Source organism: Bombina bombina, chromosome 7 (genome assembly GCF_027579735.1).
Source record: "Bombina bombina isolate aBomBom1 chromosome 7, aBomBom1.pri, whole genome shotgun sequence".
In the NCBI taxonomy this organism is placed as follows: Eukaryota; Metazoa; Chordata; class Amphibia; order Anura; family Bombinatoridae; genus Bombina; species Bombina bombina.
In genome coordinates, this window is record NC_069505.1 from 543,947,654 (window position 1) to 544,011,261 (window position 63,608).

Here is a 63,608-nt window from a genome sequence, read left to right on the forward strand (position 1 = left end):
TAGGCGTCCTCCCTCCCCTTACAGAGAACCCCTTGCAGGGAGAGATGGATGTCAATAATTCTCCCCAGCAGCAGAACCCCTTCCCGGGAGAGAAGACATTCGGTCTCTCTCCCCAGCGGCAGAGCAGGGAGAGGAGACAGTCAGTCTCTCTCCTCAGCGGCAGAGCCATTCCCTGGGAGCAGAGGTAGTCGTCCTCCCTCCCGTAAACAGAACCCCTTCCCGGGAGAGGAGACAGTCGGTCTCTCTCCCCAGCGGCAGAGCCAGGAGCCAGTAGAGGAGACAATCGGTCTCTCTCCCCAGTGGCAGAGCCATCCCCTGGGAGCGGAGGTAGTCGTCTATCCTCCCCGTAAACAGAACCCCTTCCCGGGAGAGGAGACAGTCGGTCTCCCTCCCCAGCGGCAGAGCCGGGTGAAGAGACAGTCGGTCTCTCTCCCCAGCGGCAGAGCCATCCCCTGGGAGCGGAGGTAGTCGTCCTCCCTCCCCGTAAGCAGAACCCCTTTCTGGGAGAGGACACAGTCGGTCTTTCTCCCCAGTGGCAAAGCCATCCCCTGGGAGCGGAGGTAGTCGTCTATCCTCCCCATAAATAGAACCCCTTCCCGGGAGAGGAGACAGTCGGTCTCTCTCCCCAGCGGCAGAGCCAGGTGAAGAGACAGTCGGTCTCTCTCCCCAGCGGCAGAGCCATCCCCTGGGAGCGGAGGTAGTCGTCCTCCCTCCCCGTAAGCAGAACCCCTTTCTGGGAGAGGAGACAGTCGGTCTCTCTCCCCAGCGGCAGCACAGTTTCCCATGGAGCGGAGGTAGCAGACCTCCCTCCCCAGCAGTAGATCTCCTTATCGGGAGAAGAGACAGACGGTCTCTCCCCTCAGTAGCTTGGCAGGGTCTATACCCTTTTCTTGTCCTGGAGTATATCTCACAGGGGGCAGGCCAGGGGGGGTACCCGCACCCGAGTTTTGCCTGCCCCACCAAGGAGCAACTTCCACCAACAGCCGGGAAACCAGCAATGGCTTTGTTGGATACCCGCCCCTGCATTTGGTGCACCCAGTTTGGGCACCCGAGTCTTGCCTGCCCCACCAAGGAGCAACCTCAACCTACAGTCTGGGGTGGGTATGCAGCCGGGAAACCGGTACTGGCTTTGTTTGTGGGTGGGTCAGCCGGCACTCAACAGAGTGTCACAGAGGGAGAAAGTTTGGCAATGGAACTTAAGGACACTGGAACTTGTGGAACAGCAATTGTTTGGGAGCCGGCTTTAGCAAACTTGTTTGGGACTTTGCATTTTGTGACTATCCCTGTGCCCAGGGCGCAGGGTATAAACGCCAGCAGGAACCCCCCAGGGTGCCCCAAGCTCAGGAGAGATGGGATAACCTCTCTCAGCAACCGAGAAGTGGAGGGCCACCGTCGGACAGCCCCAGGCCGAACCGTTAAGGGTCTAGCCGGGTCTGCCGAACTGGAGGGGGGGAGATGTCACGGATATAAGACGGCTAAGGCTACCCCCCACCCCCCTACAACCTCACCCCTGTTGTTTCTCAGTGGTTTTACGCTCCTCAGAGCAACCACCATCTCTGGAGGGGCAGGAAAATTGTGGGATTGTCCTTTGTGTTATCAAGATGAGATGTGTGTATAAAAGGAGTGTGTGTTCTCAATAAAATAAGTTCTTGTTCACCTGAAGGCTAGTCTGTCTAGTTATTTGGGTGAGCTCCAGCTAAAATCACTTTCCTGGGCTACATAGCAGCCTGTTCCAGGCAAAGGAAGGACCCTCTGGCAGAGCTACTCAGTCAGGGTAGCTGGAGTCTGCCACAGGGTGGGACCCTAAGTACTGGTGCTGTCGGGCATCAGGGGTGGCTGCAGGCTGTGGTCACATGCCAGATACATAGCTGCAGTCGGCAGGGAGAAATGCCATGCAAAAATGAATTGATACATATTGCTAAAAATTCATATTATATAACATAAAACAAAACAACTTAACAGATATTACCACATCAATTACTATATCATTAAAACATAACATTTTCAGAAAATTTCAGTACCATATTGTCTAAAAAATTCATAACATTTGAAATAGAATAAAATAAATACCCAATAATCTTATAATCTATATAATAACACTCTAGTTCATAAAGGCTTGAAGGTCAAGATCAATATTCAATCCTTTTGGTTCTAAACACTCCAACCGGTGAATCCACTTGGTTTCACATTTTATCAATAACAATAGCCTCCTATTTTCACAGGGGCCAGGTGCAATTTGCTCAAAAACCCTAACTTTAAGTCCTGCAGGATCTTTATCCTGTTTAATATTGAAATGGTTTGAAACACTATGTTTATCAAAACCTATCTTAATATTTTCTTTATGCTCATACCACCTCCTTTTCATAGTTCTTTTCGTGCGGCCTATATACATTTTCCCACATTTACAGGATAATTGGTACACTATATGTGTTGCTTGATAAGTTCCTCTAAAATCTGTTTTGTAACATTTTGATCCATCCCAATTGTATACCTCATTACCCATAAAAATATTGCCACACATAATACATCCTTTTCTTCTGCATTTATATGTCCCTGCTAGTACAGTTAACCCGTTAGACGTTCCTCCTGATTTTATTTTTAATAGATTTAAGTTTAGAGGGAGCTATTCAGTTTTTTACATTTTTTTTTTTTTTTGTTCCTAAAGATTATTTGTGGAGTTTTGCTTATATTATCCTTTAATACCGGGTCCCCTAATAGGATATCCCCATGTTTCTTCAGGATTGCTTTAGTGACTTTAGCACCTTCACTATATGTAGCAATAAACTTTGTCTAACTATCATATTTATTATCTTTATTTTTAACTTTATTGTAGTATATCATTTCTGTTCTTGGAATATCCAAGGACTTTTTTTCTTACTTCATTAATTAAACTAACATCATACCCTTTTTGAATAAATGTATCACTAAGTATATAAGCTTCTCTGTTATAATCTTCCTCATATGTACAATTCCTCCTCAGTCTTATAAATTGGCCATATGGAATATTTGTTTTCCATTTTTTCATATGGCCACTATTAGCGTTTAAGAACCCATTGCTATCTAAGGGTTTTCTATAATTTCTAACCGCTATTTTATTTTCTTTACTCTTGACGAAAGTAATATCTAAAATACTATTTGTGTATCATCAACATGCTCAGTAAAAGTTAAATAAAAATTATTTTGATTTATATATTCAATGAATAAAAGGGTTTCATCTCTAGTCCCCCTCCACACTATTAAAATATCTTCTATATATCTAAAATATTTACATAAATTTGCTGAAATGGGTTATTCTGCCAAAATTGGCATATGAATATATAAATATTGGCATATGAGGGTGCCATGGTTGTGCTGTCCCTTGTATTTGTTTATAGAAAATACCTTCAAATTGAAAATAGTTATATTTTAGAACAAAATGTATGGCTTTTGCCAAAAAATCTTTATGTGGATCAGGTATCCTCCATCCTTCACACATTTCTCTAAATGCTTGTACTCCCAAGTCATGTGGTATATTTGTATACAGGGAGGACACATCACACGTGATCCACAAAAAGTTAGGCTCCTATTGTAATACTAATTTATGGATGACACCTGTTGTATCTTTAATATAAGATTTAATGGTTTTAACAATAGGTTGGAGGTACACTGAAAGACTGCTGCTTATAGAGTCAATGCCTGATTTTATTGGCCTTCCCGGTGGCTGTAAAGGATCCTTTGGAATCTTAGGAAGATGATAAAATGTGGGGATTTTTTGACAACAATTGTATATAACCAAATTCGTCTGCATTCAAAATATCATTCTCCTTGGCTTTAACCAATATTTCTCTTAGTATTTTATTAAACTCATTTGTAGGATCATGTTCTATTTTTCATAAACAGATCTATCATTTAGAAGATTAGTAGCTTTCAATAAATAATCTTGTCTATTTTGTATAACCACCTTATCCGCTTGCCTAATCACTATGCTTGTATCAGTCATAAGTTACTTTAATGCCTTTCTTTCTTGAATATTTATATTATCATTGAAATTATGTACAAAATTATCTGCTTTTTTACCAAAAACTTCATTAAACTCTTTTGTCACAAGGTCGTTAAATACTCTATGTTCACCCTGAGCATATATAGGGTTAAAATTTAATTTTCGCTTTAAATCACTATGTTGAATTGATAATTATTCTTCATTTATACTTAGATTTAACAGATCTATACTGTCCTCCACATGTATGTCGCTCTGATTCTAATAATTTAAGCGCAGATATGGTTTTAATATCCACAGAGCTTAGTTGGGAAGTAGATCTAGTGGTTTGATCTTTCAAATAATACCTTTTTAGAGTTAAATTTCTAATACATTTTTGTAGGTCAATGTATGTTTCAAATTTATTAGGGGGGTGTTTCGGTGCAAATTTCAATCCTTTCCCTAATAAGGTGATTTCATTTGCTGTTAATTCCCTTACGGATAGATTAAAAATATCATGCTTAGCTCTTTCTAATTCATCCTTGCGTTCTTTCTCTAAACCACTCACCCTCCTCTACATCCTCTCTTATTTCCCTTACTCTTTTTATAAGTTCCATTCTCTGTCCTGTCTCCATTGTTCTTGTTGTAAGTTCTGTATTCTTGGGGGTTTCCAAAGGGGCCTTTCCCTCCCTAAAAAAGGAGTAGGGTGTTCTTCCTCTGGTCTCTAATAATTATTTCTCTGTCCCTGATTGTATTTGGGCTTTGCCCCTTCTGAGCTCCACCTGTTATAATATTCTTCCTCCTTATTCTGATTCCATATTTCATATCTATTTTGATGATAGAAATTAGAATTATTACCCGTGGATTCATTCTCATATTGTCCTATATTTGATTAAAAGTTCAATTAATTTAATTGAACAGTCATGTAGGATACTATCCCATTCACTCGAGAACTCTACATCATCCAATTTAAAAGCCGGATATTTAAAAATTTACAGACCTCTTAGGATATTATGTAATACATAATTATCTAAAGAATAAGGTCCTTCCATTCCTTAGTATCTGCTATAAGACGTTTCTCTAATGATCTTAATAGAGTCATAGCATCTTCAATAGTTCCAATGTTATTATCTGGTTTGCCTAATAAGTCATGAGATCTTACTCAAGTATCCAAATATTCCATACTCAGATTTTCCACATTCATCTCAGTACTCACTAAATCAATTTCATTTTCATTCATATTAATACTTTGACCGTCTTGGGTCATATTTGCAGCCGTATAAACACTAAGTGAATAAAAACACACAAGAAAAAAATAAACAGCGCAATATGACCCCCAGACAGAACAATTGATAGTATATAGTGTCAAATGTATAGTATATGGAAAATAAATAAATGAATAAATAAATGCTAATCAGCACTTGGCTCAGTCCTATAGGAAGTTCAGTCCCACAGAGAGTTTATTCCTTGAGGTTCATATCCACATCGGATGTCAATATGCATTAACCATCTTCATTTAGTTTGTTACTTGTACAAGTACTGTATATGCTTGCCTGATTAGTGTCAGATTTCTACTTCAATGGGAATTACTGCTAACTATAAGGTTATACTAAAGCTATATCACTAACTGTGATCCACAGGGTGGATGTCATAGCTACACCACATTCATTTATTTAATTATAAAATGTCTTTACTCTGCTCTAGATCCAAGAAGGAAGCAGCACTTCACTGAAATCTGTCAGGGTACAGGTAAATGATATATATATATATATATATATATATATATATATATATATATATATATATATATATATATATGTGTGTATGTCAATAGGACAGGGAAATGTGTTTATGTATGAAACCATATTTTTATTAGATATTACTGAAATAGGGTTGAAACTCTGATGTCAGGATTTAATTCACAAAACCCCCACAATTTGAATACACATCTCAATACTAAATACAGACAGGATGGGGGGTAGTTATCAACGTGTCTACTTTCCTGCCTTCGCCGGCCCAATACGCCCGTCTAAGCTCGCCTACCTTCGCCGCCGCAAACCTGAAAAAATACGCCTAAGTTATCAAAAAAAGCTGTCAAAAAGCCGCGGGGCGATGAGCAGCGGACTGTGAGAGTTATCACTCATCCGATCTTGCTGCTCTTCGGCTGTTTGACAGCTTTCTTGCTAGCCTGTCACTAAGCACTCACACTAAACTACACTGCTCTAACCCCTATACCGGCGCCCCCGTAGCCCCCCGCAACTAAATAAAGTTACTAACCCCTAAACCGCCGCTCCTAGACCCTGCCGCAAGTCTTATAAATGTATTAACCCCTAAACCGCCGCTCCTAGACCCCGCCGCAAGTCTTATAAATGTATTAACCCCTAAACCGCCGCTCCCGGACACCGCTGCCACCTACATTATACCTAGTAACGCCTATCCTGCCCCCCCTATACCGTCGCCCTCTATAATAAAGTTATTAACCCCTATCCTGCTGATCCCGCACCTCGCCGCAAATAAATAAAAAGTTTAACCCCTAAACCGCCGCTCCCTATATTAAATTTATTAACCCCTATCCTGCCCCCCACTACACCGCCGCCACTATAATAAAATTATTAACCCCTAAACCTAAGTCTAACACTAACCCTAACACCCCCCTAACTAAAATATTAATTAAATAAATCTAAATAATATTTCTATTATTAACTAAGTTAATCCTATTTAAAACTAAATAATTACCTTTAAAATAAACCCTAATATAGCTACAATATAAATAATAATTATATTGTAGCTTAGGATTTATTTTTATTTTACAGGTACCTTTCAATTTATTTTAACTAGGTACAATAGCTATTAAATAGTTATTAACTATTTAATAGCTTAACTTGCTAAAATAAAGAGAAATGTACCTGTAAAATAAAAACTAACCTAAGTTACAATTACACCTAACACTACACTATATTTTAATAAATTATTCTTATTTAAAACTAAATACTTACCTGTAAAATAAACCCTAAGCTAGCTACAATATAACTAATAGTTACATTGTAGCTATCTTAGGATTTATATTTATTTTACAGGTAACTTTGTATTTATTTTAGCTAGTTAGAATAGTTATTAAATAGTTATTAACTATTTAATAACTACCTAGCTAAAAGAAATACAAAATTACCTGTAAAATAAATCCTAACCTAATTTACAATTAAACCTAGCACTACACTATCATTAAATAAATTAAATAAACTACCTACAAATAACTACAATTAAATACAATGATATAAACTAACTAAAGTACAAAAAATAAAAAAAGCTGTTACAAAAAATAAAAAAAATAAGTTACAAACATTTAAAAACATATTACAACAATTTTAAGCTACTTACACCTAATCTAAGCCCCCTAATAAAATAACAAACCCCCCCAAAATAAAAAAATGCCCTACCCTATTCTACATTAAAAAAGTTCAAAGCTCTTTTACCTTACCAGCCCTTAAAAGGGCCATTTGTGGGGGCATGCCCCAAAGTTCAGCTCTTTTGCCTGTAAAATAAAAATACAACCCACCCCCCAACATTAAAACCCACCACCCACATACCCCTAATCTAACCCAAACCCCCCTTAAAATAACCTAACACTAATCCCCTGAAGATCATCCTACCTTTAGTTGTCTTCACTCAGCCGAGCCACCGATGGAACTGAAGAGGACATCCGGACCGGCAGAAGTTATCCTCCAAGGGGCGCTGAAGAAATCTTCCATCCGATGAAGTGATCCTCCAAGCGGCGCAGAAGAAATCTTCCATCCGGGCGAGGTCATCTTCCAAGAGGCGCTGAAGAAGTCTTCTATCCGGGCGAGGTCATCGTCGAAGCCGGGTCTTGAATCTTCATCCCGCCAACGCGGAACATCCTCCTTTCCCGACGAACTACCGACGAATGAAGGCTCCTTTAAGGGACGTCATCCAAGATGGTGTCCCTTCAATTCCGATTGGCTGATAGGATTTTATCAGCCAATCGGAATTAAGGTAGTAAAAATCTGATTGGCTGATGAAATCAGCCAATCAGATTCAAGTTCAATCCGATTGGCTGATCCAATCAGCCAATCAGATTGAGCTCGCATTCTATTGGCTGTTCTGATCAGCCAATAGAATGCAAGCTCAATCTGATTGGCTGATTGGATCAGCCAATCGGATTGAACTTGAATCTGATTGGCTGATTTCATCAGCCAATCAGATTTTTCCTACCTTAATTCCGATTGGCTGATAGAATCCTATCAGCCAATCGGAATTGAAGGGACACCATCTTGGATGACGTCCCTTAAAGGAGCCTTCATTCGTCGGTAGTTCGTCGGGAAAGGAGGATGTTCCGCGTTGGCGGGATGAAGATTCAAGACCCGGCTTCGACGATGACCTCGCCCGGATAGAAGACTTCTTCAGCGCCTCTTGGAAGATGACCTCGCCCGGATGGAAGATATCTTCAGCGCCGCTTGGAGGATCACTTCATCGGATGGAAGATTTCTTCAGCGCCCCTTGGAGGATAACTTCTGCCGGTCCGGATGTGCTCTTCAGTTCCATCGGTGGCTCGGCTGAGTGAAGACAACTAAAGGTAGGATGATCTTCAGGGGATTAGTGTTAGGTTATTTTAAGGGGGGTTTGGGTTAGATTAGGGGTATGTGGGTGGTGGGTTTTAATGTTGGGGGGGGGTTGTATTTTTCTTTTACAGGCAAAAGAGCTGAACTTTGGGGCAAGCCCCCACAAAAGGCCCTTTTAAGGGCTGGTAAGGTAAAAGAGCTTTGAACTTTTTTAATGTAGAATAGGGTAGGGCATTTTTTTATTTTGGGGGGGGGTTGTTATTTTATTAGGGGGCTTAGATTAGGTGTAAGTAGCTTAAAATTGTTGTAATATGTTTTTAAATGTTTGTAACTTATTTTTTTTATTTTTTGTAACTTAGCTTTTTTATTTTTTGTACTTTAGTTAGTTTATATCATTGTATTTAATTGTAGTTATTTGTAGGTAGTTTATTTAATTTATTTAATGATAGTGTAGTGTTAGGTTTAATTGTAAATTAGGTTAGGATTTATTTTACAGGTAATTTTGTATTTCTTTTAGCTAGGTAGTTATTAAATAGTTAATAACTATTTAATAACTATTCTAACTAGCTAAAATAAATACAAAGTTACCTGTAAAATAAATATAAATCCTAAGATAGCTCCAATATAATTATTATTTATATTGTAGCTATATTAGGGTTTATTTTACAGGTAAGTATTTAGTTTTAAATAGGAATAATTTATTAAAGTATAGTGTAGTGTTAGGTGTAATTGTAACTTAGGTTAGTTTTTAGTTTACAGGTAAATTTCTCTTTATTTTAGCTAGGTAAGCTATTAAATAGTTAATAACTATTTAATAGCTATTGTACCTAGTTAAAATAAATTGAAAGGTGCCTGTAAAATAAAAATAAATCCTAAGATAGCTACAATATAATTATTATTTATATTGTAGCTATATTAGGGTTTATTTTAAAGGTAATTATTTAGTTTTAAATAGGATTAACTTAGTTAATAATAGAAATATTATTTAGATTTATTTAATTAATATTTTAGTTAGGGGGGTGTTAGGGTTAGTGTTAGACTTAGGTTTAGGGGTTAATAATTTTATTACAGTGGCGACGGTGTAGTGGGGGGCAGGATAGGGGTTAATAAATTTATTATAGGTTGCGGGGGTCCGGGAGCGGCGGTTTAGGGGTTAAACTATTTATTTGGTTGCGGCAAGGTGTGGGATCGGCAGGATAGGGGTTAATACATTTATTATAGAGGGCGGCAGTATAGGGGGGGCAGGATAGGGGTTACTAGGTATAATGTAGTTGGCGGTGGGCTCCAGGAGCGGCGGTTTAGGGGTTAATATGTATAGAGTAGCTTGCGGTGGGCTCCGGGAGCGGCGGTTTAGGGGGTAATACATTTATTTAGTTGCGGCGGTGTAGGGGGGGACAGATTAGTGGTGTTTAGACTTGGGGTACATGTTAGGGTGTTAGGTGTAGACAGCTCCCATAGGAATGAATGGGATGTCTGTCAGCAGCGAACTTGTACTTTCGCTATGGTCAGACTCCCATTGATTCCTATGGGATCCGCCGCCTCCAGGGGTGGCGGTTTGAAAACCAGGTACGCTGGGCCGGAAAAGTGCCGAGCGTACCTGCTAGTTTTTTGATAACTAGCAAAAGTAGTGAGATATGTCGGACGGAGTCCGGCGGATCGAAGCTTACGTCACAAAATTCTACTTTTGCCGGTCTGAAGCCTTTGATAACTAAGGCGAATCAGCCTCGCCACAAATACGCTGCGGAATTCCAGCGTATTTGAGGTTGACGGCTTGATAACTACCCCCCGATGTCTCCAAAGGCTTTAACACTAAAGCATTTGCTCTTTAGTTGGAAGTGCAAAAATTCAAAGCACTCCTTGCCCCATGCTGTGGTGAGAGAGACGCTGAGTCTGTAATCAGCCATGGAAACGCTGGTCAAAATCAGAGGGAGATGGTAATTAGCACAAGCTTGTCAATTGCCCCTAAACATCAAATACACGTCTGTATTGCTAGCTAAACAGAAAATATGTTGTATTGTTACTTTTACAACTACTTGTAAAATGATCTATGCTGTTTATGAAGTTTCCATGTACAAGAAACAGACAAAGTGGCATTTGCAATTCCCTGTATGATCTGCTTGATTTTGTATGGTTTTGAACACATGAATATATATATATATATATATATATATGTGGGAGATGAATTAAAAAAATTTAATAAATTAAAAGGCAATTTTAATAAACCCATTGTTAAAAGACAGCAGAGAAATTAATACGTGTGTATGTATGTATGTATATATATATATATATATATATATATATATATATACACACACACACATGTACATATATTCAGACAACATATTATATTAAAGGGACATGCCACCCACATTTTTTTCTTTTATGATTTAGAAAGAGAATGCAATTTTAAACATCTTTCTAATTTACTTATATTATCTCATTTGTTTTATTCTCTTGATATTCTTTGATGAAAAGCATATCTAGATATGCTCACTAGCTGCTGATTGGTTGCTGCACATAGAAGCATCGTGTGATTGGCTCACCATGTGCATTGCTTTTTCTTCAACTAAGGATATTTAAAAAATGAAGCAAAATAAATAATGGAAGTAAATTGTAATGTTGTTTAAATTTCTATTCTCTATCTGAATCATGAAAGAAAGATTTTGGGTTTAGTGGCCCTTTAAATAAATAATTGCTGAATTGAATAATAACTACATTAATAATGTTGCAAATAGACATATGAATGCTTAAATCATTTCTAACAATTATTTCCCTTTTTATTACAGGCATCAATTCATATATGCAGAAATTGTAAAATGTAAAGCATGCTGTACTTACATGAATGCAATGTTAGGATTTAAATATTATTAATTTTGAATAGTTAGCAGTATAAATGGCTTTAATATAATATAATGGTATTTGGTATAGAAATGATCAGAAAATTCATAAGAAACTACCGTATATAAAATTAATATCATAAGTGATTGATGCAAAAAGATATGGTCTGATTAAATAATCATTTTATAAGAATAATTAAGTTGTTAAAAAATGTTTAGAAATGGTTTAAATGTGAATTTGTTTGTAATGTCACGCTGCCACCCGAGGGCCAAAACCCAGTATAGCAGTTAAGAGATTTAACTGTTTAAAGGATGTGTTTCCATAACAACAATATATACTAAACCAATTATCCAATGACAAGGGACAAGGAAAAAGGACGTGAACGAAACAGGTCTTCAATGATTACATAACAGGAGTAGTGAAGGCACAAGGCACAGTGGTTCTGAAACTTGCTGAGGCTAGTGATCTGATTTTGGCTGCCATCCTTGGGAACATTTCACTAAGCAAGGAGCTGAAAACTTTACCTTGATACATGCAATAACTTTCCTTCGAATGAGATGACCTAAAGACCGCTACGAATTGGTTCAAAATTGGTGAAGTATATTGTTCTAATTTTCAAAACTTGAAACAAAAAGGGAACTGGTGAGAACATAGTCAATTTGTATTTAATAGATTTAAAGCGCAATTTGTATTTTGGTTTATATTCAGCCTGTGTATGGTTAAGCTAATCCTAAGTTTTAAGTTGTTTATCTGTGCAAATATATATATATAGTTACAACTCAGAATTGGGTCTTTACATAAATAATATATATATAACTTCTAGTGTTTAAATTAGAGTATATAGACTGTCCCACTGTTTAAATAAGCATTATTAGAATTGTATTGCTTGGGTGTTTAGCTGTTAAAGATCTTGGAATCTCACTATATTAACTGGGTAAAATTTTACTGTAAATAAGAGAAAGTTGTATGAACTCTGTATAGCATATTTTAAATAGTTCTGTCTAAACGCATATAATATTAACTCTTATTCCGATTCTTACAAATATATATTTCAATGTGCTCATAAATATTTACTAATATAAAAAGAATTCAGGTACTTATATTAATTTTATTGTCTTAGCAAATGTATATTTGATTGTGGGTTTAGTTTAAAGAAAGATTGTTAAATACATCAGTTATAACCGTGCTATATACTAACATATTATTTGGAGAGTAAATGCTAAGATTCTTATAAATATACTGACAAATCTGTGACAATCATGAACTAAACAATCAGGTTTTTATGTCTCTTTAATGAGAATTTCTGCACTAATCTTTGAAAATGTTTAATATTTGTTAATTTTACCTATTGGCTTAAATTTTAGCCAGTGTGTCGGTAAAATCGGCCAGGAGGTGCCCCCTTTAAAAAGTTCGAGAGGAGAGCACGGATTACATTATCATTGGTAAATCACACCTAGCACACCATATTAAGTACTTTTTATTACAATTATTTAAAGAATTAGAACAGTTACCCATTAAAAATGTTTCCTGTATAGCTTTTTAGTTTGCTCTTTAAACAACCACTAAATGCAGTAGAATTGCATAATTAACAAGTGCATAATAAAAAGACAATACAATAACACTTACTTTCACCAAAGCAGTAGATTTTTTCTTTCTTCTGTCAAATGTATTTTTTCTCCCATTTGCCAGCCCACTGTATCATGACAGACATCAGTATACCCTGTGAGCTTCAGCACATGCTCAGTAGGAGCTGATGCATCAAAAAGTGTAAATATAACAAGACTGTACCATTTTTGATAATAAGAGTAAATTAAAAAAAATCTTAAAATTGTGTGCTCTTGCTGAATCACAAAAGTTTAATTTTGACTTGAGTCAAAAATTCTCAACATCTAAAAATCCATTAATTATTGTAAAGCAATACTTTCTAATCAAATATTAATCCTCACTTCATAATTATTAACAAGATCAAAAGAAAACAAAAAGAATAAATTAATATCTTATTAGGCTCAATGTCACTATCCAAAAAATTTCTGTTACAGAAGCATTAGTTATTTTGTTGTGAAGAGCTTATTTCCCAGCAGCAATGCCTGAACCAGCAAGCCAGCGCCTAAGAAGGGCTCCAAGAAAACCGTAACAAGTATCATTTCATAAAGAGTTAACTCTTTTTTTTCAGCTTTTAGAAACTATTGTCTAATCACCTCTGGAGCCAGACTGCTAATTGATAAGATGAACTTGTAAACTTGTTATCTTAAGTACTGTAATCCTATTGTGGCCTGTCAAAGGACAGTGCTCTCTATCTAAATGTGTGATGGGGGATTTTGTGCTTCCCCCCCTCTCCCCCTGGGAGTGCCCTGTGTGCATGTAACCTTAATAAAAAGCAGGCTGGGCATCCCAGTCCTGAGTTCTTGTTTGACCCTCAATCGCAGCGTTGACTCGTTTTTGTGGGCAGAAGGGTATCCTAGCTGTACTGCAGCTAAGGGAGATTATTCTATATTTGCGAGACTCATATAGAATACTATGGAAAGCAGCTTCTCCCCTCTTTAGCAATAGGGATCCAGGCTACTAAGCGGTCCATCTCTCAGCGAGACTAAGGGTAACCGTAACAATTTCAAAAATACTTTTTTGAAAAATTATTTTTCTATTATTTGTTATATAGGGTCTAACTGGATGATGATGGTGAATTGTAATGCATTTATTGAGGGAGTGTGTCTATATTTAAGGAATAAACATTCATAAATAATAAACTTTGATAATAAGGTGTGAGTGTGTGTGTGTATATATATATATATATATATATATATATACACACACCTATATATATTTGCACAAAAGGGCACTCTCCCTTTTTTACCAGTGTACTGGCAAAATATATCCACAGCAAAAATTACAGGTAAGCACACTCTGGATTTAAATATAATCACAATTTTATTGTGACCAATATGAGATGTTTTGGAGTTAAAACCCCTTCCTCAGACATATATACACACACACGTGCGCGTGCGCGCATATATATATATATATCTCAATAACAATATATGAGTAACAATACTGTCACTCAAATATCCGTAGGGGGTGCTCTAATGCTCAAACAACAAAATCAGGGCTATGTGCATATCCCCACAAACCAACAAATTAAAGAAAAAGATTCACAAATAAGCAAACTAAGCTATGTGTATATAAGACCCAACATAAAGTCTCTTAGGGCAAATACAATGTTCCGGCAGCTCTCTGGAAGGATCAGCAGACTTAGAGAATCGGATTCCTGAGAAGGAAAACAAAACAGAGGCTCCTCTAAATGCAGTAACGTTAAGGCAACAAGCCAACCCAAAATCAAAGGTAGACCACTCACGTGCGGTGATGCACACTATAGTAGGCTGAGGCTTCTGAGCCGCTCGGCTGACTCGACAACCAGCACTCCGGACAGGTGAACTCTCAGGCTGATGGACCTACTACCATCGTAGCTAATAGAAACAATTGTCCTCCGCTAGTGCCAAGCCATGTCTATTAGCAAAACAATGCTCAGGATACTTGAACCAGATCGTGATACGAGGAGAAGAAAAATGGTAACATAATTACCAAAGTAGCGGTAGCGATAAAACCATTTATTAGATAAAAACAAATGTCATTAATACAGTGACGCGTTTCTCTGCGATGAACGCCGTTTCCTAAGACTGTAATGATACAAGTAACCGCTACCTATTTAAATCATTCTGCTCCAATAGAAAACCTTTCAGGTAAAATACAAGATACACCCCTTATGACGTCATACAGGTAAAAAATGCCTATATGGCTTGTCAAAGGATCGCAGTTGATATGAAACAAGCAATCATTTTTAGCACTGTATACAAACATAGCAAGTAAAAACATTTACCATACAGCATTGCAACATTCTAACTATACAATAAGATACTATTTATATGAAAATAGAATCTACAGCGAAACACAAAAATGCATTTTTTCCTCTATTAAAAACAATATCACAGTGTGTAGTGTACCGAACCTATAAGACAAATGCCTGGAAACCATTTAATCTGTTACTGATGACACAACGTGGTTTGAATATATTGCAATAGCAGGCCATCTTATTCATGCCGTAATATTAACATACAAATATATAATAGCGTGGTACTATATCCTGAATGAATATAATGTAAAAAGACAAATTATGTGCTTTTTTAATAAAGGATAAAATTAAACCATATGCAGATATAGTATATGAAGTGACCAAACATAGGATTCCCTAATACATCATGTAAACAGAACACGAATGTCTCAATAAGAGTATAATTTCTCTACATATGTGTATTGGTACTCTTACAACCTTGCAGTGTGTTTGATGTGAAGCTTTACTCAAAAAAGATGTGAAAAATAAGAATCAAAATTAATTGTGTAAATAATCTAACTAATATGTTGTGATGCAGCCTATAGAAGTGTTGTGGTGATTAGAAAGCAGCTAAATCTATATTTAAATTTAGACCATAAGGGTGAAGTGTATGAAGCTTATAAATCCAGAAGGTCTCCCTCTGGCGTAGCCTCGTGAATCTATTATATCTATGGGAAGGTAAAATGTGTTCAATAGGAGTAATGCTAAAGCAATTAAGATCACCACCATGTTGGATATTGCAATGTTGGGACACACTATGATGTAGAAAGTTGGCCTTCATATTTCTGAAATGCTCAGCCCATCTGTGGCTTAGGCGCCTACAAGTACGTCCCAAGTACTTCACCCCACATTTACACGCACCTAACAGACCCAACAAACGTTGCCACCTTGACTTTTTCTTTTTCATCATGTCATAAGGTTTAAGGGCATGTTTAACTATCTGACTAGGGGCAAGATGGTTTTTGACTGTAGGGGCTCTCTTAAAAATTATCCTAGTTCTGTCTTAAATAGTTTTATTCAAAATTGGGTCATTTTTGAGGATACTCCAGTATTTATTTAGAGCTTCCTTGATAGCTCTATGATTGCTGTTATACTGAGTAATGAACATCATTTTATTAGACTTTATGTGGTGCTCTCGCTAGTCGGTAACTTCCTTAGATTTACTAGGTCTCTTTAATTGAGTCCTCAATTATTTGGTCAGAATATCCCTTCTCTTTAAATCTATATTTTAGAATATGACTCTGTACATCATAAGTTGTTAGCTCACTGCAGTTTCTTCCAATACGTTTAAATTGTCTATAGTGTACGTTTGTTTTCCACAGTAAATAGTGGTTGCTATTAAAATTCAAAAAGTTATTGCAATCCACTGTTTTAAAGTGTGTTTTTGACTTAATAATACTAGTATTGATAAAGGATAACAGGTCAAGGAAAACAATAGACTGATTGTATACAGCTCGTGAATGAAAGACCCATATCATTAAGACCCATATCATTAGCATTCAAGTGTTCTATGAACTAATTGGCCTCCCTCCTTAGGTCCCACCTTCCATATAAGGATCAGATTGACTATATATCGACCATAGAAGACCAGATTTGCTCCAAAATGAGGGTCATAGATGTATTTCTCCTCAAAAATTCCCATATAGAGATTCGCAAAACATGGGGCGAATTTGGTCCCCATGGCCGTCCCTTTGGTCTGCAAATAAAATTGGTCCCTAAACAAAAAATAATTGTGCTTAAGAATAAAAGCTATAAGCTGTGAAATGAACTTTTTTTGTAAATACGGTAAATACCAATCCCTTTCAAGATACTCTGATATGGCCTTAATTCACAAATTATGTGGAATATTTGAGTAAAGTGCCTGAACATCACATATTATCTATAAGTGTTCACCATCAGTATTTATTTTCTGTAATTTTAATAACAAATCAGAAGAATCTCTAATGTAAGAATCTAAACCCTGGACATATTTTTTGAAAAAAAAATCCACATAGGAGGCATTGTCTGTCAGACTGCCTATCCCCACAATAATCGGCCTGCCAGGGGGATTGTGTACATCCTTGTGGATTTTCGGGAGGTGGTAATAAAATGCTGTATTTAGTGTTTTGGGCACTAGATACTCTTTCTCAGATTTGAGAATGGTGTCTTCTTGATAAGCAAAATCTATTATACCAGAAATAGTTTGTAAATAAACATCAATGGGGTCCTTATCTAGTTTCCTTTAATATGTGATATCATCAAGAATTCTTTGTGCTTCAATCACATAATTGGATAAGTTTTGCACAATAATTCCTCCCCCCTTGTCCACTTGGCGAATCACTAGATTCTTATTGTGTTTTAGTGACTCTAGAGCCTTTCTCTCTTGAATATATATATACACACACACTAGTCATAGGTTATAATTTCCCATTTCTTAATTGTCCAAGAATAGGGGAGTAGTGGAAATTTAAAGCCATATATACGTATAATATAAAACAAGTGTGTGTATATTTAAATATATATTTTATTACACATGCATACATTATATAACCCAGTAAAAGTTGGATTTGTATTTCACAGCTGTGATGCATAGAAAGGATCCAACTACACCAAGCTAAATTTTAGGTGTGAATGGTGGCGGCTGGTATTTTGTGGACCAGAAGCTACCTGGCACCTGGATTTATTTTAAAAATGTGTTAGTGTAAATTAAAACAAAAATCAATAAAATAACTACTGGGTCTTCAGTAATCTGCAAAATAACTAACATTGTGCTGTACATTAATATTGTAAGTACAGTTTTAGCAACAACAAAAAACAAAAACAATGCAATATAAATAATCCAGTCTCTTCCTATTTGGTATACAAATGAAGCACAACACCTCCAGTGTAGTGTACGCTGCCAAGGAAGCTGTCGAGCCTTCAATCATAAATCCACACACAGCAGCACTTTATAATAAAAGGACCCTTATTCAGAGCAGGGTCATAGATCTGCAACGTTCAGGCCTGATGCCCTTAATGCATTAAGGGCATGGGGCCCAAAACATTGCACATCTATGTGACCCTGCTGTGAAAAAAGGTCCTCTTCCTATTTACTGAGCACCATATGTCTACTATATCTGGTTCCTATGTTAGTAAACAGTCACTGATTTCATAAGCATTATTTTACTGATTGGAAAGTAAAGTTTCAAAAAAAAATCCCAATCCAAAACAAATATTTCTGCATTTAGTCTGTCTGTATACAGCCAATCAGAGAGCTGTACAACCTGCAAGAATGTGTCCACATCAAACCTTTTTGAATTTACCGTATTTAATGCTGACCGCTCCCACTTGTCTGTGCAAGGAGTTCATCATAAAGAAGGCATCTTGTTTCTCAGCTCTTTGAGTAAAGCCCTGAATTGTATTACTTGGCAGTGATCTGGAACTGGATATTGGGTTCCTTTTCACTTGACCTCCTTGAACTTTGTATGGATTCTGATCAATACTATGACCTTGACTGTGCCTATTCTCCTGACTTGCCCACTGGATAGCCTGTCTGTGTTCAAATAGGGCTCTATTTATGAAGTTGCGAATGCAGGTTCAGAGCACATTTCGGTTATGTGACAATGTAAGAAGCTGGGGACTTAAGAGGCAGTGAATTAAAATCACTCTGGCCTAATCTGACCAAGGTAACTGAAAACCCTCCTGCTCTCGCGGGAGTTAACAAAATAGCTGTTCTGCAATCCTACATTTTGCCAGCCATGGCTGTATTGCTGACGGAGATCAGAAGCAAACAAGTTCCCTTCTTAGAAACATTTTCCACCGCCTACTTCTTTAATACTGATTAGAGTATCACATTGTACAGTATCCGCTCTCATTTTTAAATCTAAACTGAATAACCTTTGGCTTGTTCCTGATATGGCCTTGTATTTTCTTAAGCTGTATGCATATTGTTACATATTTCATTACTCTGTGGTTTAGTCTGCCCTTCCTCCTCTGCAATTTGTACTTAGTCTGTCACACCAAGAACCTTTCCAAACTCTCACTAAAACAAACATTGACTATGGAAGCACTTGCAGCTCTTTTAAAAAGCTTTAATTGCAAACCTTTAAATATGTTATTTTCTAAAATAAATAGAAACAGTAATGGTTACAATATACTATTTCCCTATATGAACTTTCCAATTCATAAATTTATGAACCTTGAAATCAAAAGGTAGTTTCCTGTTTTAGATCGCTGACTTGATGGGTATTTAAAGAAAAATCATTTCCCACCTCCAAAGCATGTATATGATTTTCAATTCCTGCATGAATTTTCTTATGAGAGGTAAGATTTGAACTTTTGTTAAAACATTCCCCACATTCAGAACATGCAAATGTGTTTTCTCCTGTGTGAATTCTCATATGCAAAGCAAGCTTTGCATTACTGGGAAAACTTTTTTCACATTCAGAACACAAAAATGATTTTTCAGCTATGTGAACTTTACTATGATTAGTTAGATGGGAGCTTTGGCTAAAACACTTCCCACATTCAGAGCACACAAATGGTTTTTCTTCTGTGTGAGTTTTACTATGAATAAAAACTGCTTCTTGGCTAATAAAATATTTACCACATTCGGAACAAGAAAATGGTTTGACACGTGTATGAGTTTTCTTGTGAGTGCTGAGATTTGAGCTTTTGTTAAAACATTTGCCACACTCAGAACATGGAAATGGTTTTTCTCCAGTGTGTATTATCTTATGCAAATCAAGTTTTGCATTAGTAACAAAACCTTTTCCGCATTCAGCACAAGAATATGATTTTTCCCCTGTGTGAAGTTTTTTATGACTAGCAAGATGGGAGCTGTGGCGAAATGATTTCCCACACTCAGAGCACACAAATGGCTTTTCTCCAGTGTGAATTCTGTTATGCATAACAACCTCTGCATTGGTAGTAAAACATTTACCACATTCAGAACATATAAACGGTTTTACACCTGTGTGAATTTTCTTATGTGTATTGAGATTTGACCAGTTACGAAAAGATTTTCCACATTCTGAGCAGACAAATGGTTTCTCTCCAGTATGAATTCTCTTATGAATCACAAGACTTGAGCTAGCAGTAAAAGATTTCTCACATATAGAGCATGAGTACGGTTTTTCTCCAGTGTGAATTCTCCTATGTATACTAAGATCTGATTTCCTAGCAAAAGATTTATTACATTCAGAGCAAGTAAATGTTTTTTCTCCTTTATGTACAACCTGATGTCGAACAAGCTCTACATTACTCCCAAAGCATTTATGACACTCAGAGCACGCAAATGGTTTTTCTCCCGTGTGAATCTTTTTATGTGCAACAAAATTTGAGCTCTGGCTAAAACTTTTCCCACATTCAGGACAGGTAAATGGTTTTTCTCCTGTGTGGATCGTCCTATGAGAAGCAAGATTTGAAAACTTTCGAAAACATTTCCCACACTCAGTACATACAAATGGTCTTTCATCTGTGTGCATTCTTTTATGTCTTACAAGTTCTGTACTACTAGCAAAAGATTTCCCACATTCTGCGCATATGTATGGTTTTTCGCCAGTGTGCATACGCTGATGTACTAGAAGACTTGACTTCATACTGAAGCTTTTCCCACATTCAGAACACTCAAAAGGTTTTTCGCCTGTGTGCTTTTTCCTATGAGTGATAAGATTTGAGCTTTGACTAAAACACTTTCCGCACTCTGAGCATGCAAATGGTTTTTCTCCTGTATGAATTCGCTCATGTTTAACGAGTTTTGCTTTGGTAGCAAAAGACTTCCCACATTCAGTGCATGCAAACGGTTTTTCTCCTGTGTGTATCCTTTTATGTATACCAAGCTTTGCATTATTAGCAAAACATTTCCCACATTCAGAACATGTATATGTTTTGATCTCCCCGTGAACTTTTAAATGATTACTAAGATGGGAGCGGTGCCGGAAACATTTTCCACATTCGGTGCATACATAAGGTTTCTCTTCTGTGTGTGCTCTTTTATGAGTGGCAAGAGCTTTGTTAGATCCAAAGGATTTTTCACATTCAGTACACGTAAATGTTTTTTCTGCCATATGATATCTTTGATGTTTAAGAAGACCTGACTTCTGACTAAAACGTTTCCCACATTCAAAACATGCCAGCCCTACACGTGTATTTAAGACTTTCTGATCCGTACAATGCATAAATCTATATGACTGGTTATCTTGTACATTTTCATTATCTTTGCTTTTAGATCTAATTACAGATATGTTATTAGGAGTCTTGCATGATTGGTCATGCTCTTGGATATATGGGGTAACACTAGTATATTCTTCTTCCTTTATTATAACTGTCTTCATCTCAATCTTGCTTGCAGGATTATGGACATTACGATTTGTCTCCTGAAGATCATATTTCCCAAAGTTATCCTTCCACACAAAGGAAGGTATATCGAGGGGTGCATGGTGAATGAGTGTTGTATTTTTTGTCATAGATAAATCTGGGGGGGGGGGGAAGAAAAAAAAGTATGGAAATAAACACCACTTCACCATTATTATAAACTGAATTCTTAAAAAAAAGGAACAATCTACTTCAAAATGTTTAGTTTGAAAAGTTAGATAATCCCTATATTACCCATTCCCCAGTTTTGCATAACCAACACAGTTATATTAATACACTTTTTACCTCTGTGATTACCTTGTATCTAAGCCTGTGCAGACTGCCCCCTTATTTTAGTTATTTTGACAGACATTCATTTCAGCCAATCAGTGCTGACATAAATAACTCGACAGGAGTGAGCACAATGTTATCTATATTTCACACATGAACTAGCAGTATCTAACTGCGAAAAACTTTCAAAATGCATCAGAGGTGATACGAGGGGGACTTCAAGGGCTTTAAAATTAGCATATGAGCCTTCCTAAGTTTAGCTTTCAACAACGAATACCAAGAGAACAAAGCAAATTTGAATATAAAAGTAAATTGGAAAGTTGTTTAAAATTGCATGTCCTGTCTGTGTCTTGAAAGTTTAATTTTTACTAGACTGTCCCTTTAACTTTAATAACTCACCTACGCCATTGTTTACAAGAAACACATCCTCCCGTGGCTGCTGATAAATTCTTACGTACGGCTCCTCTCCCTCCTCAATCCTCGACACAAGTGTAGGTTTCATACGAATGTGACCTGAATAAATATAGATAGAAAAAAAAATGTAGGGTTCATTAGTTGTTTTTTTAAATAGAAGTATAATACTATTTCTAAAAATAGAAAAACATTAGCCAAGCAAAAACCAATGTACATCTGCCATGACTCGCTATATTTGTTTTTTTATTACTCTGCATCTCACATTATATATTGTTTTTGTTTATATAAAAATAATAATACTTCACAATTCATGACACTAGAAATGTTTTGGACAAGAACAAATTATGCTTAACACTTGGAATCTTTTTTTTTTTTTTTACTCCCCCAATAATTTGCTGACTGACACCCGAATGCAATAATAAAGAGGCAGGGAGCGCCAAAAATAGGCTAAAGCATCAATTTATATTAAAATATGACATTTATTATAATACAAAAAGCAAGATATAGGGTACCCTATAAAGATAAAAAATAGACCAGCTAATATAATTCATACAAAAGATACAAAAATATAAACAGTGCAAAAAATTTAAAAAAAGATATAAAAATGCAAAATGGTCTCCTTTAGTGATCTAAAAATAATCCGAAATATGGGGTTACCTGTGGAAATAAAAATCACATAGTGCATATATTGTAAAAATATAGGACCAAAAACCCTACTGTGAAACCAGGCTTACCCTATATAACAGACTTGTGCAAGTCGAATGGAAGTCACTGCTCGAGTCTTTTATATAAGGTAAGCCTGGTTTCACAGTAGAGTTTTTGGCCCTATATTTTTACACATTTGCACTGTGATATTTATTTCCACAGGTAACTGCATATTTCGGATTATTTTTGGATCACTAAAGGAGACCATTTCTCTTTTTTTTTTTTTTTTTTTTCTGCACTCCTTCTGGGGACTTCAGCTCAGATCTTCTGGATATCATTAGTTTGGGAACTTTTTCACTTTGGATATCATCATAGAGGACATATATCACAACTTTATACTTTGCTACTATTATATGTCAGAGATATTCATTACACCTGCATTTGCACTGTTATATTTTTGTATGAATTATATTAGCTGGTCTACTTTTGACCTTTATAGGGTACCCTATATCTTGCTTTTTGTATTATAATAAATGTCAAATTTTAATATAGATTGATGCTTTAGCCTATTTTTGGCGCTCCCTGCCTCTGTATTATTGCTATTAACTTTTGAGATCGTCAGGGATCTTTTTTGGGAGCTAGTGTCATTTGTGTAGGCACTGTGTATATCTATCTTATATTGACACCCCAGAGCATAACAAGCACCCTAGCCGAGAAACATTGATAAATATATATATATATATAAATAAATATATATATATATATATATATATATATATATATATATATATATATATATATCCCCGGGAATAGCCAATTTTAAGATAAAAGTATGGCAGCAATTAATACTAGAAAAGCATGATGCATTAGGAGATACAAAAAGGAGAAAGGAGGTATTCCTAGATAAATGGGAATGATATATAAAAACACTTAACCAGGAAAAACAAAATCAAATATATGACGGGTTAATATAAAAAAAATAGAGAAGGAAAGGGAAAATAGTCTTGGAATACACGATACTTTGTAATTTAACTAGAGTAGGAGTAAACAAAGATGAGTCTGATAAGTATAAGTCAAGAACTCACCTGCCCCCCCATCAATTGGTTAGATTTGACATTAACCCTTAACCACTACATAGCCTCATATTCGCTAAGCTGTATAGAACTTGTTTGTATAGTACTGTGGAAACAGATTTGTCAGCTCAAACATATTGTGTAAACATATTTTGTATCATACCATCCTATATACTATATCATTTTAAATGTATTGTTTGTTAAATAATCAATAAAAATTAAAAAAAAATTAAAAAAAGGATAAAATAAAACAAAAAAAGGTAGACAACCAATAAAAAAATAAAAAAGAACCATTAAAGGAATAGTAAACACCAAAAATGTTAATGTTTAAAAGATAGATAATTCCATTATTACCAATTACCCAGTTTTGCGTAAACAACAGTTAAATTAATATACTTTTTACCTCTGTGATTACCTTGTATCTAAGCCTCTGCACACAGCCTATCATTTTAGCCAATCAGTGCTGACTCTTAAATAACACCCTGGGAGTGAGCACAATGATATATATAGGGCACACATGAACAAACAGTACATGTTATCAGTTTTTCACAGCCATAAAGTGAGATAAGAGGTGAACTGCAGAGTCTTAGAAATCACAATTAAAATTGTATTCTGTATCTAAATCATGAAAGAAAAATTTGGGGTTTCACGTCCCTTTAACACAAGAGTCAGATTTGCAGAGTGAGTCGGAAACTAGACAGGTCAGGAACATGATTGCTTCAGTCTTCATGTGAAATAACCAAGCACTGAATAAGTCTGACATTAACTTTTAACACCGCTCATTCAGGCTTAGCATCAGAAACAATGTTAGGTTCACTTCTAATAGCAAAAGTACAAAAAAAAACGTTAAACTAACCTCCATAGCAGAGTCCAGAAAGCAGATCACTAACTAAGCTGAAACTCCCCTAGCGGGGCACCTGACCCTCACATCAGGTATAGCACAGCTACAAGAGCACTGCACCACCTGACGCTGGGTGAGTATAATACGGCTCCCAGATCGCTGCATCACCTGACACTGGGTGAGTATAATGCGGCTCCCAGATCGCTGCATCACCTGACACTGGGTGAGTATAATGCGGCTCCCAGAGCGCTGCACCACCTGACTCTGGGTGAGTTTAGCAATCTGCACCACCTGACGCTGAGTGAGTATAATGCGGCTCCCTGAGTGCTGCACCACCTGACTCTGGGTGAGTTTAGCACGGCTCCCAGATCTCTGCACCACCTGACGCTGGGTGAGTATAATGCGGCTCCCATATCGCTGCATCACCTGACGCTGGGTGAGTATAATGCGGCTTCCAGAGCTCTGCACCACCTGACGCTGGGTGAGTATAATGCGGCTTCCAGAGCTCTGCACCACCTGACGCTGGGTGAGTATAATGCGGCTCCCAGAGCTCTGCACCACCTGACGCTGGGTGAGTATAATGCGGCTCCCAGAGCGCTGCACCACCTGACGCTGGGTGAGTATAATGCGGCTCCCACAGCGGTGCACCACCTGACGCTGGGTGAGTATAATGCGGCTCCCAGATCGCTGCATCACCTGACGCTGGGTGAGTATAATGCGGCTTCCAGAGCTCTGCACCACCTGACGCTGGGTGAGTATAATGCGGCTTCCAGAGCTCTGCACCACCTGACGCTGGGTGAGTATAATGCGGCTCCCAGAGCTCTGCACCACCTGACGCTGGGTGAGTATAATGCGGCTCCCAGAGCGCTGCACCACCTGACGCTGGGTGAGTATAATGCGGCTCCCAGAGCTCTGCACCACTCGACGCTGGATGAGTATAATGCGGCTCCCAGAGCTCTGCACCACCTGATGCTCGGTGAGTATAATGCGGCTCCCAGAGCTCTGCACCACCTGATGCTGGGTGAGTATAATGCGGCTCCCTGAGTGCTGCACCACCTGACTCTGGGTGAGTTTAGCACGGCTCCCAGATCTCTGCACCACCTGACGCTGGGTGAGTATAATGCGGCTCCCAGATCTCTGCACCACCTGACACTGGGTGAGTATAATGCGGCTCCCAGAGCGCTGCACCACCTGACGCTGGGTGAGTATAATGCGGCTCCCAGAGCTCTGCACCACCTGACGCTGGGTGAGTATAATGCGGCTCCCAGAGCTCTGCACCACCTGACACTGGGTGAGTATAATGCGGCTCCCAGATCGCTGCACCACCTGACGCTGGGTGAGTATAATGCGGCTCCCAGAGCTCTGCACCACCTGACGCTGGGTGAGTATAATGCAGCTCCCAGAGCTCTGCACCACCTGATGCTGGGTGAGTATAATGCGGCTCCCAGAGCTCTGCACCACCTGACGCTGGGTGAGTATAATGCAGCTCCCAGAGCGCTGCACCACCTGACGCTGGGTGAGTATAATGCGGCTCCCAGAGCGCTGCACCACCTGACGCTGGGTGAGTATAATGCAGGCTCCCAGAGCGCTGCACCACCTGACGCTGGGTGAGTATAATGCGGCTCCCAGTGTGCTGCTTCACCTGACGCTGGGTGAGTATAATGCGGCTCCCAGAGTGCTGCACCACCTGACACTGGGTGAGTATAATGCGGCTCCCAGAGCTCTGCACCACCTGACGCTGGGTGAGTATAATGCGGCTCCCAGTGTGCTGCTTCACCTGACGCTGGGTGAGTATAATGCGGCTCCCAGAGCTCTGCACCACCTGACGCTGGGTGAGTATAATGCGGCTCCCAGAGCGCTGCACCACCTGACACTGGGTGAGTATAATGCGGCTCCCAGAGCGCTGCTTCACCTGACGCTGGGTGAGTATAATGCGGCTCCCAGAGCGCTGCTTCACCTGAACGCTGGGTGAGTATAATGCGGCTCCAAGAGTGCTGCACCACCTGACGTTGGGTGTGTATACTGCGGCTCCCAGATCGCTGCACCACCTGACGCTGGGTGAGTATAGCACGGCTCCCAGAGTGCTGCACCACCTGATGCTGGGTGAGTATAATGCAGCTCCCAGATCGCTGCACCACCTGACGCTGGGTGAGTATAATGCGGCTCCCAGAGCGCTGCACCACCTGACGCTGGGTGAGTATAATGCGGCTCCCAGAGCTCTGCACCACCTGACGCTGGGTGAGTATAATGCGGCTCCCAGAGCTCTGCACCACCTGACGCTGGGTGAGTATAATGCGGCTCCCAGATCGCTGCACCACCTGACGTTGGGTGTGTATACTGCGGCTCCCAGATCGCTGCACCACCTGACGCTGGGTGAGTATAATGCGGCTCCCAGAGCTCTGCACCACCTGACGCTGGGTGAGTATAATGCGGCTCCCAGAGCTCTGCACCACCTGACGCTGGGTGAGTATAATGCAGCTCCCAGATCGCTGCACCACCTGACGCTGGGTGAGTATAATGCGGCTCCCAGATCTCTGCACCACCTGACGCTGGGTGAGTATAATGCGGCTCCCAGAGCGCTGCACCACCTGACGCTGGGTGAGTATAATGCGGCTCCCAGAGCTCTGCACCACCTGACGCTGGGTGAGTATAATGCGGCTCCCAGAGCGCTGCACCACCTGACACTGGGTGAGTATAATGCGGCTCCCAGAGCGCTGCTTCACCTGACGCTGGGTGAGTATAATGCGGCTCCCAGAGCTCTGCACCACCTGACGCTGGGTGAGTATAATGCGGCTCCCAGAGCTCTGCACCACCTGACGCTGGGTGAGTATAATGCGGCTCCCAGATCTCTGCACCACCTGACGCTGGGTGAGTATAATGCGGCTCCCAGAGCTCTGCACCACCTGACGCTGGGTGAGTATAATGCGGCTCCCAGATCGCTGCACCACCTGACGTTGGGTGTGTATAGTGCGGCTCCCAGAGCGCTGCACCACCTGACGCTGGGTGAGTATAATGCGGCTCCCAGAGCTCTGCACCACCTGACGCTGGGTGAGTATAATGCGGCTCCCAGAGTGCTGCACCACCTGACACTGGGTGAGTATAATGCGGCTCCCAGAGCTCTGCACCACCTGACGCTGGGTGAGTATAATGCGGCTCCCAGTGTGCTGCTTCACCTGACGCTGGGTGAGTATAATGCGGCTCCCAGAGTGCTGCACCACCTGATGCTGGGTGAGTATAATGCGGCTCCCAGAGCGCTGCACCACCTGATGCTGGGTGAGTATAGCACGGCTCCCAGAGTGCTGCACCACCTGACGCTGGGTGAGTATAATGCGGCTCCCAGAGCTCTGCACCACCTGACGCTGGATGAATATAATGCGGCTCCCAGATCTCTGCACCACCTGACGCTGGATGAATATAATGCGGCTCCCAGATCTCTGCACCACCTGACGCTGGGTGAGTATAATGCGGCTCCCAGAGCGCTGCACCACCTGACGCTGGGTGAGTATAATGCGGCTCCCAGAGCTCTGCACCACCTGACGCTGGGTGAGTATAATGCGGCTCCCAGAGTGCTGCACCACCTGACGCTGGGTGAGTATAATGCGGCTCCCAGAGCTCTGCACCACCTGACGCTGGGTGAGTATAATGCGGCTCCCAGATCTCTGCACCACCTGACGCTGGGTGAGTATAATGCGGCTCCCAGAGCTCTGCACCACCTGACGCTGGATGAATATAATGCGGCTCCCAGATCTCTGCACCACCTGACGCTGGGTGAGTATAATGCGGCTCCCAGAGCGCTGCACCACCTGACGCTGGGTGAGTATAATGCGGCTCCCAGAGCTCTGCACCACCTGACGCTGGGTGAGTATAATGCGGCTCCCAGAGTGCTGCACCACCTGACGCTGGGTGAGTATAATGCGGCTCCCAGAGCTCTGCACCACCTGACGCTGGGTGAGTATAATGCGGCTCCCAGAGCTCTGCACCACCTGACGCTGGGTGAGTATAATGCGGCTCCCAGATCTCTGCACCACCTGACGCTGGGTGAGTATAATGCGGCTCCCAGAGCTCTGCACCACCTGACGCTGGGTGAGTATAATGCGGCTCCCAGATCGCTGCACCACCTGACGTTGGGTGTGTATAGTGCGGCTCCCAGAGCGCTGCACCACCTGACGCTGGGTGAGTATAATGCGGCTCCCAGAGCTCTGCACCACCTGACGCTGGGTGAGTATAATGCGGCTCCCAGAGTGCTGCACCACCTGACACTGGGTGAGTATAATGCGGCTCCCAGAGCTCTGCACCACCTGACGCTGGGTGAGTATAATGCGGCTCCCAGTGTGCTGCTTCACCTGACGCTGGGTGAGTATAATGCGGCTCCCAGAGTGCTGCACCACCTGATGCTGGGTGAGTATAATGCGGCTCCCAGAGCGCTGCACCACCTGATGCTGGGTGAGTATAGCACGGCTCCCAGAGTGCTGCACCACCTGACGCTGGGTGAGTATAATGCGGCTCCCAGAGCTCTGCACCACCTGACGCTGGATGAATATAATGCGGCTCCCAGATCTCTGCACCACCTGACGCTGGATGAATATAATGCGGCTCCCAGATCTCTGCACCACCTGACGCTGGGTGAGTATAATGCGGCTCCCAGAGCGCTGCACCACCTGACGCTGGGTGAGTATAATGCGGCTCCCAGAGCTCTGCACCACCTGACGCTGGGTGAGTATAATGCGGCTCCCAGAGTGCTGCACCACCTGACGCTGGGTGAGTATAATGCGGCTCCCAGAGCTCTGCACCACCTGACGCTGGGTGAGTATAATGCGGCTCCCAGATCTCTGCACCACCTGACGCTGGGTGAGTATAATGCGGCTCCCAGAGCTCTGCACCACCTGACGCTGGATGAATATAATGCGGCTCCCAGATCTCTGCACCACCTGACGCTGGGTGAGTATAATGCGGCTCCCAGAGCGCTGCACCACCTGACGCTGGGTGAGTATAATGCGGCTCCCAGAGCTCTGCACCACCTGACGCTGGGTGAGTATAATGCGGCTCCCAGAGTGCTGCACCACCTGAAGCTGGGTGAGTATAATGCGGCTCCCAGAGCTCTGCACCACCTGACGCTGGGTGAGTATAATGCGGCTCCCAGAGCTCTGCACCACCTGACGCTGGGTGAGTATAATGCGGCTCCCAGAGCGCTGCACCACCTGACGCTGGGTGAGTATAATGCGGCTCCCACAGCGGTGCACCACCTGACGCTGGGTGAGTATAATGCGGCTCCCATATCGCTGCATCACCTGACGCTGGGTGAGTATAATGCGGCTTCCAGAGCTCTGCACCACCTGACGCTGGGTGAGTATAATGCGGCTTCCAGAGCTCTGCACCACCTGACGCTGGGTGAGTATAATGCGGCTCCCAGAGCTCTGCACCACCTGACGCTGGGTGAGTATAATGCGGCTCCCAGAGCGCTGCACCACCTGACGCTGGGTGAGTATAATGCGGCTCCCAGAGCTCTGCACCACTCGACGCTGGATGAGTATAATGCGGCTCCCAGAGCTCTGCACCACCTGATGCTGGGTGAGTATAATGCGGCTCCCAGAGCTCTGCACCACCTGATGCTGGGTGAGTATAATGCGGCTCCCTGAGTGCTGCACCACCTGACTCTGGGTGAGTTTAGCACGGCTCCCAGATCTCTGCACCACCTGACGCTGGGTGAGTATAATGCGGCTCCCAGATCTCTGCACCACCTGACACTGGGTGAGTATAATGCGGCTCCCAGAGCGCTGCACCACCTGACGCTTGGTGAGTATAATGCGGCTCCCAGAGCTCTGCACCACCTGACGCTGGGTGAGTATAATGCGGCTCCCAGAGCTCTGCACCACCTGACACTGGGTGAGTATAATGCGGCTCCCAGATCGCTGCACCACCTGACGCTGGGTGAGTATAATGCGGCTCCCAGAGCTCTGCACCACCTGACGCTGGGTGAGTATAATGCAGCTCCCAGAGCTCTGCACCACCTGATGCTGGGTGAGTATAATGCGGCTCCCAGAGCTCTGCACCACCTGACGCTGGGTGAGTATAATGCAGCTCCCAGAGCGCTGCACCACCTGACGCTGGGTGAGTATAATGCGGCTCCCAGAGCGCTGCACCACCTGACGCTGGGTGAGTATAATGCAGGCTCCCAGAGCGCTGCACCACCTGACGCTGGGTGAGTATAATGCGGCTCCCAGTGTGCTGCTTCACCTGACGCTGGGTGAGTATAATGCGGCTCCCAGAGTGCTGCACCACCTGACACTGGGTGAGTATAATGCGGCTCCCAGAGCTCTGCACCACCTGACGCTGGGTGAGTATAATGCGGCTCCCAGTGTGCTGCTTCACCTGACGCTGGGTGAGTATAATGCGGCTCCCAGAGCTCTGCACCACCTGACGCTGGGTGAGTATAATGTGGCTCCCAGAGCGCTGCACCACCTGACACTGGGTGAGTATAATGCGGCTCCCAGAGCGCTGCTTCACCTGACGCTGGGTGAGTATAATGCGGCTCCCAGAGCGCTGCTTCACCTGAACGCTGGGTGAGTATAATGCGGCTCCAAGAGTGCTGCACCACCTGACGTTGGGTGTGTATACTGCGGCTCCCAGATCGCTGCACCACCTGACGCTGGGTGAGTATAGCACGGCTCCCAGAGTGCTGCACCACCTGATGCTGGGTGAGTATAATGCAGCTCCCAGATCGCTGCACCACCTGACGCTGGGTGAGTATAATGCGGCTCCCAGAGCGCTGCACCACCTGACGCTGGGTGAGTATAATGCGGCTCCCAGAGCTCTGCACCACCTGACGCTGGGTGAGTATAATGCGGCTCCCAGAGCTCTGCACCACCTGACGCTGGGTGAGTATAATGCGGCTCCCAGATCGCTGCACCACCTGACGTTGGGTGTGTATACTGCGGCTCCCAGATCGCTGCACCACCTGACGCTGGGTGAGTATAATGCGGCTCCCAGAGCTCTGCACCACCTGACGCTGGGTGAGTATAATGCGGCTCCCAGAGCTCTGCACCACCTGACGCTGGGTGAGTATAATGCAGCTCCCAGATCGCTGCACCACCTGACGCTGGGTGAGTATAATGCGGCTCCCAGATCTCTGCACCACCTGACGCTGGGTGAGTATAATGCGGCTCCCAGAGTGCTGCACCACCTGACACTGGGTGAGTATAATGCGGCTCCCAGATCTCTGCACCACCTGACGCTGGGTGAGTATAATGCGGCTCCCAGAGCTCTGCACCACCTGACGCTGGGTGAGTATAATGCGGCTCCCAGAGCGCTGCACCACCTGACACTGGGTGAGTATAATGCGGCTCCCAGAGCGCTGCTTCACCTGACGCTGGGTGAGTATAATGCGGCTCCCAGAGCTCTGCACCACCTGACGCTGGGTGAGTATAATGCGGCTCCCTGAGCTCTGCACCACCTGACGCTGGGTGAGTATAATGCGGCTCCCAGATCTCTGCACCACCTGACGCTGGGTGAGTATAATGCGGCTCCCAGAGCTCTGCACCACCTGACGCTGGGTGAGTATAATGCGGCTCCCAGATCGCTGCACCACCTGACGTTGGGTGTGTATAGTGCGGCTCCCAGAGCGCTGCACCACCTGACGCTGGGTGAGTATAATGCGGCTCCCAGAGCTCTGCACCACCTGACGCTGGGTGAGTATAATGCGGCTCCCAGAGTGCTGCACCACCTGACGCTGGGTGAGTATAATGCGGCTCCCAGAGCTCTGCACCACCTGACGCTGGGTGAGTATAATGCGGCTCCCAGTGTGCTGCTTCACCTGACGCTGGGTGAGTATAATGCGGCTCCCAGAGTGCTGCACCACCTGATGCTGGGTGAGTATAATGCGGCTCCCAGAGCGCTGCACCACCTGATGCTGGGTGAGTATAGCACGGCTCCCAGAGTGCTGCACCACCTGACGCTGGGTGAGTATAATGCGGCTCCCAGAGCTCTGCACCACCTGACGCTGGATGAATATAATGCGGCTCCCAGATCTCTGCACCACCTGACGCTGGATGAATATAATGCGGCTCCCAGATCTCTGCACCACCTGACGCTGGGTGAGTATAATGCGGCTCCCAGAGCGCTGCACCACCTGACGCTGGGTGAGTATAATGCGGCTCCCAGAGCTCTGCACCACCTGACGCTGGGTGAGTATAATGCGGCTCCCAGAGTGCTGCACCACCTGACGCTGGGTGAGTATAATGCGGCTCCCAGATCGCTGCTTCACCTGACGCTGGGTGAGTATAATACGGCTCCCAGAGCTCTGCACCACCTGACGCTGGGTGAGTATAGTGCGGCTCCCAGAGCTCTGCACCACCTGACGCTGGGTGAGTATAATGCGGCTCCCAGAGCGCTGCACCACCTGACGCTGGGTGAGTATAGCGCAGCTCCTAGAGCGCTTCATTACCTGATGCTGGAAGAGTATAATGCAGCTCCTGAACTATGTAACTATAGACCATGGATAAACTGAAAATTTCTAAATGCTCATTTGAAAGAAAACAATTATATTGTTTGCTGTTTGTTTTTTTAAAGTGATAGTAAATCCTCGCATTTTTGAAACGCTAGGATTTACCAGTGCAACAAATAAAGGCGACTTTCAGTCATTAAGTATAAAATACTTAATGCTGAAAGTTCCTTTATTTGCCTTTTATTTGTCTGAAGCATTCACCGTGCTGAGCACCTAAGGCCGTGTGAAAGTCCCCTTTATTTGTTGCACTGGTAAATCCTAGTGTTTTCACAAACACTAGGATTTAACATCGATTTAACATATACTGGTTTTCGTTTGTTTCATATCCCTTTAATCCCTGCCACCCCACCAGCATAAGGCATATAAATAAATACTGGGAAAAAAGGAGTTGTTTGCAGCACTTCAGACGCATTTCCACATCCTCAGATCTAATAACAGGTGACACAGTCACAATGCGGCCGATTTATGAAAGTATGAACGGACATGATCTGCTGTATCGATCATATCCGCCGCACATTGATAAATGCAGACAGCATATGCTGTCAGCATTTATCATTGCACAAGCAGTTCTGGTGAACTGCTTGTGCAATGCCGCCCCCTGCAAATTCGCGTAGCAGGGGATTTCAATCAATCCGATCGTATGCGATCAAGCGGTTTGCTGTCTGCTGCCTCAGAGCAGGCGGACGAGTTAAAGAGATAATAAATCCCAAAATGTTCATTTATGTTTCAGATAGAACATACAATTTTAAACAACTTTCCAATTTAATTCTATTATCAAATTTTCTTCATTCTCTTGTTATCCATTGCTGAAGGGACAGCATTGCACTACTGATCTGACAGGAAGCTGAAAATATCTATTTAGCCAATCACAAGACACAAATGTGTGCAGGCACCAATTAGCAGCAGCTCCCACTAGTGTATGATATGTGCGTATTCATTTTTTAACAAGGGATACTAAGAGAACGAAGCACATTTGAAAATAGAAGTGAATTTAAAAGTGTCTTAAAATGACCGGCTCTATCTGAATCATGCAAGGTTAATTTTGACTTTCCTATCCCTTTAAGGAGCAGCGGTCTTAAGACCACTGCTTCTTAACTCCTGTTTCCAGCGAGCCTGAAGGATCGCGCGGAAACAGCTGCATCAAGCTCCATTCGGAGCTTGAAGAATCGTCCCCAATGACTGATCTGCTCTCTTTTACCTGCTACTGAATCGCATGCACGGAGGTTACAGAACAGTCAGCTTCTCTGTATCCTCTAAGCGATGCGAAAATGTCTCCAATCTTGGAATTAAAGGGACAAGAAACCCAAAAATGTTCTTTCATGATTCAGATAGAGAATACAATTTTAATCAACTTTCCAATTTACTTCTGTTATCTAATTTGCTTCATTCTCCTGGTATCCTTTGTTGAAAAAGCATACATGCACTACTGGGAGCTAGCTGAACACATCTGGGGAATCAATGGCAAGAAGCCTGTATGTGTCACCAATCAGTAGCTAGCTCCCAGTACTGCATTGTTGCTTCTTCAACAAAGGACACCAATAGAACGAAGGAAATTGGATAACAGAAGTAAACTGGAAAAATGGTATGTTCTACCTGAATCATGAAACTTTAAGTGTGACTTTACTGTCCCTTTAAATATTCACAAAATGAATTGTTTATTTTACTTAAGCAGTTATTTTCATTGTACTTTATGTTTTATCTGTGTAGCACATCTGAGTCTGTACAAATGTGGATCAGACAGCGCCTTGCAATGTTGGTAATTCCGATATTCTCTAAGGTCAGACATCCTAGAAACAAACTTAGCATGTTTAAGGTCAGACATCCTCAAAACTACATTTCCCATGATGCTCAGCCAGCATATCAGCTTTGAGGATGTCTGCCTAAGTCTTATAAAAGGAAGAAGGGGGTATGTGGGCATGTTCTAGTGCAGTGATGGCTAACATTGGCACCTTAGATATTTTGAAACTACATTTCCCATGATGCTTATGCACTCTGTAGTCTATTTGAGCATCATGGGAAATGTAGTTCCGAAACATCTGGGGTGCCAAAGTTAGCCATTGCTGCTCTAGTATAATAGGTAATAGAGTGATCAAATGTAAAATCATGGTAGGAGATTGGCCCAGCACTATTTATGTGTTTCACAGCTGGCTTCAGGATATCGTCTGTCCACCATTGCATTAACGAGACACAAAACCCAAAATGTTTTCTTTTATGATTCATATAGAGCAGACATCATCAAACTTGGCCCTCCAGAGGTTTTGGAACTACATTTCCCATGATGCTCAGCCAGCTGATATGCTGGCTGAGCATCATGGGAAATGTAGCTCCAAAACCTCTGGAGGGCCAAGTTTGAGGATGTCTGATGTAGAGCATAACATTTTAAGACAGTTTACAATTTACTTCCATTCTCATGGTATCCTCTGTTGAAAAGAAAGTAATTAGGCTCAGAAGTGTGCACCTGTCTGAAGCAGTATATAACACTGTGGAAACACTGCTGCCATCTAGTGCTCAAAAGCATTATTGCAAAAATGCTGTTATATAGTTCTCCAGACGAGAGCGCTACCTACCCTAGGTATTCTCTTCAACAAAGAACACCATTAGAACAAAGTGAATTTGATATTAGACGTAAATTGGAAACTTTCTTTAAAACGGTACACTCTATCTATATATATCATGAGACAAAACAATTTGGCTTTCAAGTCTCTTTTAAAACTACATAGAATGTGTATGGTCTAAAAGTGAAGTATATACTTTTTGTACCTAGAAACCTGAGATTATGATAGTTCTCCAACATAACATCTTTGTAAATCTCTTTTTCTTCTTCATTTAAACGGTCCCACTCCTCCTTAGTGAAATAAACGGCAACTTCATCAAACTTAGCTTGTTCCTATAAAAAAAAAAAAAAAAAAGTTACATTTCTTGTGGAAAATTAAACCATATCGGATCATCTCAATTAAAGATAAAATGTACTATAAAATGTGTTCCAAATTACTTGCTATAGTTACTGCAGAGTATTAAATTAATTTGAATTTGTTGCTTCATGTTTATTTTTTAATTTGAAATAGGTAATTGTTTCAAGGAGCAAAAACAGCTGTTCTTAAAAACCATGCCCATAAAATGGGCTGAGCCTGCAAGTAAAGCAGACCTGCTAATGTTATAGATGTATAAACATGCAGCCTAAATAGTTAAGTATTGAAATGGTAATAATGTGTAGGGATTCAATGAGCACAGCCATCTCTTTCAATAATCTCTCTCCTCCCTCTCACTGGAAGATTAATTAGTGCTTTTGTCTCCTGATTACATAACTTTTCTACAGAGAACATATTTTCTGTGTAGGTGGTGGTTTCTGCAGGCAAAGGAAGCTATCTCAAATAACACAATAAATGTAAAGGAGCTGTTTGCAAACAATTAAAAGGACACTCAAGTCAAAATAAACTTTTATGATTCATAGATTGAAGAGCATGTGCACAAGGTCACAGGGTATACGTCTGTGATTGGCTGATGTCTGTCACATGACACGGGGGGGAAATGGGGGGGAAATGGGGGAGAAAATAAATTTGCCATTAAAAATTTTTTTACTGCTTATTTGAAATTCAGAGTAGGTGTTATTGCATTGTCTATTTATTATGTACTTGTTAATTATGCAATTCTACTGCATTGAGTAGTCCTTTAAATACACTCCAGCAGATAAAATGGACTATTAGGAACACATTAAAGGGATATAAACACTTTGAGATGGTAATATAAAATGATAAATCATATATATATATAAAAAAGTCTACAATATACTTTCATTATTTATTTTGTCCCCTTTTCCAGTAATTCCATTCTGAAATTGTGAGCTTTTCAGTTCCTGTTAGAAATGGAAGTGCAGAACACTGTTATATTCCACACAGCCATTGGCTGCACACTCTAGTGACCTATTTATAACTGTCCCTAATTGGCCACAGCAGAGAAGGTAACCTTAGTTACAACATGGCAGCTCCCATTGTTCTATAGATACTAAAACTTTACACTTATTTTGTCAACATTTAAACAGCTAATGAAACTTAAAAAATACATCGACATGTTATTCTCAGAATATTCTTTTCTTTTAATGTATCATTTTATCTAGCATTTATTTAGTGTTAAATGTCCTTTTAAAGGGGAGAAAAGTTTAGAGTGCAATATCACTTTAAAACATGCTGTTGCACAATTTGTTTTGGTTCATGGAAAATACAATATATAGCAACACATTTTAAAAACACAATCAAAACATTTTTATTAGCATTAAGTTTCTGAATTCATTTTTATGGACATATTTTTATACATGAATTTTAATAATTTTCTTTAATATTTAAAAGGGACATTGAACAGCTTTTGCTTTAGTGTAAAAGTGTGCTTTGTCCCACGCTCCCTAGAAAGGCCACAAAACAAAGTCTGTTACCTGCAAATGCTGCAAGTTACAGAGTTTGTTTTTAAGGGTTTAATTGACTTTTTTTCTGAAAAATGACAAACTTTAGTTTAATTTTTCTACACTCTGTACCATCTGACAGCCATCAGCCAATCACAAAACGCATAAACGTAAATAAGGCCGCCTCTTGTCACATGCTTTTTTATTTGCTTTTCACAACAGGGGAGTGCTAGTTGATGTGAGCCATATAGATAACATAGTGTTCACGCCTGTGCGATGTGGCAGACACTGCACTAATTGGCTAAAATGCAAGTTAATAGATAATAAATAAAATATCATGTGATCTGGGGGCGGTCAGAAGAGGATTAGGTACAAGTTAATCACAGAGGTAAAAAGTATATTAATATAACAGTGTTGGTTATGAAAAATTGGGGAATGGGTAATAAAGGGATTATCTATCTTTTAAAACAATAAAAATTCTAGTGTAGACTGTCCCTTTAAACCCTGCCTCTTTATACGTGTTTGAACAATCTTGGAGCACACATATTCTCACAACCTCTGACCGAACTGCTGGCTTTTTTTGCTTGAGGTTTGCATGCACTGTTTTAAAAGGTACAAAATAATATTTTAAAAAAGTACTCAGGAATAATATAGAGCAATGCAGCAGCTGCAAACAATATACAGCTCCTGCTTCGTGCTTGTGTTAAAAATCTGAAACATCATAAATCTGTAAATGTTCAGTGTGTATGTCCCTGAGTGAGAAAATACCTATACTTCTCTAAATATTAGGATTCCTATGTGAGCCAATATTTATGCAGACTTTAAGTGATGGTAAACTCTGCCCTTTATAAAATTAGATCTGGAATGTTAGTGATATTTTCGCAGGAGTTTAATTCATCAGTTGTAATGAAGGTGTGCTGTAACTTACTTTTTAATATAGATATGAAACTCAAATTCCCCACGTTCTGCCCCCACTTTAAATGTCAATTTTTCTGTGAGCTAAAAGTTTAAATTGTTCTCCAATCAGTGCTCTCCCCATATGGCACTTTTGTTATAGCTAGAGCACTGATTGGAGAACAATTCAAACCGTTAGCTCACAGAAAAATTGACTTTTGAAGTGCGCTGTGAAGCGTGGGGAACTTGAATTTCACATCTAAATTAAAAAGTAAGTTATTGCGCAACTTTATTGCATCTGTTGAATGAAACTCCATCTAAAATGTCAGGAGCCTCTTGCAGGATAATTTTGAATGATAGAAGATTTCAAAGACCTCTTGTACGGAGCTACCACAGTTATATAAGCAACATCATGTGACAGCACTTCATTAAGGTTTGCCATCACTATTAATTCAAAAGAGACAGTAAACACCTTGTAATTACAAGACTATAGAATAATATATCAGCCGAATCTAATTGTTTTAAAAACAAATTACATCCTTTTTACTGCAATTATTTTTCAATAGCCAAACTCTACCCAATATTTACGTTATTTGGAGCAGCCATCATGCTGCGTGCAATATAGGGTTATTAAAATAACTATATAACAGTGTCTCCACCCAGCCTCGATTGCACACTCTTTTATTACCAGTTTTATATGTGTCCCTAAGTGTTCTCAGCAGAAGAGTCAGATAAGGAGGAAAACCTAGATTCCAACATTGCAGCGCCCATTACTTTATAGACACTCAGTGGAACTGATACATTTTTATAGTTACATTACATGAAAAGGAGGCAGAATAAATAATAAACATATATTGCAAAGCTTTTTGGTAGGTTTGTGCATTGAGGTTTCAGATACCTCCGAATACGGAAGAAGGAGCTTGCTCACAGTATTCGCCTCTTCGTAGCTGGATTTCTTCTTGTCAAAGTGAAACACACTAAGATCTGTGCGAATCCAGATCTTAGTGTGTTCTGGATTTGCACAGATCTTAGTGTGTTTAACTTTCGCAAATGAAAAGTGGTTCCGAAAAGAGACGAACACTGAGCGGCGTAGTTTTTGGTACAACATTTAATATATATATATATATTATACTCTACAACTGATTAATGTCCCTTTAAGATCTCCATTCTTTGTACAATTGTGCTTGTACAGACCTTATGCGCAAGAACAATCAGCACCAGAATATCTCACCTGCTCATTCAGCTGGTAAAGGATCTCAGAGGTTTCGTTCAAAATGTTTTCAGTCATTTGTATCATTTCCACATTCATCATGATGACTAATTCAGAGTCTTCAAAAATTTTTCCTGAACTTGTGATGTCCTAAACAACTTAAAATAACTCTCTAAAGTGAGAGACAGACAAAGATAAGGTGTGAGGGTTTATAGGTACTATTCAGTAACAGATATTAGATCCTGGTTTTACAATCTCAGTTTAGCTCTATCACTGGGAAACATTATAGGAAGGCATTTTTTTTCTGTCTCAAAATTACACTATTTTGCTCAATATTTCATACCATTAGATATATATTATTACACAGATCTGTTCAAACATTAGTCTCATCTGTATATAAGATATATATATATATATATATATATATATATAAAAATATATATATATATATAAAAGTATATGTGTGTGTGTCAGTGGTGGCTAGTGAAGAGAGAGAGGGGGAGAGAGAGAGAGAGAGGGGGGGGGAGAGAGAGAGAGATAGAGGGGGAGAGAGAGAGAGAGAGGGGGGGAGAGAGAGAGAGAGGGGGAGAGAGAGAGAGAGAGAGAGAGAGAGAGAGAGAGAGAGAGAGAGAGAGAGAGAGAGAGAGAGAGAGAGAGAGAGAGAGAGAGAGAGAGAGAGAGAGAGAGAGAGAGAGAGAGAGAGAGAGAGAGAGAGAGAGAGAGAGAGAGAGAGAGAGAGAGAGAGAGAGAGAGAGAGAGAGAGAGAGAGAGAGAGAGAGAGAGAGAGAGAGAGAGAGAGAGAGAGAGAGAGAGAGAGAGAGAGAGAGAGAGAGAGAGAGAGAGAGAGAGAGAGAGAGAGAGAGAGAGAGAGAGAGAGAGAGAGAGAGAGAGAGAGAGAGAGAGAGAGAGAGAGAGAGAGAGAGAGAGAGAGAGAGAGAGAGAGAGAGAGAGAGAGAGAGAGAGAGAGAGAGAGAGAGAGAGAGAGAGAGAGAGAGAGAGAGAGAGAGAGAGAGAGAGAGAGAGAGAGAGAGAGAGAGAGAGAGAGAGAGAGAGAGAGAGAGAGAGAGAGAGAGAGAGAGAGAGAGAGAGAGAGAGAGAGAGAGAGAGAGAGAGAGAGAGAGAGAGAGAGAGAGAGAGAGAGAGAGAGAGAGAGAGAGAGAGAGAGAGAGAGATAGATAAAGAGAGAGAGAGATAAGAGAGAGAGAGAGAAGAGAGAGAGAGAGAAGAGAGAGAGAGAAAGAGAGAGAGAGAGATAGATAAAGAGAGAGAGAGAGAAGAGAGAGAGAGAGAGAGAGAGAGAGAGAGAGAGAGAGAGAGAGAGAGAGAGAGATAAAGAGAGAGAGAGAGATAAAGAGAGAGAGAGAGAGAGAGAGAGAGAGAGAGAGAGAGATAAAGAGAGAGAGAGAGATAAAGAGAGAGAGAGATAAAGAGAGAGAGAGAGAGATAAAGAGAGAGATAAAGAGATAAAGAGAGAGAGAGAGATATAAAGAGATAAAGAGAGAGAGAGAGAGAGATATAAAGAGATAAAGAGAGAGAGAGAGATAAAGAGAGAGAGAGAGAGATAAAGAGAGAGATAAAGAGATAGAGAGAGATAAAGAGAGAGAGAGATAGAGAGAGATAAAGAGATAGATATATAGATAGAGAGAAATATATAGATAGAGAGATAGATATAGATAGAGAGATAGATATAGAGGGATAGATGGGTATATAGAAAGAAAGATAGCTATAGAGAGAGAGAGATAGAGAGATATAGATATATATAGAAAGATAGATAGATAGAGAGAGATAACTATATATATATATATATATATATAAAGAGATAAAGAGAGAGAGAGATAAAGAGAGAGAGAGATAAAGAGAGAGAGAGATAAAGAGAGAGAGAGATAGAGAGAGATAAAGAGATAAAGAGAGAGAGAGAGAGAGATAAAGAGAGAGAGAGAGATAAAGAGAGAGAGAGAGATAAAGAGAGAGAGAGAGATAAAGAGAGAGAGAGATAAAGAGATAAAGAGAGAGAGAGATAAAGAGATAGATAGATAGATAGATAGATAGATAGATAGATAGATAGATGATAGATAGAAAAATATAGATAGATAGAGATATAGATATAGATAGAGAGATAGATATAGAGAGATAGATTGCTATATAGAAAGAAAGACAGCTATAGAGAGAGATAGAGAGATATAGATATATATAGAAAGATAGATAGAGAGATATATAGAAATATAGATAGATATAGAGAGATATAGATAGAGATAACTATATATATATATATATATCACAAACTTGGGGACAGATAGGAGACAGAATACTGAATTGTTTTGAAACATGAAAGTAAACAGGTTTGAGGTCCAGCTCTTGCAATATTGATAGTGCAAATACGTTTAGTGAACCTAAGGCAACCTCCCCATTGTCCCACAGATACACTTGCAGTGTGTATTTGATTTTAACCACCTCAAACCATTACTTTCCATAACTGCATGTTAAACTTAGAGACCATGGACAATAGCTTTGTGTGACATGCAGGGCTTTCTGATGACTAGGGGTAGTTCTAAGCAGGATATACAGCAGCTGCATTACACACAATAATCTCACACACATGGGTTATATAATCACAATAATCTCACACTCTTACCTTCTGCCTTCCCCTTCACATTATTATTGTCCCTTGTACTCCTAAATCTCCAGTATGCTCAGCTTCTCAGCACTTCCTGTTAGAATCGTCATGATGATGTCACTGCAGCTCAGTAAGGAGGCGGGCGGGGCAAGCTCTACTCGGCATTGTTAACTGTTACAGTACTGGCTGCTAATTCCTGCTGCATGATTATACCCATAGCAGCAGGGATTTGCAGTTCTTGTTAGGATCGTTTAGTTCAGGAGTTAATGCATAAGAGCAGCTAACAGTGAGAACAGTCAGAAGCAATAGATGGTTCATATTAGTATGGAAATAATTCCAGCTTCAGCTCTGCTAGGGTTGCCACATTTTCCTCCAATAAAAACACCGGGTGAGGGCGGAGTCACAAAAGGGCGGAGCCACAAAGAGGCAGATTGACGATTTTCACTCAATGTTGCATACCTGCCCTTACTACGAGATTGAGATTCAGACTCCTCGGTACAGGTACCGGGTGCCTGGAGCTCAGAGAGCTGTGGGTGTAGAGAGGGATGGGTGTGAGACAGAGGGGGCTGAGAGTGTGTAAAGGAGCTGGGGTGTGAGACATAGGGGGGCTGAGAGTGTGTAAAGGAGCTGGGGTGTGAGACATAGGGGGGCTGAGAGTGTGTACAGGAGCTGGGGTGTGAGACATAGGGGGGCTGAGAGTGTGTACAGGAGCTGGGGTGTGAGACATAGGGGGGCTGAGAGTGTGTACAGGAGCTGGGGTGTGAGACATAGGGGGGCTGAGAGTGTGTACAGGAGCTGGGGTGTGAGACATAGGGGGGCTGAGAGTGTGTACAGGAGCTGGGGTGTGAGACATAGGGGGGCTGAGAGTGTGTACAGGAGCTGGGGTGTGAGACATAGGGGGGCTGAGAGTGTGTACAGGAGCTGGGGTGGGAGACATAGGGGGGCTGAGAGTGTGTACAGGGGCTGGGGTGGGAGACATAGGAGGGCTGAGAGTGTGTACAGGAGCTGGGGTGGGAGACAGAGGGGGCTGAGAGTGTGTACAGGAGATGGGGTGTGAGACAGAGGGGGCTGAGAGTGTGTACAGGAGATGGGGTGTGAGACAGAGGGGGCTGAGAGTGTGTACAGGAGCTGGGGTGTGAGACAGAGGGGGATGAGAGTGTGTACAGGAGCTGGGGTGGGAGACATAGGGGGGCTGAGAGTGTGTACAGGAGCTGGGGTGTGAGACAGAGGGGGCTGAGAGTGTGTACAGGAGCTGGGGTGTGAGACATAGGGGGGCTGAGAGTGTGTCCAGGAGCTGGGGTGTGAGACATAGGGGGGCTGAGAGTGTGTCCAGGAGCTGGGGTGTGAGACAGGGTGGGGGGGCTGAGAGTGTGTACAGGAGCTGGGGTGTGAGACATAGGGGGGCTGAGAGTGTGTACAGGAGCTGGGGTGTGAGACAGGGTGGGGGGGCTGAGAGTGTGTACAGGAGCTGGGGTGTGAGACATAGGGGGGCTGAGAGTGTGTACAGGAGCTGGGGTGTGAGACAGGGTGGGGGGGCTGAGAGTGTGTACAGGAGCTGGTGTCTGAGACAGGGGGGGCTTAGAGTGTGTACAGGAGCTGGGGTGGGAGACAGAGGGGGGCTGAGAGTGTGTACAGGAGCTGGGGTGGGAGACAGAGGGGGGCTGAGAGTGTGTACAGGAGCTGGGGTGGGAGACAGAGGGGGGCTGAGAGTGTGTACAGGAGCTGGGGTGGGAGACAGGGGGGCTGAGAGTGTGTACAGGAGCTGAGGTGGGAGACAGGGGGGGCTGAGAGTGTGTACAGGAGCTGGGGTGGGAGACAGGGGGGCTGAGAGTGTGTACAGGAGCTGGGGTGGGAGACATTGGGGGGCTGAGTTTGTACAGGGGGGCTGAGAGTGTGTACAGGAGCTGGGGTGGGAGAAATTGGGGGGCTGAGAGTGTGTACAGTAGCTGGGGTGAGAGACATAGGGGGGGCTGAGAGTGTGTACAGGAGCTGGGGTGAGAGACATAGGGGGGGGCTGAGAGTGTGTACAGGAGCTGGGGTGGGAGAAATTGGGGGGCTGAGAGTGTGTACAGTAGCTGGGGTGAGAGACATAGGGGGGGCTGAGAGTGTGTACAGGAGCTGGGGTGGGAGACATAGGGGGGGGCTGAGAGTGTGTACAGGAGCTGGGATGGGAGACATAGGGGGGCTGAGAGTGTACAGGAGGTGGACTGGGAGACATAGGGGGCTGAGAGTGTGTACTGGAGCTGGGGTGGGAGACATAGGGGGGTTAGAGTGTGTACAGGAGGTGGGGTGTGAGACATAGGGGGCTGAGAGTGTGTACAGGGGCTGGGATGTGAGACAGAGGGGGGCTGAGAGTGTGTACAGGAGCTGGGGTGGGAGACAGAGGGGGGGCTGAGAGTGTGTACAGGAGCTGGGGTGGGAGAAATTGGGGGGCTGAGAGTGTGTACAGTAGCTGGGGTGAGAGACATAGGGGGGGCTGAGAGTGTGTACAGGAGCTGGGGTGGGAGAAATTGGGGGGCTGAGAGTGTGTACAGTAGCTGGGGTGAGAGACATAGGGGGGGCTGAGAGTGTGTACAGGAGCTGGGGTGGGAGACATAGGGGGGGGCTGAGAGTGTGTACAGGAGCTGGGATGGGAGACATAGGGGGGCTGAGAGTGTACAGGAGGTGGACTGGGAGACATAGAGGGCTGAGAGTGTGTACAGGAGCTGGGGTGGGAGACATAGGGGGGGTTAGAGTGTGTACAGGAGGTGGGGTGTGAGACATAGGGGGCTGAGAGTGTGTACAGGAGCTGGGGTGTGAGACAGAGGGGGGCTGAGAGTGTGTACAGGAGCTGGGGTGGGAGACAGAGGGGGGCTGAGGGTGTGTACAGGAGCTGGGGTGGGAGACATAGTGGGGCTGAGAGTGTGTACAGGAGCTGGGGTGGGAGACATAGTGGGGCTGAGAGTGTGTACAGGAGCTGGGGTGGGAGACAGAGGGGGCTGAGAGTGTGTACAGGAGCTGGGGTGTGAGACAGAGGGGGCTGAGAGTGTGTACAGGAGCTGGGGTGGGAGACAGAGGGGGCTGAGAGTGTGTACAGGAGCTGGGGTGTGAGACATAGGGGGGCTGAGAGTGTGTACAGGAGCTGGGATGGGAGACATAGGGGGGCTGAGAGTGTACAGGAGGTGGACTGGGAGACATAGAGGGCTGAGAGTGTGTACAGGAGCTGGGGTGGGAGACATAGGGGGGGTTAGAGTGTGTACAGGAGCTGGGGTGGGAGACATAGTGGGGCTGAGAGTGTGTACAGGAGCTGGGGTGGGAGACAGAGGGGGCTGAGAGTGTGTACAGGAGCTGGGGTGTGAGACAGAGGGGGCTGAGAGTGTGTACAGGAGCTGGGGTGGGAGACAGAGGGGGCTGAGAGTGTGTACAGGAGCTGGGGTGTGAGACATAGGGGGGCTGAGAGTGTGTACAGGGGCTGGGGTGGGAGACATAGGGGGGCTGAGAGTGTGTACAGGAGCTGGGGTGGGAGACATAGGGGGGCTGAGAGTGTGTACAGGAGCTGGGGTGGGAGACAGAGGGGGCTGAGAGTGTGTACAGGAGATGGGGTGGGAGACAGAGGGGGCTGAGAGTGTGTACAGGAGCTGGGGTGTGAGACAGAGGGGGCTGAGAGTGTGTACAGGAGCTGGGGTGGGAGACATAGGGGGGCTGAGAGTGTGTACAGGAGCTGGGGTGTGAGACAGAGGGGGCTGAGAGTGTGTACAGGAGCTGGGGTGTGAGATATAGGGGGGCTGAGAGTGTGTACAGGAGCTGGGGTGTGAGACGGGGGGGGGGGGCTGAGAGTGTGTACAGGAGCTGGGGTGTGAGACATAGGGGGGCTGAGAGTGTGTACAGGAGCTGGGGTGTGAGACGGGGGGGGCTGAGAGTGTGTACAGGAGCTGGGGTGTGAGACATAGGGGGGCTGAGAGTGTGTACAGGAGCTGGGGTGTGAGACAGGGTGGGGGGGCTGAGAGTGTGTACAGGAGCTGGTGTGTGAGACAGGGGGGGGCTTAGAGTGTGTACAGGAGCTGGGGTGGGAGACAGAGGGGGGCTGAGAGTGTGTACAGGAGCTGGGGTGGGAGACAGGGGGGCTGAGAGTGTGTACAGGAGCTGGGGTGGGAGACAGGGGGGGCTGAGAGTGTGTACAGGAGCTCGGGTGGGAGACAGGGGGGCTGAGAGTGTGTACAGGAGCTGGGGTGGGAGACATTGGGGGGCTGAGTATGTACAGGGGGCTGAGAGTGTGTACAGGAGCTGGGGTGAGAGAAATTGGGGGGCTGAGAGTGTGTACAGTAGCTGGGGTGAGAGACATAGGGGGGCTGAGAGTGTGTACAGGAGCTGGGGTGGGAGACATGGGGGGGGGGCTGAGAGTGTGTACAGGAGCTGGGATGGGAGACATAGGGGGGCTGAGAGTGTACAGGAGGTGGACTGGGAGACATAGGGGGCTGAGAGTGTGTACAGGAGCTGGGGTGGGAGACATAGGGGGGCTGAGGGTGTGTACAGGAGCTGGGGTGGGTGACGGGGGCTGAGAGTGTGTACAGGAGCTGGGGTGTGAGACAGGGGGGGGCTGAGAGTGTGTACAGGAACTGGGGTGGGAGACATTGGGGGGCTGAGAGTGTGTACAGGAGCTGGGGTGGGAGACATTGGGGGGCTGAGAGTGTGTACAGGAGCTGGGGTGGGAGACATTGGGGGGCTGAGAGTGTGTACAGGAGCTGGGGTGGGAGACATAGGGGGGCTGAGAGTGTGTACAGGAGCTGGGGTGGGAGACAGAGGGGGGCTGAGAGTGTGTACAGGAGCTGGGGTGGGTGACAGGGGGGCTGAGAGTGTGTACAGGAGCTGGGGTGTGAGACGGGGGGGCTGAGAGTGTACAGGAGCTGGGGTGGGAGACATAGGGGGGCTGAGAGTGTGTACAGGAGCTGGGGTGGGAGACATAGGGGGGCTGAGAGTGTGTACAGGAGCTGGGGTGTGAGACGGGGGGGCTGAGAGTGTACAGGAGCTGGGGTGGGAGACATAGGGGGGCTGAGAGTGTGTACAGGAGCTGGGGTGGGAGACATAGGGGGGCTGAGAGTGTGTACAGGAGCTGGGGTGGGAGACATAGGGGGGACTGAGAGTGTGTACAGGAGCTGGGGTGGGTGACAGGGGGGCTGAGAGTGTGTACATGAGCTGGGGTGGGAAACAGGGGGGCTGAGAGTGTACAGGAGCTGGGGTGGGAGACATAGGGGGGCTGAGAGTGTGTACAGGAGCTGGGGTGGGAGACATAGGGGGGCTGAGAGTGTGTACAGGAGCTGGGGTGGGAGACATAGGGGGGCTGAGAGTGTGTACATGAGCTGGGGTGGGAAACAGGGGGGCTGAGAGTGTGTACAGGAGCTGGGGTGGGAAACATAGGGGGGCTTAGAGTGTGTACAGGAGCTGGGGTGGGAGACATAGGGGGGCTGAGAGTGTGTACAGGAGCTGGGGTGGGAGACATAGGGGGGCTGAGAGTGTGTACAGGAGCTGGGGTGGGAGACATAGGGGGGCTGAGAGTGTGTACAGGAGCTGGGGTGGGAGACAGAGGGGGGCTGAGAGTGTGTACAGGAGCTGGGGTGGGAGACATAGGGGGGCTGAGAGTGTGTACAGGAGCTGGGGTGGGAGACATAGGGGGGCTGAGAGTGTGTACAGGAGCTGGGGTGGGAGACATAGGGGGGCTGAGAGTGTGTACAGGAGCTGCGGTGGGAGACATAGGGGGGCTGAGAGTGTGTACAGGAGCTGGGATGGGAGACATAGGGGGGCTGAGAGTGTGTACAGGAGCTGGGGTGGGAGACAGGGGGGCTGAGAGTGTGTACAGGAGCTGGGGTGGGAGACAGGGGGGCTGAGAGTGTGTACAGGAGCTGGTGTGTAAGAGCTAGGATTAAATAGCGACATCTCTATTTTTGCAGATGATACTAAGTTAAGTAAGGTCATTAGGTCAGAGCAGGATGAACTTTCATACAAAGGGACCTGCAAAAATTAGAAGTATGGGCAGGTAAATAGAAAATGAGATTTAATACGGGAAAATGCAAGGTTCTACATTTTGGAAGTAAAAATAAGCAGGCAACGTATTATTTAAATGGGACAAGACTTAGCCAAACACAGGAGGAAAGGGATTTGGGAGTAGTAATAGATAACAAGCTAAAGATGGGTGCACAATGCAGGGCAGCGGCTACAAAGGCTAATAAGATACTAGCATGTATTAAAAGAGGCATTGACTCAAGGGAGGAAAGCATTATCCTGTCACTATATAAAGCCCTGGTAAGACTTCACCTTGAGTATGGAGTGCAGTTCTGGAGACCGATCGCAAAAAAAGATATTGCAGAACTAGAAAAAGTTCAGAGAAGGGCCACAAAGCTAATAAGGGGATTGGTATTTTAACCTATGAGGAGAGGCTAGCCAAACTGGGTCTGTTTTCTTTAGAAAAAAGGCGCTTAAGAGGTGACATGATTACTTTATATAAATATATTCAAGGCCCATTTACAGAGATGGCAGAAGCGCTGTTTATTCCAAGAAAATTGTTTGTGACCAGAGGTCACAATTGAAGGTTGGAGGAAAGGAGATTTAATCTCCTGCAACGGAAACGTTTTTTTTCACTGTAAGAGCAATACAATTTTGGAACATATTACCAAAGGAGGTAGTGAATGCCAATACCCTAGATACATTTAAAAAATATTTGGATACATTTCTGTCTATAAACAAAATTCATGGATATGATTGCTAGTATTAAATGGGTCACCTTTTAATGGGATTATTTAATCTTAACTGGAGCTTTTTGTATATATTTTAAATTTGTATAGGTTGAACTCGATGGACTTCGGTCTTTTTTCAACCTCATCTACTACGTTACTATGTTACATAGGGGGGCTTAGAGTGTGTACAGGAGCTGGGGTGGGAGACAGAGGGGGGCTGAGAGTGTGTACAGGAGCTGGGGTGGGAGACAGGGGGGCTGAGAGTGTGTACAGGAGCTGGGGTGGGAGACATTGGGGGGCTGAGAGTGTGTACAGGAGCTGGGGTGGGAGACATTGGGGGGCTGAGAGTGTGTACAGGAGCTGGGGTGGGAGACATAGGGGGCTGAGAGTGTGTACAGGAGCTGGGGTGGGAGACAGGGGGGCTGAGAGTGTGTACAGGAGCTGGGGTGGGAGACATAGGGGGGCTGAGAGTGTGTACAGGAGCTGGGGTGGGAGACATAGGGGCGGTGGGAGACATAGGGGGCTGAGAGTGTGTACAGGAGCTGGGGTGGGAGACATAGGGGGGCTGAGAGTGTGTACAGGAGCTGGGGTGGGAGACATAGGGAGGCTGAGAGTGTGTACAGGAGCTGGGGTGGGAGACATAGGGGCGGTGGGAGGCATGGGGGGGCTGAGAGTGTGTACAGTAGCTGGGGTGTGAGACATAGGGGGGCTGAGAGTGTGTACAGTAGCTGGGTGGGAGACATAGGGGGGCTGAGGGTGTGTACAGGAGCTGGGGTGGGAGACATAGGGGCGGTGGGAGGCATAGGGGGGGCTGAGAGTGTGTACAGGAGCTGGGGTGGGAGACATAGGGGGGCTGAGAGTGTGTACAGGTGCTGGGGTGGGAGACATAGGGGGGGTGGGAGACACGGGGGCTGAGAGTGTGTACAGGAGCTGGGATGGGAGACATAGGGGGGCTGAGAGTGTGTACAGGAGCTGGGGTGGGAGACATAGGGGGCTGAGAGTGTGTACAGGAGCTGGGGTGGGAGACATGGGGGCTGAGAGTGTGTACAGTAGCTGGGGTGGGAGACATAGGGGGGCTGAGAGTGTGTACAGGAGCTGGGGTGGGAGACATAGTGGGGCTGAGAGTGTGTACAGGGGCTGGGGTGTGAGACATAGGGGGGCTGAGAGTGTGTACAGGAGCTGGGGTGAGAGAAATAGGGGGGGCTGAGAGTGTGTACAGGAGCTGGGGTGGGAGACATAGGGGGGGCTGAGAGTGTGTACAGGAGCTGGGATGGGAGACATAGGGGGGCTGAGAGTGTGTACAGGAGCTGGGGTGGGAGACATAGGGGGGTTAGAGTGTGTACAGGAGGTGGGGTGTGAGACATAGGGGGGTTAGAGTGTGTACAGGAGGTGGGGTGTGAGACATAGGGGGCTGAGAGTGTGTACAGGAGCTGGGGTGTGAGACGGGGGGGGGGGGGCTGAGAGTGTGTACAGGAGCTGGGGTGGGAGACATAGGGGGGTTGGTAGTGTGTGCTGGGGTGGGAGACATAGGGGGGTTGGTAGTGTGAACAGGGGCTGGGGTGGGAGACATAGGGGGGTTGGTAGTGTGTACAGGGGCTGGGGTGGGAGACATGGGGTGGGAGACATAGGGCAGTTGGTAGAGTGTACAGGGGCTGGGGTGGGAGACATAGGGCGGTTGGTAGTGTGTACAGGGGCTGCGGTGGGAGACATAGGGCGGTTGGTAGTGTGTACAGGGGCTGGGGTGGGAGACATAGGGGGACAGAGTCTACAGGGGCTGGGTGTGAGACTTTGTGACAAGAAGAGATCCTGCTGACAAGAGGAATAAGCTGCCATTGGAGATAATAATTTGCACATTACACAATCTGCTGTATGTAACTCACAGCAGCTGATGATAGGTGATAAAGACATCCCAGTAACACATGACCACATCCCACCAATAGGCATTCAGCAGCTTTGTGTGTAAGGTGTAGCCTTGATGTAACAATGTTTTGGTCACAATACAATTTGGTTAGTTTGTGTGACGACCCAATATAGAAGAAAATTAATATTACTTAGCAGAATGTAAGAAAACAACTTTGATAGACATTTTGTTGGCAAGGACAGAAATCTCTCATTTAAAATGTATAACACTGTTTTTTTATGAGTGTTCCTATGCTGAATAAACCTACTTCAAATGATCTGATTCAAGAAAATATAGTAATCTTGTAAATAGAAGTTGTTTATGAAATCTACTTTTGTAATGTTATTTATTTTGTTAACATTTAGTGCTTTTAATGTGACATAACCAAAATATGAGAAAAGTTGTTACAGATTTTCAAGCAAAGGTAATCTGCAGAAAGGCACCTGCATCTATATTTTTTTTATTTTGTTTGTAGTCTAAGTTTATTGATCGTCATCTGAATAAGAGATTTTACTGTGCAACGCAGAAAAGGAACAGCACATGCAAATGCTAATGTTCTCATGTTAAAGTTACAATGCTATGTATAGATTAGTAGGTGATGCACAAATTTTAAGAAACGCTAATTCCACTGTATTTCCTTCACGTTTTCTAAAGTCGTATCGAAAGTGGTTCCCCCATGTAGAGCAGATCTGTTTTCCCCACCGCTCCGCTTACATAATGTACACACTATAAAATACAGTAACCACTCGGTAATGCGGGAAATGTTATGGGACTCTAATGCCAGTTCATAATAATAAAGTTTACGTTAAAAAAAAAGTCAGTTGGCTCTGACTAGGAAACAGAGGGGACCTTTCTACCGGCATGCACCAGTCAGATATGTGTAGATTGGCTACGGCTGGAGGTAGTAAGGGTGAGGTGCTCGGTACTTGAGCAACTGCAGAAAGTCTTCAGTGTTGCTGGTAACTGGGTGCTTATATATAAACACACCGGCTCCTAATTTCTGATTACCGGCTGCGTCAGTAAAATACCGGCTCGGTGACAACCCTAAGTGTGGTGCGCAGCTGCAATTAGCGGCCTTCTAATTAACAAAAAACAATGGCAAAGCCATGTATCTCTGCTATTTCTAAACAAAGGGGATCCCAGGAAAGCTTTTACAATAATTTGTGCCCTGATTGCACAAGCAGTATGTAAATAATTTCAGTGAGAAACCCAAAATTTGTGAAAAAGTTAACAATTTTTTATATGATTGCATTATACGGCAAAACAGTGGCATGAAATATACCAAAATGGGCCTAGATCAATACCTATATAGTTTTGACAGGTAAATAAAAACAAGGCTATATTTCTGTTTAAATGGAATGATAGCAAAAATGCTAAAAAATTCTCTGGTATTTTGGGCAAGTTCTTCTCTGAAATTCCTGGTAGCGAAGGTGTTAATATCTAGGTGATCACTGTGAAAGTAGTGATCACATGCCGTGAATAAATGTGTATTTATTTGAGTAGAGGCTCATGGGAGCTCCTTAAGTACAGATCAAGGTTTTATACATATAACCTTATTTATATGAGGATAACCACTGCTTCATTTGACTATAGAGTTTAGAAAGAAAAAAAAACACGCACGCACTATTGTTTGCAAGTTTGTTTATTAAAAATGTATGAAAATATACATTCACTTTTTTTATTGTAGATTTCTCACGTTTCATGATATTTAAATAAAGTTATTGGTTTCTCAATCTAAAATGACCTACAATAGGGCTTACGTTAGCAGCCTTATATATAAAAAAAAATAATAAACCTCCAAAACAGCTCATGGTAATGGGTCAGCAGTTTAGGGGTTATAAAGCACTTGGGTCAGATTACAAGTGGAGAGTAAATTATAGCTCCTTCTCGAGCGTTAATTGCGCTAGAAGTAAAGTTGGGTTGCGCTTGTATTATGAATTGAAAGTAAACTGTCGCTAACCCTACAAAGCAAAAAGTGGAAGTTAGAATATCAGATGCGCGTTCATATATTTCCCCTTAGAAGTCAATGGAGAAAAAAAAGTGGGGGGAGAAAACCCACTCTTGCGCAAACCCGATCTCATGTCCCGACATGAAAATATGAATATTTTACATTCCAATGTTCTTCACATAGAATAATATCTACTATTCATAAATACATATTTTTACATATATATGATGTTTTTTTTCTACAATATATATTTATACCTCTATACATGACTATATATAGGTATAGATATATACATATTGATTTAAAAATACTTAGAGCATATTCTGCTATGTGCAGAACATTGGAATGTGAAATATTTACAATAAATATACAGTATAACACTTTATTAAATATGAATATTGCATAAATATGATTTTACATGTTTTCAGCTACTTAACTGCAAAGGGCTCCAATGCAATTTATATATATATATATATATATATATATATATATATATGTCTATATATGTCTGTTAATACATATATACACATATCAATACATAAATGCATATGTATACATATATAGACATATATTATATATATATATATATATATATATATATATATATATATATACATCTTTAGACATGTATATGTATCTCAATGTTAAAGCACCTGAGACCTTCTATCTCTGATGCCTTACAACTTTATGTTGCAATATTTTTTTTAATCATTTTTATTAGATAGTGTTATTGTCAGTGTAACTGTACTTTAAGTGTTTTTTGCGACTTTTTTGTTTTGTGAACAGTTAACCAGAGCTCTGAGGACGCGGTAATAATTCTAGAGTAAATCGTGATTGCGCTCAAACACCTGCAATAAACCCCTTATCGCTTGCACGCAAACGTTTGCGATCCACTCATAATCTGGCCCATTGTGGTTAAAGGGACACTGAACCCAAATTTTTTCTTTTGTGATTCAGATAGAGCATGCAATTTTAAGCAATATTCTAATTTACTCCTATTATCAAATTGTCTTCATTCTCTTTGTATCTTTATTTGAAAAGCAAGAATGTAAGTTTAGATGCCGGAACATTTTTGGTGGACAACCTGGGTTGTTCTTGCTGATTGGTGGATACATTCATCCACCAATAAAAAAGTGCTGTCCAGGGTCTAAACCAAAAATTGGCTTGCTCCTTAGCTTAGATGCCGTCTTTTTCAAATAAAGATACCAACAGAATGAAGAAAAATTGATAATAGGAGTAAATTAGAAAGTTGCATAAAATTGCTGCTCTATCTGAATCACAAAATATTTTTTTCTGGTTCAGTGTCCCTTTAAAGGGATAGGAAACCCAAAAAAATGTTTTTTGTAATTTAGACAGAACACACCATTTAAAAAAAAGTTTCTAATTTACTTCTATTACCAAATTTGCTTTGTTCTCATGATATTCTGTGTTGGAGATACCTAGGTATGCATATAGAGCACTACATGGCAGGCAATAGTGCTGCCATCTAGTGCTCTTGCTAGTGTATAACATTAGTACTACATGACATGAGATAGTGCTGCCCTCTAGTGCTCTTGCTAATGTATAGCATTAGTACTACATGACAGGAAATAGTGCTGCCATCTAGTGCTCTTGCTAATGTATAACATCAGTACTACATGACAGGAAATAGTGAGGGCACCTAGTGCTCTTGCTAATGTATAACATTAGTACTACATGACAGGAAATAGTGCTGCCCTCTAGTGCTCTTGTTAGTGCATAACATGAGTACTACATGACAGGAAATAGTGCTGCCATCTAGTGCTCTTGCTAATGTATAACATTAGTACTACATGACAGGAAATAGTGCTGCCATCTAGTGCTCTTGCTAATGTATAACATTAGTACTACATGACAGGAAATAGTGCTGCCATCTAGTGCTCTTGCTAATGTATAACATTAGTACTACATGACAGGAAATAGTGCTGCCATCTAGTGCTCTTGCTAATGTATAACATTAGTACTACATGACAGGAAATAGTGCTGCATCTACTGCTCTTGCTAATGTATAACATTAGTACTACATGACAGGAAATAGTGCTGCCATCTAGTGCTCTTGCTAATGTATAACATTAGTACTACATGACAGGAAATAGTGCTGCCATCTAGTGCTCTTGCTAATGTATAACATTAGTACTACATGACAGGAAATAGTGCTGCATCTAGTGCTCTTGCTAATGTATAACATTAGTACTACATGACAGGAAATAGTGCTGCCATCTAGTGCTCTTGCTAATGTATAACAGTAGTACTACATGACAGGAAATAGTGCTGCCATCTAGTGCTCTTGCTAATGTATAACATTAGTACTACATGACAGGAAATAGTGCTGCCATCTAGTGCTCTTGTTAATGTATAACATTAGTACTACATGACAGGAAATAGTGCTGCCCTCTAGTGCTCCTGCTAATGTATAACATTAGTACTACATGACAGGAAATAGTGCTGCCACCTAGTGCTCTTGCTAATGTATAACATTAGTACTACATGACAGGAAATAGTGCTGCCATCTAGTGCTCTTGTTAATGTATAACATTAGTACTACATAACAGGAAATAGTGCTGCCATCTAGTGCTCTTGTTAATGTATAACATTAGTACTACATGACAGGAAATAGTGCTGCCATCTAGTGCTCTTGTTAATGTATAACATTAGTACTACATAACAGGAAATAGTGCTGCCACCTAGTGCTCTTGCTAATGTATAACATTAGTACTACATGACAGGAAATAGTGCTGCCATCTAGTGCTCTTGTTAATGTATAACATTAGTACTACATAACAGGAAATAGTGCTGCCCTCTAGTGCTCTTGCTAATGTATAACAGTACTACATGACAGGAAATAGTGCTGCCATCTAGTGCTCTTGTTAATGTATAACATTAGCACTACATGACAGGAAATAGTGCTGCCATCTAGTGCTCTTGCTAATGTATAACATTAGTACTACATGACAGGAAATAGTGCTGCTATCTAGTGATCTTGTTAATGTATAACATTAGTACTACATGACAGGAATTAGTGCTGCCATCTAGTGCTCTTGCTAATGTATAACATTAGTACTACATGACAGGAAATAGTGCTGCCATCTAGTGCTCTTGTTAATGTATAACATTAGTACTACATGGCAGGAAATAGTGCTGCCATCTAGTGCTCTTGCTTATGTATAACATTAGTACTACATGACAGGAAATAGTGCTGCCATCTAGTGATCTTGTTAATGTATAACATTAGTACTACATGACAGGAAATAGTGCTGCCATCTAGTGCTCTTGCTAATGTATAACATTAGTACTACATGACAGGAAATAGTGCTGCCATCTAGTGCTCTTGCTAATGTATAACATTAGTACTACATAAAAGGAAATAGTGCTGCCATCTAGTGCTCTTGCTAATGTATAACATTAGCACTGCATGACAGGAAATAGTGCTGCCATTTAGTGCTCTTGCTAATGTATAACATTAGTACTACATGACAGGAAATAGTTCTGCCATCTAGTGCTCTTGCTAATGTATAACATTAGTACTACATAACAGGAAATAGTGCTGCCATCTAGTGCTCTTGCAAATGGATAACATTGTTGCAAAACTGCTGCCATATTGTGTTTCAGAAATGGGCTGGATCCTAAGCTTTTTCAACAAAAGATAGCAAGAGAACGAACAAAGTTTGATAATAGGAGTAAATTAGAAAGTTGTTAAAAATTGTATGCTCGATCTGAATCGTAAAAAAAAAATGTTTGGGTTTCATAGCCCTTTAAATATAACTAATGTCTGTAATCTTATCGAATTCTCATATGTAAATTTCCAGAAGTCGGCAAGGAAAATCCGGATACAGAAATAATGGAAACGAAGGAAGGTGAACAGAGAGATAAAATGAAAAGTCGTCAGGTGGGAATCAATCCAGCGCTCTGTACAGGTGATTAGTCACAGGTGTCACATGTGGGAGCTTGTCTGTGGGCGTTTTGTTCTGGGTGTCTGATACGCATTTTATTAACTGCAGTAATAAACAGGGCATACAGCTATCATACGAAAACACTCGAATACATCATAGGATTTTGTTCTTGCACTTCTGCCTGCCTATAACCATTTAAAGGGACAGTCTACACCTTAGTCATCTTAAAGGGATACTAAACCCAGTTTTTTTTCTTTCATGATTCAGATAGAGCAGCAATTTTTAGAAACTTTCTAATTTACTCCTATTATCAAATTTTCTACGTTCTCTTTGTATCTTTATTTAAAAAAGAAGGCATCTAAGCCAAGGAGCCAGTCAATTTTTGGTTCAGAACGCTGGACAGCACTCGTTTAATGGTGGGTGCATTTAGCCTCCAATCAGCAAGCACAACCCAGGTTGTGAACCAAAAATGGGCTGGCTTCTAAACTTACATTCTTGCTTTTCAAATAAAGATAGCAAGAGAATGAAGAAAATTTGATAATAGGAGTAAATTAGAAAGTTGCTTAAAATGGCATGCTCTATCTGAATTGAAAGAAAAAAAAATTGGGTTCAGTGTCCCTTTAAAGTCTTAATTTAGATTAAGCTGCAAATATTCTTCTGCACCCTTTCTATATCATGCAGCAGGAACAGTAAACAAGTTATTTTAAAATGAATAGTGTGTCTGGTCAATTTGAAGTGGCTTCCAAACTCCGCCCACTGATAGCATCACAATTTGATTTTTATATCATGGATGCTTAGATACAAGGTAATCACAGAGGTAAAACGTATATTAATATAACAGTTGGTTATGAAAAACTGGAGAATGGGTAATAAAGGGATTATCTATCTTTTTAAACAATAACAATTCTGTAGTACACTGTCCCTTTAACTATGTGTTTAATTACTTTGCAGGGGTTAAACACAGGTATACACAAACAATAATGAGATAAAAAAAAGTGCTATAACATGTTAAAACATTTTGTGTCCCTTTAAAAATCTATATTTTTAGACATTGGTTTTATTTTTGACACAAGAGATACAATTCTATAAATATCTGGATTTCAAAACGCAGTCACTTATAAGTCTGTTATTATATAACTGAAGAACATAAACACATGATCTTTTTCCCTCACCCATTGTCCCTCCTGTCAGTGGTATAAAGAATGAATAGTTATGTTTAAAAGGATGTTAATAATCTCTTGCTCTTGTGTAAAGTGTTTTTCCCATGATCCCTAGAGAGGCAAGAAGCTAATTCAGTAATCTAAATCCTTGAAAATCCTGCAGATGATCTAAACCAGCTATATTCTAGACCGTGATTGTTTAGAGCAGTGTTCAAGCTCATTTACAGCTAGTTTTTATTGTGCACAATTAAGAGAGTTCGGTCATGTGAGCCTGCAGCCAGAACTTTTGATAAATCTTCCCCTAGTATCTGCTTCCTAGTAATTTATTCACTCAACAAAGTTTGGCAAGAACCTGTATGCTTCAAGCAAAACAGCCAGTGTACAACCAGAATACACTAGACTAAAGCTTGTACCTTTTTTTTAAATTCCTAATTTGTGTTTTTTTTTTCTTAACAGATGGGTCCATTACCAGACATATGAGTGAAGAAAATGATACAGACATCACTTTTTTAGATGGGACAGTGAAAGCTACAACTTTATCTAAGAAGGTTGCAAAATCTTGTGAAAAAGGAAATCTCAATTTAATACAAAGCACTAGGAAAACTCGAAATCAAGTGTCTGTACACTGCAGGAAAAGAGCCAATAACAAAAAAGGTTTACAACATACTAAAGTGCTAAACAACAGTGAGAAACATGAAAACAGCAGATCAGTATCTTCTAAACCTAATTTCCATGATGAACAATATTTAGCCCCAACAGAAAAATTACACGTGTGTCCTAAATGTGACAAGACATTTACTGTAAGGTCCCAACTTGCTAGACACCAGAGAACTCATACAGGTGAAAAACCGTTTATGTGCCAGCGATGTGGAAAATGCTTCTCTCAGAAGTCCGTTTTGGTTAGACATGAGAGAACCCATACTGTAGAAAAGCCATATGTTTGTCAGACTTGCGGTAAAGGATTTTGTGACAGTTCAAGTTTGATTGTGCACCACAGAAATCACACTGGAGAAAAACCGTATGTTTGCTCCGACTGTGGAAAATGTTTCTCTCAAAGTTCGGTTCTGCTTAACCACCAAAAAACACATACTGGAGATAAGCCTCATATTTGTTCTGAATGCGGGAAATGTTTCTTTCATAGATCTAGTTTGCTTATCCACAATAGGACCCATACAGGTGATAAGCCATACATCTGCCAAAAATGTGGGAAAGGTTTCTATGAAAGTTCAAGTCTTGTTGCGCACCATAGAACGCATACAGGAGAAAAACCGTATGTTTGCCCAGATTGTGGGAAAGGCTTCTCTCAAAAGTCAAGTGTAGTTAAACATCGTAGGATCCATACAGGAGAAAAGCCACATGTATGTCAACAATGTGGTAAAGGATTCTGTGAAACTTCAAGTCTTGCCGTACACTATAGAACTCACACAGGAGAAAAACCATATTCTTGCTCGGTTTGCGGAAAAAGTTTCTCTCAGAGGTCAGGATTGCTTCACCACCAAAGAACCCATACAGGAGATAAGCCGTATCTCTGCCCTGAATGTGGGAAAGGCTTCTCCCAAAGTTCAAATCTAGTTATACATCACAGAATGCACACAGGCGAAAAGCCGTACATTTGTTTCAAGTGTGGAAAAGGCTTCTATGATAGGTCGCATCTAGTTAAACACCATAGAATTCATACAGGAGAAAAGCCATATATATGTCATGTATGCAGTAAAGGCTTCTGTGATAGATCATACCTGCTAAAACATCAGCAAGTCCATACTGGAGAAAAGCCCTTTGTTTGTACTGAATGTGGTAAAGGCTTCTCTGAAAGTTCATATCTGATTAAACACCAGAGAATTCATATAGAAGAGACAAAGAAATGATTTGGTACAGATAATAGTCTAAAACAAATAAATAAAAGTACTTCCCTTAACCCTTTCATGTCAGGGCTAAAGTGCCTACATCGGAACACCTGTTCCGATGTAGACAAATTAAAACCACGTATGCACGATCGCGAGATTTCAATTATTGGATCGCTTCTGGGGGGCATCCCTATAACCCTAGGAACGCCCTCCAGACTGCGATCAAATCCTGAAAGCACAGAAGGCTTCAGGAAAGCCGTTAGCTATGACGTTCTATTCAGTCATAACGGCTTTAAAGCCCAGTGTAATTAAGACGGAATAGAACGGCATAACGGCTTTAAAAGGTTAATAATATTCTGGAACAGCCTTGTCCAATGGGTTGTTATCGTCCAATAACAGTCCAAATGGGAGCAGAAAAAAGGCAAGTAACTGCAATATTACCTGCATATAATACACTTGAATAATATACAATATACACTCCCAATGTTGTCTTGAAGGTGAATATAGAAATGTAATAACTTATAAAAGAACATGGCACAGCACTTATTAAAGCTTATTACTTTATTTTGAAGATACTGCTGACTTAACACATTTCAGCCACCACAGTTGGGACATGCCGTTTTATTGCATAGAAGATTCTGCACACTTAAAATATGGTTTCTTAGAATTTGCCCAGTATTTACCATAGCAACAAATGTTGCAGAGAATATAATCTGTAGGGATGCTCTATTTGTGGACCATCAAATCACTAAAATCCATAATGAACGAGTAGTGTTAATGTGTTTTATATCAATAAATATAATGGTTATTGCACACAGAAGAAAACGTCTACGGAACATTGTGTGTAATAATCTGTATTGATGAATGGTTAAGTTAAGGAATGTATATGGTATAATTGAATTTATATATGTAGGGTGCACCTGGTCAAAATCTATGAATGTAGCAATTAATATGCATGCTACAGCCCCAATATTGAACATATATACACTTAGAAAACAGAAAGAGTAAGTATTATACAAATATGACACACTTACTAAAGTAGGACACGGCAGCACTGTACAGTATATAAAAAAATATTTGCTTTATTGGGAACAAACAACCTTAAAAGTAAGAAGTTACGATTGCTGCCCAGCAGTTCTACATAGGGGTCTCGTAAAGCTCCATATCCACAGGTAACGCAAGTGAAGTTCTGTGTCAGCTACCACGTACAAGCCCGTGAGTAAAAGGAGGCCTATTGGGCACCGGAATCTATAACCACGGTGAATAAGCTAGTTGAGCGGCTTCACATCTTGCCATGTGGATCTCGCAAGTGAAGCAGCGTGGTAACCACCATGCACGATTCGTGAGTAAAGAGGAGGCCCATCGTGATCATAGTGAAAGGTAAGCGGAGTGGCTCCTAAGTCTTGCAGTGTGGTTGTGGGATGCGAGGAGGAACGTCAATAATTTTTACCTACAAATAGAGAATATGGACATTTGTTCTAGTATCTGTCACATCAGTTGTCCCATGACAAATACTAAGAAGCTGCTAGTTGATAGTCACCGGAGCGTATTTTTTGACTCTTAAGTGCTCAGACTGTGATCTATTTGACTGTTAATATTGGTGGCTATGGGACATGCTAGCATGTGGGGTTAACTTTATGTGCACATCCATATTTTGACCTGCTTGGGAAGGTACTGCTGTACCTTGGGTCTTTTGTAAAGGGAAAGGTGGATTTTAAGGTTGGTTGTTGCTAATAAAGCAATATTTTTTTATATACAGTGCTGCCGTGTCTTACTTTAGTAAGTGTGTCATATTTGTACAACACTTACTCTTTCTGTTTTCTAAGTTTATATATAAAGTATATGGTATAGATATAAACGGTTGTTACAGTGTAATTTATCTTAGACGCAATACAATTTCTTTCATAAGATGGTCAGAGTCCACCATATCATAAATATATATATATATAATATGGAGGATATGCTTTCAAGATGTGACTATGTATAGTACCAAAAACAATGATTGTCAAAAATTGCTCCCAAATTTAACTGCACATGTCCATGGCCACATAGAAACACTGGAACAATTTCCTTGTCGAGATTTGTTACCTGCTTTGTGCGCATGCTGCTCATTACATAATAACATTCCACACATTCCTTTTTAACATATGTTGGATATGATTACGTAATTCTAAGCGTGCATATGTCAAGGATGCAAATCTCTACAAGGTAGCAGAAATCAACAGAACACCAGCCCATTTCTGGAGCACTATATGACAGCAGTTTTTCAAGAATTTTATCCATTTGCAAGAGCACTATATGACAGCACTATTTCCTCTTATTTAGTGCTGCAGATGCCCACCTAGGTATCTCTACAACACAGAATATCATAGGAACAAAGCAAATTTGATATTAGAAGAAAATTGGAAACTTTTTTAAAATGGTATGTTCTGTCTGAATCACAAATTTTTTTTTTTTTTCATTTCATATCCCTTTAAGAGAAATAAGATGACACCCAATTATCCCCCCCCCCCCCCCCCACGCAGATCTCACAATTCGATGTAGTTTCTCCTCTAATGATAATGCAGCAGAGCTATACCGGGTTAAAAAAAAAAGGATGAAAAACTGATTTGATGATGGCTGAATAAAAACAAGTTAAAGGGACAGTCAAGTCCAAAAAAAAAAAAACTTTCATGATTCAGATAGGGCATGTAATTTTAAACAACTTTCCAATTTACTTTTATCACCAATTTTGCTTTGTTCTCTTGGTATTCTTAGTTGAAAGCTAAACCTGGGAGGTTCATATGCTAGTTTCGTAGACCTTGAAGGCCGCCTCTAATCTAAATGCATTTTGACAGTTTTTCACCACTAGAGGGCGTTAGTTCATGTGTTTCATATAGATAACATTGAGCTCATGCACGTGAATTCACAGAGGAGTGAGCACTGATTGGCTAAAATGCAAGTCTATCAAAAGAACTGAAAAAAGGGGGCTGTCTGCAAAGACTTAGATACAAGGTAATCACAGAGGTAAAAAGTGTATTATTATAACTGTGTTGGTTAGGCAAAACTGGGGAATGGGTAATTAAGGGATTATCTATCTTTTAAAACAACCAAAATTCTGGTGTTGACTGTCCCTTTAACAGTTTTTGAGACGGGCCAAAGTTGTTAAGACTTTTTAATTTATAGTAAAAATATTAAAGGGATAGGAAACCCCATAAATATTTATAAATTATCAAAAACATTGTGGAATATAAATAAGTTTTGTAATTTATCTATATAAATATTTTAAAGGGTTTACCTATATTTTCTGTTATAAAATGCGGTGTCTGCCAAACCCCCCATTAAGCTCATTATAGGTGCCCTATAACGGTGGTCTACCTGGGTAGAACGATCATGGTGCCCCGCATGCGCAGTTTTTTTAAACTGTGACTCACGCATATGTTTTCTCATCTATGCTCTGCCTTGAGGTGCGTCATCCGCAAAGCATCTGAAGCGTAACAAGAGGTTTGTGATGTCTCGGTCAGGGGGAGTGGCTCTCCAGACAGCAGAAGTGCGCAAGCGATTCTTCAAAAACATTTGTGCGCATGCAATGTTTAACTCAAGCTCAGACCATCTATATGATAATTAAGCTGGCACTACTGCTTCTTGATTGGATGGAGAGCAATTATGCATATTGAGAAAGTGCTGCCCACTTTTATAGGCGGTCGTTGCCGCAGATTTTA

General features: G+C 42.2%; 2 protein-coding genes across 2 annotated transcripts; one reads left to right on the forward strand and one right to left on the reverse strand.

The window, feature by feature from the left end:
- Nucleotides 1-19,281: 19,281 nt before the first annotated feature.
- On the reverse strand, nucleotides 19,282-42,659 carry LOC128666986 (oocyte zinc finger protein XlCOF6). The gene is made up of 5 exons (XM_053721834.1): nucleotides 42,459-42,659; nucleotides 39,848-39,998; nucleotides 36,090-36,216; nucleotides 22,256-22,369; nucleotides 19,282-21,686 (listed from the first exon to the last, which is right to left on the reverse strand). The coding sequence occupies exons 2-5, from the start codon at nucleotides 39,926-39,928 to the stop codon at nucleotides 19,417-19,419; spliced, it is 2,592 nt and encodes an 863-aa protein (XP_053577809.1). The 5' UTR covers nucleotides 39,929-39,998; nucleotides 42,459-42,659; the 3' UTR covers nucleotides 19,282-19,416.
- Nucleotides 42,660-56,570: 13,911 nt separating this feature from the next.
- Nucleotides 56,571-60,037, forward strand: LOC128666992 (zinc finger protein OZF-like). The gene is made up of 2 exons (XM_053721845.1): nucleotides 56,571-56,927; nucleotides 58,520-60,037. Exons 1-2 carry the CDS (start codon nucleotides 56,852-56,854, stop codon nucleotides 59,926-59,928), a joined length of 1,485 nt encoding a protein of 494 aa, XP_053577820.1. The 5' UTR covers nucleotides 56,571-56,851; the 3' UTR covers nucleotides 59,929-60,037.
- Nucleotides 60,038-63,608: the final 3,571 nt, after the last annotated feature.

Coding starts and splice junctions, on each gene's coding strand:
- LOC128666986 (XM_053721834.1), bottom strand. CDS start 39,928: ATGATGAATGTGGAAATGATACAAATGACTGAAAACATTTTGAACGAA. Junction 36,217..39,847: donor TTTACCAGCTGAATGAGCAG/GTGAGATATTCT, acceptor TTTTTTTTATAG/GAACAAGCTAAGTTTGATGA. Junction 22,370..36,089: donor TCATAATCTCAGGTTTCTAG/GTACAAAAAGTA, acceptor ATATTTATTCAG/GTCACATTCGTATGAAACCT.
- LOC128666992 (XM_053721845.1), top strand. CDS start 56,852: ATGGAAACGAAGGAAGGTGAACAGAGAGATAAAATGAAAAGTCGTCAG. Junction 56,928..58,519: donor CAATCCAGCGCTCTGTACAG/GTGATTAGTCAC, acceptor TTTTCTTAACAG/ATGGGTCCATTACCAGACAT.